At 50.3% G+C, this 69,424-nt stretch overlaps 6 protein-coding genes and 1 pseudogene across 7 annotated transcripts; all 7 read left to right on the forward strand.

Annotated features, from left to right (window-relative positions):
• The first annotated feature begins 1,822 nt into the window (after nt 1-1,822).
• Nucleotides 1,823-2,984, forward strand: LOC117858363 (acetylajmalan esterase). Its single transcript, XM_072294146.1, has 2 exons — nt 1,823-2,084; nt 2,182-2,984. Exons 1-2 carry the CDS (start codon nt 1,853-1,855, stop codon nt 2,856-2,858), a joined length of 909 nt encoding a protein of 302 aa, XP_072150247.1. The 5' UTR covers nt 1,823-1,852; the 3' UTR covers nt 2,859-2,984.
• Nucleotides 2,985-5,027: 2,043 nt separating this feature from the next.
• LOC117858828 (GDSL esterase/lipase At5g45910) lies at nt 5,028-8,396 on the forward strand. The gene is made up of 5 exons (XM_034741965.2): nt 5,028-5,320; nt 5,446-5,655; nt 5,742-5,890; nt 7,580-7,853; nt 7,954-8,396. Exons 1-5 carry the CDS (start codon nt 5,083-5,085, stop codon nt 8,169-8,171), a joined length of 1,089 nt encoding a protein of 362 aa, XP_034597856.1. The 5' UTR covers nt 5,028-5,082; the 3' UTR covers nt 8,172-8,396.
• Nucleotides 8,397-18,983: 10,587 nt separating this feature from the next.
• On the forward strand, nt 18,984-23,035 carry LOC117859000 (GDSL esterase/lipase At5g45910). The gene is made up of 4 exons (XM_034742171.2): nt 18,984-19,350; nt 19,440-19,655; nt 19,754-20,176; nt 22,468-23,035. The coding sequence occupies exons 1-4, from the start codon at nt 19,089-19,091 to the stop codon at nt 22,701-22,703; spliced, it is 1,137 nt and encodes a 378-aa protein (XP_034598062.1). The 5' UTR covers nt 18,984-19,088; the 3' UTR covers nt 22,704-23,035.
• A 3,571-nt stretch (nt 23,036-26,606) lies between these two features.
• LOC117858425 (GDSL esterase/lipase At5g45910) lies at nt 26,607-28,404 on the forward strand. Of its 2 annotated transcripts, none has more exons than XM_034741492.2 (5): nt 26,607-26,972; nt 27,072-27,287; nt 27,360-27,505; nt 27,626-27,833; nt 28,052-28,404. In XM_034741492.2, the coding sequence occupies exons 1-5, from the start codon at nt 26,675-26,677 to the stop codon at nt 28,246-28,248; spliced, it is 1,065 nt and encodes a 354-aa protein (XP_034597383.1). In that variant the 5' UTR covers nt 26,607-26,674; the 3' UTR covers nt 28,249-28,404. The 2 variants fall into 2 exon arrangements, with proteins under 2 accessions (XP_034597383.1, XP_034597382.1); XM_034741491.2 differs by having other exon boundaries at nt 26,613-26,972; nt 27,626-27,902.
• Nucleotides 28,405-29,318: 914 nt separating this feature from the next.
• LOC117855861 (GDSL esterase/lipase At1g28590-like) lies at nt 29,319-33,166 on the forward strand (annotated as a pseudogene).
• A 4,485-nt stretch (nt 33,167-37,651) lies between these two features.
• LOC117858945 (GDSL esterase/lipase At5g45910) lies at nt 37,652-39,658 on the forward strand. Its single transcript, XM_034742104.2, has 4 exons — nt 37,652-38,262; nt 38,345-38,560; nt 38,649-38,797; nt 38,881-39,658. The coding sequence occupies exons 1-4, from the start codon at nt 38,013-38,015 to the stop codon at nt 39,385-39,387; spliced, it is 1,122 nt and encodes a 373-aa protein (XP_034597995.1). The 5' UTR covers nt 37,652-38,012; the 3' UTR covers nt 39,388-39,658.
• An 875-nt stretch (nt 39,659-40,533) lies between these two features.
• On the forward strand, nt 40,534-42,398 carry LOC117855271 (GDSL esterase/lipase At1g31550). Its single transcript, XM_034737580.2, has 4 exons — nt 40,534-41,015; nt 41,146-41,361; nt 41,468-41,616; nt 41,714-42,398. Exons 1-4 carry the CDS (start codon nt 40,772-40,774, stop codon nt 42,221-42,223), a joined length of 1,119 nt encoding a protein of 372 aa, XP_034593471.1. The 5' UTR covers nt 40,534-40,771; the 3' UTR covers nt 42,224-42,398.
• The last annotated feature ends 27,026 nt before the right edge of the window (nt 42,399-69,424 follow it).

The raw sequence follows: 69,424 nt of genomic DNA on the forward strand, positions 1-69,424 counted from the left end.
TGGGACGTGCAAGATTGCAGCTTCTGGTACCTGCCTGCAGCATTGAGTACCTCTGACAGGAACTCGAAGTCTTCGTCTGCACCACACACTAGGAGCGTTACTGGAGACATGCCTTTTTCCTTCCTCTGAACTTCCTGAATATGTTAAGCAGACCACATTCAGCAACCCGAATTGACGGCAAGCAGAAAATAGCTGTCAGCAAAGGCCAAATTCCCATTTCATATTCATCAGGTACGTGACGAAATTGTTTCTTCTGATAGATCTTGGGATCGGAGGTGAAAGTTGATATGAACTAAACTTTCACTGATGCGGTTTGCTGTGTGATGTTCAGCGGCCTGGTAGGTGGTGGTGTCATGAGATTTTTTTTTTCCCTTTGATTCCCATTGGATGTTCTCGTCATCGTTTTGCAAGGAAGAGGGAAATGCCGTGGTTGATCGCAGTTTCTCCAATCGACGAGTTTGGCAACCACCTTATCACCGAGCAGCCAAGCAGGCGCGTCGCTTTCATTGATCTTCAGCCTGCCTGCTAATATTGGGATTGGGCCCTGCTTGAGGTGGACATAAAGGCATTCATTTTCTTGCACCACCAAGGGTGTTGGTGCTTCATGTGTGGTTGATGCGAATGCTAACTACGTGTTTGATACTCGCTGTTACGCCGGTAACATATCCAATCGAAAACATGTAACAGCCAGTGCACCACACTGCCTTTTTTTTCTAGTATTTGGGGTTGCAATTGGTAAACCATGGCCCTATTCTGATCAAACGAATAAGATTACATAGTTTCATCAATTATTAAAACAAAACTAGCAAAATTATCTGTGCATAAATAAAAAGGTACATGTATATACATAGTCCATGTGAAAATGGTGTTATATAACAGATGACAAAGCATGTAGATAGTTAATTATGTGCAAATGAAATAACTAAGATGATAAGTAAATTCCTAGCTATTAATCGCATTCAAGAACGAGTGTGGTTGAATAAGATAAAGTTTAGGGAAGAGAGGTGGTCATGGGCTCATGGCAGGCAGGCAGGCAGGCACATCTATCATCACCACCAACTCCAATGTTTTGTTATGGAAAATAGCAGGGATAGAGATAATAGCCAGAGGATATGTTTTGGCAAAACTCAATATAGCCATATAGGAAACCACAGGAGACAAGAGGGTGACATTCTTATCTATTTCAGCAGGTTCTTGATTCATGGACCATCGTCTGAGCAAAAAGATGTTTGTAATCAAGAAGGAAAAAAGGGCAGACAAAGGTTCAAAAGGTTCTCCACTGTTTGAAAAAGATGAATCTTACTGCCTTATAGTACGACGAGACTAGGAATCTGATAGCACATGGATACGGCTGGACATGGCGACTGAGCAACCCTCCAAATCAAAACGACACCCCAACCGATGGCCAAAGTCCGGTGCTAGCTCAGCTGCTCGAACCTCGAAGCTTCAAGCTTATAAACGGCCGCGTCTGTTAGCTGTGCGTTGCAACCAAGCACAAAGCAGCAGTCCCTCTGGGTATCACGTATCTGACCAGCGATGGTGAGGGCGGCGGTGCTCATCGTCTTCCTCCTCTCCTTTGCCGGGCACGGGTGTTCCCAGCGCTACAACGCGATCTACAGCTTCGGGGACTCCATCTCCGACACCGGCAACCTCTGCGCGGGCTCTGGCGGCTGCCCGTCGTGGGACAACACAGGGAAGCCGCCGTACGGGAACACCCACTTCGGGCGCCCCACCGGCCGGTGCACCGACGGCCGCGTCGTCGTCGACTTCCTGGGTGCGTGCGTTCTCGATGATTCTGTGTGTTCACAGCTACATGCTTGGCAAGCATGTCACGTACTGGTACTGACCTTTCATGTCCGTTCGTGCACGCGCAGCGGAGCGCTTTGGCTTGCCGCTGCTCCCGCCTTCCAAGGCGAGCGGCGGCGACTTCAAGAAGGGCGCGAACATGGCCATCATCGGCGCCACCGCCATGGACTTCGACTTCTTCAAGTCCCGCGGGCTGGGTGCCAGCGTCTGGAACGACGGCTCCTTGGGCACTCAGATCCAGTGGTTCCAGCAGCTCATGCCCTCCATCTGCGGCACCGGTGACCGTCTTCACCTCTGTTTCATTACACTTGGATCCTCTGAGCTGTTTTATTTGTGATTTGTGCGAACAATGCATTCTAAATGTAAATTGTGCAGATGCAGGCTGCAAGAGCTACTTCAGCAACTCCCTGTTCATCGTCGGCGAGTTCGGGGGCAACGACTACAACGCGGCCCTCTTCACCCCCGGCAAGGGCATGGCCGAGGCCAGGAGCTACGTGCCCCAGGTCGTCGACAGGATCACAACCGGCGTGGAGGTACAAGTTGTGCGGCACCCACTCCACGATGCAGAACATACGCGTGTCCTGATGATAGGAAGAACCCCAAAATCTGACGTGATCTTTGCGACGAATGAAACGAACACGTGCACAGACGCTGATCGGGCTGGGCGCCGTGGACGTCGTAGTGCCGGGCGTGCTGCCGATCGGGTGCTTCCCGGTGTACCTGACGCTGTACCCGAGCTCGAACAAGGACGACTACGACGAGATCGGCTGCCTCAGGAGCTTCAACAGCCTGTCCAGCTACCACAACGAGTTGCTGAAGCAGGCGCTGTCGGGCCTCCGGAGCAAGCACGCCGGCGTCAGGCTCATGTACGCCGACTTCTACGCCCAGGTCACGGACATGGTCCGGTCACCGGAGACCTTCGGTACGTGCGCCGCCGTCACTCCGTCTCGCTTGTTTCCTCCGGACATGCACGCACGGATCGACGGGCAGTTCCTGTTCCAATCCAGCTGTGGTTTCGCACTGTGTACGTGCAGGGCTGGAGTACGGGCTGAGAGTGTGCTGCGGCGCCGGCGGCGAGGGCCCCTACAACTACAACAACGGCGCGAATTGCGGCACGGCCGGGGCGAGCGCCTGCGGCGACCCGGAGAAGTACCTGGCCTGGGACGGCGTCCATCTCACCGACGCCGCCTATGGCTCCATCGCCGGCGGGTGGCTCGACGGGACCTACTGCAGCCCCGGCATCCTGCACTGATGAGATGTAGTCAAAGCACGGTCGACAGAATGTGGAGTCGTGATCGCCTGATCGGCAGGGATCAATGACGAAATAATATTGGCTAGGAACTGATGGCTTGGCTATGGTGATTAGTACAGGTGACATCATATCTGACAAGCAATGTGAAACGAGTATGGTTGTTAATTAGAAACGGACAGTTTGTGAATCGTGGCAGCACATGCGATTTATGCTAAAGAACATTCTGAATCCAACCTAAGTCAAAATGGAGGAGGACACAAGTGTGTATGTTTGTTTCAGGCCTTTTATCCTACATACAGTCTTACGCATCTTCGATCAACTGATAGTTCAAGTGTGTATGTTTGTTTCATAAGCCTTTTATCCATCAATCACAGATTTTGAACTAGCGATTATAGGATAGGATTTGTGGTTTTGCTGTTCATAGACTGAATTCAATGTAACAGGATACATGCTGGTTAAGCCACACTCTGCCCCGTGGGCCCCACGCCAACCCCAACTCTTAATCCTCACAACTCTCCGTTACAAGGGTGGGCCTGATGCTCTTCTATACTGGGCCAAAAGGCCCAACGCTGGTCAGGCCTGTACGGCCCGTTCCATCCAACTGACTCGTTTAAGTCAGAATCCACCTCCCGCCAATTCCTATCGCATTGCAAAATTGCCTGTTATCTCTCCATTATCAAATCCAGAAGCACCACCATTCCCATCAACATCCCTCTCCCCCCGTGCGCCGCCGCCGCCGCCACCGCCAAAGCACTGGTCCTTCTCGCAGCCTTGTGCTGTTAATCAGTGATCACTTATGCTGCTGCGTGTCATTCCCATCGCTACGTGCTCTTCAGCTCTTGTCACTAATGCTTTGTTAATTCTTGTTAGGCTCTTAATGCTGGAAACACTAACTTCCGCATGTATCCTCATACGTCTGTGTTTACACTCTTGCACAATCTACAAATATCATGTCTGGTGCACTAGATAATGTACTGTGCAAGTAATCAAGACCTGACATTATAGGCTCAATCAACTTGCAGCTGCAACCTTTTCTAGAAGTTATGTGTCTTTACCATGTTGTGGGTATCCAGGAACGAAAAAGAACATGCATGGTCCCCATTTGAAATGATATGTGTTTCCATGCTAACTATGAATCTATCTGCCATCTTTGAGCGATAATGGCTGTCTTTATCTTTCCAGCAGGTACTATATTTTCACTCTTTATCTCTAAAGAGAAGGCCATATGGTCAACTCATTTAATAACTTATGTTCAGTATACAACCTCGGTCGTTATGCCATCTGGTTTCCAATCAGCTTGCCTCAAAATTTCAGTTTGTGCAGTTGTATGCGCTAACATAAACCCACAGATGTATGCATGGTCTACGATAAGACTCTTAGAGGGTGTATAGACTAATTAGGAGTAATAAATATAGACTAATTATAAAACCAATTTCACAACCCCTAGGCTAAATCACGAGACGAATCTATTAAGCCTAATTAGTCCATGATTTGACAATATAGTGCTACAGTAAACATTCGCTAATGATGGATTAATTAGGCTTAATAGATTTGTCTCTCGATTTAGCCTAGGGGTTCTGCAATTAGTTTTGTAATTAGCTCATGTTTAGTCCTCCTAATTAGCATCCGAATATTCGATGTGACACGGACTAAATTTTAGCTCCAGATCCAAACAGCCCTACTATCTACTTGCTTGTTTTAAATTGTAAGTTGTTTTAGGATTTTGTCCTAAGTTAAATTTCTCTAATTTTGATCAAGTTTATATAAAAATGCATATCTACACATTAAATCAAATTTCACCGTATAGACCATGAAATATATTTTAATAGTGCATTTATTTGATATTGTAAATGTCAACATATTTTTCCATTGACAAAGCTAGAGCAAATTTACAGGGGGTGTGTACCTGCCTTGTGTGGGTGACGGTGACGTGCTTGCACGCAGCCTCGTCTTATAAATGGACGTGCTTGCTCACTGTGCGTTGCAACCAAGCACAAACTTGCAGCCACCCTATCTGATCAGCAATGCTGAGGGCGGCGGTGCTCATCGTCTTCCTCCTCTCCGTCGCCCGGCACGGGTGCTCGCAGATCTACAACGCAATCTACAGCTTCGGGGACTCCATCTCCGACACCGGCAACCTTTGCACGGGCTCCGGCGGCTGCCCGTCCTGGCTCACCACCGGGCAGCCGCCGTACGGGAACACCCACTTCGGGCGCCCCACCGGCCGGTGCACCGACGGCCGCGTCGTCGTAGACTTCCTAGGTGTGTGCGGTGTGCCTGACCTTTAATTTCTCTCTTGGTTACATGCTTTCGGCATGCATGTCATGACTCATAACATGAAAATACTTGGCGCGGTGACCTTTTTATGTCCGGTCGTGCACGTGCAGCTGAGCACTTCCGCTTGCCGCTGCTTCCACCGTCCAAGGCGAGCGGCGGCGACTTCAAGAAGGGCGCGAACATGGCCATCATCGGCGCCACCACCATGGACTTCGACTTCTTCCAGTCACACGGCCTGGGCAACAGCATCTGGAACAACGGGCCCCTGGGCACCCAGATCCAGTGGTTCCAGCAGCTCATGCCCTCCATCTGCGGCAGCGGTGACCTTTCACTCTTGTTTTATCACTTATTAGCATGCGTTAGCAGGCTCCAACTGAACATATAATGAATTATGTACTGTGTGTAGATTGCAAGAGCTACCTGAACAACTCCCTGTTCATCGTCGGCGAGTTCGGCGGCAACGACTACAACGCGCCGCTCTTCGGCGGCAAGGGCATGGCCGAGGTCAGAACCTACGTGCCCCAGATCATCGACAAGATCACGAACAGCCTAGAGGTACGTGTCCCGCACCAGAACGCACACTTGCCCTCGTCGGGAAGACGCACCAAAACTGGTCTCGTGATGACGGTTAAATTAGACCTGCACCACCGGTTGTAATAGTTTTCTCTTCTTTTTTTCCTCTCTTTTTTTTATTTCTTTGTATTTATTTTCGGAGTAAAATGTACGGCCGGCCCTTCAACTTGGTAGCGACTGTCATCTAGGTTCCCAAACTCCCAAAATACACATCTACATCTCTAAACTTGCTAATCGGTTCACGTGAGGTCCAAATCTCCATAACCAGCATTAAACTGGCCGCGTGGCATGCTGATGATGTGGACCGGACATGTCGGGTCCACATGTCAGGTCCACCTCCCATCACCTCAATCCCCCACTGGCGGTGATGCGCTCGAGCTTGGGGTGCTGGTGAGGTCGGGCCGGCCGTAGTCCTCCCCCGCGGGGGTGCCACCACCCGCCTGCACTGGGCTACCGCACACACCAGCATCTCCAGACCGAGGGCGGCCGAGCGGAACAGCCGCGTGCCGCCCGCAACCGGGCTGGAACTGCCACCTCACGGACGTCGGGACCGCCCTGCGCTTGGGCAGCAGCGGTGGCAGCACGCACGCCACCAGCAAGTGCCTCTTACTTTCCACCCCGACGTCAGCTCCGCCTCCCCTCTCCTCCTCCTCCTCCTACTCCTCCAACAACACCATAGAAGCAGCAACCCAAGCCGGAGTGTCGCCAACCAAGTCACCCACGACGCCCGCTGCATTTGCCCCGAAGCCGCCGTGCCCGGCGCCGCCACCATCACCGCCGCGCAGACGAGGAATAGGAGGGCTGCACGGAGGAGGCGATGGGTGCCGGCGAGGAAGAAGAGGGAGGCCGCGGTGGTCGTTGGCGCGTGGGGACGGCCACGTGTGGTCGGCGTGCCCCGGCGGCTTCCACTGCCGCGCGACGCCGAGCCTCCCGCGTAGAAATCCATACTCCACTCCACCCGGTGATCGTCCTGTAACTCTTCCCACCCGAGCACGCAACAAAACAACAAGAGCAAAATCAGCATCTACCAAAAAGCACCAGCGTTGCGGGCGAGGAGGCCTGGCGCTACCATCATGCACGACCACTACCGCTGTATGGAGCATGGCCGCCGCGCCCATCGCCCCTCAAATGCTGCCCACCCAAGCAAGCCGCGACCGCCGGCACGTGCCGGGCCGCGGCCACTAGCGCCGTCTGCCCGTACTGCGCCGCAGCTCGGCGGCTGTTTGCTTCGGCCAGGCTGCCCCTGCGGGGCCACCGTGCACGGTTGCGGCCATCATCCCCATCCGCTGCACGACCCCGGCCACCTCCTGCTTCCCCACGGGTGGATTTTTTCTTTTTTCTTTTATATTAGAAACATGGGTCATGAGAGAGGTTTGCAGAAGAGAGATAGGCATAATATACGGATCCCACATGTCAGACCCATGTCATTGTACGGTCAACATGCCACGTGAGTAGTTTAATGGTACTTATGGAGATTTGGACCTCACGTGAACCGATTAGTAAGTTTAGGAATGTAGATGTGCATTCTGGGAGTTTGAGGACCTAGATGACGCTCGCTGCCAAGTTAAATCGCTGCCAAGTTAAAAGGGCCGGCCGTACATTTTACTCTTATTTTCGTCTCTTTTCTTCTAATAAAAATTCAGCAAAGCTTTTGAAATTACGGACCTGCAGGCGCTGATCGAGCTCGGCGCCGTGGACGTCGTGGTGCCGGGCGTGCTGCCGATCGGGTGCTTCCCGCTGTACCTGACGCTGTACCCGAGCTCCAGCAAGGACGACTACGACGAGATCGGCTGCCTCAAGAGCTTCAACAACCTGTCCAGCTACCACAACGATCTGCTGAAGCAGGCGGTGTCGGGCCTCCGGAGCAAGCACGCCGGCGTCAGGCTCATGTACGCCGACTTCTACGCCCAGGTCGCCGACATGGTCCGCTCACCGGAGACCTTCGGTACGTGCGGCAGCTCTGACGACGTGCCGTTCCTGTTCGACTGTGCGTGGTGACAGCCTGATCCAGTGAATCCATGTGTGTGTTTTTGCACTGTGCGCAGGGCTGAAATATGGGCTGAGAGTGTGCTGCGGCGCCGGCGGGCAGGGCAGCTACAACTACAATAACAGGGCGCGGTGCGGGATGACCGGGGCGAGCGCCTGCGCCGACCCGGAGAAGCACCTGGTCTGGGACGGCATCCACCTCACCGACGCCGCCTACCACGCCGTCGCCGACGGGTGGCTCAACGGGACCTACTGCACCCCCGGCATCCTGCGCTGAGATGCAGCCATCGCGCGGTGTGTGACTGAATGTGGAGAAGTGGCCGGCTGATGATCGTTGTGGTGACTTGTTGAGAATGGGATACGTGCATGGTTTGAAAAGGACAGTTTGCTAATCGTTCGCAGCACGAATGATTCATGTGAAAGTATGTTATTACCGGATTTTCATGAATTTTGTGAAATTTCGATCTTTTCAGTGTCCGAAATTCAGTCTCTTCATCGAAAGATAGACCTTTTAGTCTAAATTTCAGCTGAAATTTCGATGCTTTCGATTGGGGAAAAATTCAAAAAGTGAAATCCTATCCCCTGGTTATTACAAACATCGTACAAATATAGAGACTACATGCACGCACGCTCTCCATTCCTGAGTACTACAGGAAAGTATGTTGTTTTGGGCTTTTTATGTTCAATGCTACAGGAAAACACATGGAAGTTTTTTTTTGTTGAAATATATAAACGGAATTGTCTTACTGATCCAAGGTCAAAAAAAACTTTCCTGACCCAACCCCAAAACTCCAGAAGCGAAGAATCCGGATTTCCTATCTATCTTCCCATAGAAAGATAACTAAACATCTATAACCCAGCAGTAATCCAATCACTAGCCCACAATGGCCCAATGAACTACTTCAACATTTTAAATGAAATATCTTAACATTTTTTAGGCAAAAAAGTTGGTGAATGTCAAAAAATATTGATGAATGCAAAAAAAAATTTGATGCGTGTAAAAAATTGTTGAGAAATAATGTTTGTGAGTGTAAAAAGTTAAAGAAAAATATAGGTACATATAAAAAAATGTTAGCTAACGTCAAGAAATATTGGTTATAATTAAGCCAAAAATATAGATAAATATCAATAAATGTTGATGAATGTTAAAAAAATATTGTACATGGGCTTAATATGGACTTTAAAGATGAGTTCCTTGTATACCTTCCGGAAGGCATATAGAAGCCCCTGAAGATTCAGCCATGCATTTCTTGAAATGGGCCATGAAGCCCATGACGCTTCCAGCCTTCATAAACATGGACACCTAATGAAAGAAGATGCTAATCAGCGGGCATCCGTAGGAGGACATATATACATCACCTTATGATGGTCAATTGTATATAAGTGTATTATTATTCTTGATGATGACTTTGACTAAATTGAGTCTTTGAATGTGTGTTCCTCCATGTGTGGAGTGGGTGGGAGGGGGGCATTGGTCCCCTTAGAGATAATTTGAATTGCATTATTAGGCGATAAAATCAACTAATTTATCTAGAAATATGTTCTTGCGATGGGGAGGCAAGAACATCGCCCGCCACTTGAAATGTCTAACCACTAAATGAAGAGGGGTAGGATGGAGGCTAAGGCTCTACCGTGTTATCGTGGCAGGCTATGGTAGGAAGCTAGGCTAGAGGAGGAGAAGGCGGGGAGGAGGAGGCGGGGCTGATGGAGGCGCAATGAAGAAGAAATAAAAGGTAAGTGTTGGGATAAAGATCTTGAATAGGTGAGAGATGAACCATTAGATAGAAAGCACATATGACATAGTAGGAGTACATGGTTAAAAGTCCTCTTCACAAAGTTATAAGGGTCTATTTACAGGAAGAAGGAGATGGTTATAAATATTTATTCCATTGCTAGAGTGGATATTACAAATAGGTCAATCCGAGCTGCCAAGGCCCATGCATGCGCGCTGTAGCTACTTTTGGCCATCAGTAATCAGCAATTCATCACTGTCATGCACTAATAAGTATACAGGATAAAACAATCTATGTGATGTTAGGGGGGCCATGGCCCCTGCTGGTCACCCCCTAGCTCCGCCACTACTTGTATGACTAACACGTCTGTGGAAAATAGCACGTCGGCTGCAATGTTTGGTACAAGACCGGCTGCCAGTTTGCGACTGATGCTGATGTATGTATGTGTATACGTGTTTAGAAACATAGGGAACAATCGGCCAACCGATGCTTCTACATACGTGAGTTTCTTAGCAAGCATTCGTAGGAAATCCAAGAAAGAAGTAGGGCACAAAGGTAACCACATATTCCACACGGGTAAAAACAAACATGCCCCCACGTGCTCCGCTCCCAGCAACGACGCCCGTGCCACCGCAACCTAGACTCTTCCGCCGCCCCCATGCCAAATCCAGGAACTCCGTAGCCGCCTGGTCGGCCACGCCAGCCGCCCCCACCCGTCACCCAAGCCAATCGCAGATCCGGTTGCACTACAACCGTGCGCTAGGCCCAAGGTCAACGCCAAGATCCAGGTGAGTGCTTCGCAGATCCCATCGGAAGGAGGTCGGGGCCGCTCTCCCCCAGCACGCCGCACTTACGCCCAAGTCCTTAGAAGATCCACCGATGAGGATTCGTGCTAGACACGACGGTCTTGGAGGGGGAGCTCCGCCTTTACTGCGTCCCCTCGGAGCAGTTACTCCCCCTCTCATTGCAGGTCGCCTCCGTTCAACCACCGCTCCCCCTAGTCAAGCCACGGCTGAGGTGACCAGGGTGTAGCACTTGTTCCTGATCTCTCTGAACCTTTGTACGTCACTGGTCACTGGTTCGTTGCTCCTCTGCTTGAGGATGGTTAGATCTAAGAGCTTCATCTCGTGGACTCTCGCTTAGAAGTATTTATGGAACTATTTCTCCAAATCGGCCCAAGTAACGATGGAATTGGGCGGCAGTGTAGTGAACCACTGGAAGGTCGATCCGGATAGGGATAACGAGAATAATCGTACTCGCAGAGCATCTTGCGTGGTGGCTTCCCCGCACTGGATAATGAATCGATTCACGTGCTCTAGCGTTGACGTGTCATCCGATCCCGAGAATTTGGTGAAATCGGGGACCTTGTACCGATGGGCAAACGGTAACAGGTCGTAGGCAGGTGGGTATGGTGTCTTGTACGTGTAGGTTTGTACCTTTAGCTTCAACCCAAATTGATCTTGAATTACTTCTGCTATCCTTGCGGTCCAATCCACCTGCTGCTGATGTATGACCAGTTGAGGAATCGGTACGTGCTGCTGGACCGGCGGTGCCATGACTGGGTGATGGATCAGAGTGTGCTGCAGATTTTGTGGTTGGGCAGTCGGCTGAGTAGCTGATGGTTGATGGCGTAGGGGATCTGTCACTTCGTCGTATAGTATCATCGGTGTTGCACCCCTGAGCGTTTCTTCATTGTCTGCCCCCCTGCTAACTTCTAACATGGTCGGTTGATATTGTGGGACCGTCGGCCGGATGGCTGATTGGAATGATGCCTGGACTGGAGGGTTGCCGTAACTGGTTGTCGGATCTAGCTCGGCCGTCATTGCTGGTATTCCCCACGGTGCCGAGTTTGAGAGCGGCGGTTATACGGAGGAAATTTGAGTAGGCTGAGATGGCGCTTGTGATTGGTAGGATGGTGCGTCGTTGTATCCTAGGGGTATTGAAGCGTTGTACCCTCCATGTTGCATTGGTATCGGTTGAGGAGCCAAGTGAGACGCGCTTGGCACCGCTGAGAAGCCTCTGATTGGAGCTACGATGGGTGGGGCGTACGTTGGTCCCTGATACCCCTGAGCTACGCCGCTGACCAAGGAACTGATGATGGCATTGTATACCGTGTTGGTCATTACTGTGGACTAGTTCATCATAGCCAGTTAAACAGACTGTTGAATCATGTCGGACATTTTCCCTGAGTCCTGAGCGATGGTGATATGGCAGGGAGTTGGAAGAGGAGCTTTCTTGAGGGTCTCCCCGTTGCTGGTACGACTAAAGGATTGCAAGCATGTCTTCCTGTATTCTTCTAGATGTCTTGCCACTTCTTCCTTCTGGTCATCCTTGAGATCTGCTTCAGTAATTTCGATGACGTTGTCTTCAGAGACCTCGGCAGCCTTCAACATGTTGGATGTTGTTTGGTCCCACCGGGCGTGCCAAAAGTGTGTTGGCGCTGGAAATCGGCCGATGATCCTCAGCATCGGACACATGACCCGGGAGAATCTGCTTAACTCCTATTCAGGTTATCGCCTTGGTGCGGTTCGTGCGGCGTGCCAGTCAATCTGACCTGTTGATTGACAAGGAAATAAAATATTAAATTCCAGGGGTTCGGATCGGCTAAAGTTCCGATCCGTCTTTAAAGGCGTGTTGGCGAATCGATTAATTTACTGTAGAGGTGACCAGCTATAAAACAGCCGATACCGTGTAGCGATGGTAAAAAAAGCTACTAGAGAAAACTAAACAACGCTGGAAAAACAACACTTGGGATAGATCTAATTGGCTATATGATAACAAAGAATGAAAGTAATAAAAGCCGACAGGTCGTATCTCAAGCTGGATAACTGGTGATAAAAACTAAAATAACAGGTGGAACCTACGATTCTAGTTGATATCGATAACTGGTGAATAAATCTAAACGAAATAATAGCGATGCGCCCGAAGTTAAAGCTTAGATATTACTCGATAAACGGAACTTACAGAATCGGCCGGAGATCGTGTCGATGCAGCCCTGCCAACCCGTATAAACTCGTGAAAGAAAAAGTATTTTGGCGAAGTCGCCGACTTGAAAGTAAAGTACGAGTAAAAAGTAGATTGGTTATATTGATTGATGTGTGTCCTTTACAAACCTCTAGAGGTGGCTATTTATAGCCTATTTACAACTAATTTTCTAACCGACTAGGATCTATCTCTAATTTTAAATGATAACAAAAACACAACTCGTATCAGAGGTTGTTGTCATCTCCCTACGGGCCAATCCCCTTCTTCAGCTGATCTTTTCCCTAGCCGACCTTAGGCCCAAATTGGCCAAGCTGCTCCAGCTCTCAATTGGCCAACCTTTACCGACCCCTTTTGTCAATTGGCCGAAACACTGTAGCTTCAATTGGCCGATTCCCAACTGTAGCTTTAATCGGCCGATTCCCAACTGTAGCTTTTAGCCTGCCGCATCGGCCCGTTTCTCTCATTCTTTAACACCGATTCAAAACACGTGTCAAAATCCGACGTCAACAGGTTGTTTATGGCCTGACCAGAGCTAGCAGGAAAGCATATTTACTGGCCGAGTTGGAATCTCTAAACCCAGGGAACTACTCCCAATGGCTAGTTCTAGGTGATTTTAACCTCATCTATAAAGCGAGCAACAAGAACAACACTAGACTAAACTGGAGCCACATGACCATGTTTAGAGACACCTTGGACGCCTGTGATCTACACGAGATTCACCTCCAAAATAGAAAGTTCACGTGGAGCAATGAGAGAAGAAACCCTACTCTTGTTAAACTCGATAAAGTATTCACCAATGAGCAATGGGAATAGGCATTCACCAAACATACACTACAAGCCCTATCCACTTCCCTATCCGACAATTGTCCACTCTTGTTATCCAACCAGAGTGGCCCGAGACGTCCAAAATCATTCAAATTCAAATATTTTTGGACTAAACTTCCACGATTTAAGGATACAGTCACCCAAGCATGGAATGCACCAACAACACATGTTGAGCCTTTCCACAGATTATATCACAAGCTGCATGATACGATCGGGGAGTGGTCAAACTGTCTCATACCTGATGCTAGAATGCAACTTTTCATGACCCTAGAGATTATTCTAAGATTGGACATAGCGCAAGAGCAGCGTGCACTATCCGATGAAGAATGCCTCTTGCGTAGCCGCCTAAAGACAAGAGCATTGGGTCTCGCCGCCATCGAACGAGCACGTAAAAACCAAGCGAGCAGAATTAACAATCTAAAACTGGGAGATGCAAACATACGTTTTTTCCACCGTTGGGTCAACTCCAGGCGCTGGAAAAACTTGATTCACAAATTAAAAAAGGGCTTACAATGGGCATGCACACATGATGAAAAAGCAACCGAGATCCAAAACTTCTTCAATAGCGCCATGCAACATCCATGGCCGAGACAGACTGATTTCAATTGGGACAACCTATGAATCAACACCCATGATCTGTCCTCGCTAGACTCACCTTTATCAGAGGAGGAAATCAAAAGGCCATCGACAAATTGCCGAGTGATAGAGCTCCAAGACCGGACGGGTACACTGGGTGCTTCCTTAAGTCATGCTGGGAGATAATTAGCAAGATGTAATGGCGGTGGCAAATGCTTTTTATTTGCTTCGTTGCAACACCTTAGGGCTTATAAATTCAGCAAACATCATACTGTTGCCAAATAAAGAGCGGGCTGACACCGTCTAGGATTTCAGGCCCATAAGCCTGATTCATTCCTTCATCAAAATCATCACTGAAGCTTTGGCACTAAGGCTTCAACTGTATATGAACTCAATTGTTTCCAAATGCTAGAGTGCATTCATCAAGAATAGGAGCATACACGATAATTTTATGTCGGTGCGCAACACAGCCAGACGCTACCATTGCAACAAAGTGCCAGCAATATTCCTTAAATTGGACATTGCAAAGGCGTTCGACTTGGTTAGGTGGGATTATCTACTGACCCTCATGCAACACCTTGGTTTCCCGACACGTTGGTGCAACTGGATCGCGGCGTTACTATCGACATCCTCCTCCAGAGTCTTCCTAAATGGGGTCCCAAATCAACCACTAAAGCATGATTGGGGTCTAAGACAAGGCGACCCCCTCTCGTCACTCCTCTTCGTCATAGCAATCGACCCACTGCAGAGGCTAATTGAATTGGCAACGGATATGGGTATCTTCTCTAAGCTGCGAGGATATGGCCCCTCATGTAGGATATCAATGTACACAAATGATGCGGCGTTGTTCAATGCGCCTAGAAAGGAGGAGATAGATGCACTTGTAAACATCCTGAATATGTTTGGCGAGACGGCGAGATGATAGGGCTCAAATCAAACTTCCAAAAATCAACAATGCTGCCCATTCATTGTCAAGGAATAGAGCTAACCAAAGTGCTGCAAAACCTCCCGGCAAAGCATGGCACCTTCCCTGTCAAATACCTGGGTCTACTGCTCTCTACGACACGGTTAAAGGCGGTGCACTTTCAGCCATTAGTGGACAAGGCAATTGGGAAACTGAGCAGTTGGAGCGCTAGAAATATGACAACAGCTGGGAGATCAGCTTGTCAAATCGGTGCTAACTGCCCAATGAATTTATCTTCTCATAGCTCTAAATGCACCAAAGGAGATCATGAAGATTATTGATGCTAAGAGGAGTCAACTGAACCGGTCAGCCAGGCACAAGAAAGGAGGCGGTCTAGGAGTGTTGCATATGGCAAAATTCTCCAGGGCCCTACGTTTACATTGGCTATGGCAGAAGTGGATGAATGAGGGTGCACTTTGGGATGACTATGATGTCCCCTGCACGCAAGCCGACCGTAAGCTCTTCGCGGCAACCACGACTTAAATAATTGTGACGGCAATACAATATCTTTCTGGGACTGTGGATGGATAGATGGCCACAGGTCAAGAGACATGGCGCCGAACCTATTTAACATCTCAAGAAGAAACATCTCAAGAAGAAAGAACAGATCACTGCGTGATGCTCTCACTGATGATGCTTGGATCACTGACTTAGACCTCCTACATCATGGTCTCTCGATGACACACTTCATAGAGTACCACCGACTATGGATGGCGGCGACCCGAGTACAACTCAGGACGGGAGTCCAGGACACCATCCTATGGAAGTTGACGGTAGATGGGCGATATAGCACACAATCAACATACCGAGCACAGTTCTTTGGTTCCATGACGACTAATTTTGAGGCACTCATATGGAAACCGTGGACGCCACCAAAGTGTAAGTTATTCATCTGGCTGGACATTCAGGACAGCATCTAGATGGCGGATCGACTGGCACGTCGGGGATGGCCGAGTAATCCACGTTGCGTTTTTAGCGACACAACTCAGGAGACCGGAATGCACCTATTCACTGAAGGCAGCTTCACGAGGAGCATTTGGACTCAAGTGAGTGCATGGACCAGGTGGGAAGACATGGACCCAAATCGTTGGATTCCTCATGACATGCTACACGACTGGTGGTCAACTTTAGCGGGCGTGCAGGTCGTCGATAAGAAAGGATTGAGAACACCGATCATCCTAGTGCTGTGGGAGATATGGAAGGAGCGCAATGTACTGATTTTCCAACACCAGGAACAATCCATCAACTTTTTAGTGGCCAGGATAAAAGAGGAGGCAAGTACATGGGTGGCGATGGGGGCTAAGCACCTAGAGCGGTTTATAGAGGTCGTGAGGCGTACTTAATTGTATATTGTGACGCCCTGTTCTTTTTCCGAGGCGCTAGCCGGGATGTGAGTGTACAGAGTGTACGTAACTTTATTTTGTTTTGCCTGTTGGACTTTCCCTTTTATTAATATAGCAGCCGCAAGCTGCTTGTTAAAAAAAACAGAGAGAGAAAGAAGTAGGGCCCTCCCGAGAACGTAACCGCACAGCGACAGAGCTGGTGCCTGCGGTTGTCGTTGCAGCCATGGCCATGCAAACCAGCCAAGCCTTTTGATTGTTCTCGCGAGAGCGACAGGGGAAGCAGTGTACAACCCCAGCCATACCAACCAACTACATAAACAGGCAGTAGCTCTCGCGACATTTTTCTTTTCCGTTGTTCTCGTTTTTTGGACGAATCTTGTGCCAGTTTCTTTTTGTCCTTTGCTCCCTTGTGCTGTTGCAGTCGCAGTCCGTCAGTCGCCATTTCAGAAACTGAAAGTTCATTGCAAATTTTCCTACCTGCCCACAGATTAAAAACCAAACGATTCACTGACTGGTCAGAGCTTCATTTTTGTCTTCCAAGTCTCCTGATTAGCCTAACCACGCACAGCTTATTAGCGACCGAGTATCCTACTTGTTCGCCGCCACCATCGTCTGAATCTTGGCAAGTAAACGGCACACGCAACCGTGAACAGTTTCCTGAAGTCGATTCCTCAATTAACGACGCACAACTTGATTGCTGAATGGACTCATCGATCAGTGCTGCTCGAGCACACAGCAACACTGCAATCGTGGAGAGTTATTTAAGGGCAGGCAGAGAAGGAGACGGCGAGGTCACTGGTCTACCTGCACACGCTACGTATGCATCATTCGACGCTTGGTATATATAGATATAGCATCGATATGATCGATCGTTCTCCTTGTGAATGCGAACGCCGGGCCAATAAGCCAGCTGCAGCACACCTACCATACCAAAAGCAGGTCGATCGATCCGTTGGCAAACGGCAACCACCACCACTGACTGAACAAGCTACTAGTAGGCTAATCCATTTTTAACACGCATGTTGATCAATCAACGGATGGACTGTAGCTGTGGATTGTCAGCGTAGCATGAATCCAGCATCCATCCAGGGAAGCTAAAGCTTAGCCGCCGTGCAGAGCAGAGCTATCTTTTGCAGGAACAGAACGCTCGACAGAGAGAGCTGGACCGGGGCGTGCCTGCCTACCTACAAACGCACGGATGGCCATCCGCAACACTCGCCTCGCCAGTTGGATCGGCATGAACGAGGCAGAGTAGCTCGATCATGCCCTTGTTCTTCCTTTCAATTGTTTAGCAAAGAAAAGGGACAAGTAATCCAATGAAGAGGAAATTCCTGCGCTAGAGAGTACAATATCTCTGTCACTGAATTCTTTGAAGGTTTTGTTCAAGTCCAGCGAATTTTAAAAATTTTGGATACCCATATGCCACCACCAGCTAGAGTCAGTCGTATATGATAAGAACGTTTTTAATTTTGTATACATCACTGGCTCTAGCACGATGTAAGTGTATACAATTCTCCGTCCACATGGCCAGCCACTCCTTCCAAGCTGTGTCCTTCGCAGACTGCAGAAACTGAGAATGTTGAGACTTGAGAGGGAGCAGCACAGGACGTGCAGAAATACGGAGAGGATAGAATACAGAGGATTGATTCCATGAGCTCCGCCGAGCAAAATGATCCTGAGGGTCAATGCATCAAGGAGCTCCCATCCCATATGATGGATGGATCAAACGTGGCATACAGTATCCCTGTTGCATATGGCCAGCTCGGGAGGAGGCGTCGTCATCTTGACAGGAATGGCGCAACCACCCCCATGAACCCCTTTCCTTCCGGCCTTTGTGTGCTGATCGATCAGACGTGGGCGTGCAGACTTCTTCTCGGCGACTGCGGTGCCGCCCTGCTTCCTCTCCCATTGGCTGCCGCGCGTGCGATTCAGAGGGAGCTTCTCAGCTCGTCGCTAGTCTCCTTCCCTGTGCCAACTTGCACAAGTCGCTTGCTTCCGGGTCCGGATCAGATGCTGCGTCTGACGACGGGCACTTGCTAGTGCATGCAGTACACTTCTTTGTACATCGACTAAGAATCTTCCAATGCGAAATGTTCCTTCTTTTTTTGTTCTTAAGGAGACATTGTACAAAATGTTTTGGATGAAGATAGGCTGCTAAAGTAAACCCCCCGTGGCTTTCCTGGCTGAGATGCGACCGATCTATCCGAGCACCAATCGCAAGACATCCCTGACAACAGCTCAGAATGTCAACTCTGAACTGAAGGTCAGCTCGACCAGCTCTCCTTCCTCTAACAAAGACAAATAATTCCCTGCATGTTCTTGCTCCCCTTCCCGGCTTCTCCTTCGCCACCACCGTAGATTCCTCCATGCATGTGTGCAAAACTCTGAGGATTGATTGGTTAGCAACCGGGACCCGTTAACGAGTGCCCTTGCTGAGACTATTGACCTGGCTCAAAAGCTCTGTCAACTACGCGCGTCGCGTCGTGCTCATGACTTGATCAAACAATCAAACCCAGTTGCAGTACTCTTCTTCGCCTCCAACCAGGACAAGAAAAGAAAACCCCCCATTAATTAAGTAGCTTTCCCTTTAATTTAACCAAACCGTACGCCCGGGCCCCCGGCGACCCGGCTCCGGACGGGGATTTAAACGACCGCGCTGGCCAGCGGACGACACGCGCCGGCCGGCAGCACAGCTCTCTTCTGCACGTACGCACGCGGGGGGAGTGCGGCCGTGTCGCGTCGATCCTCGATCGTCGATTACGTTCGCCATGGCGTGCCGGCGGCCGGCGTGCTTCGTCGCTGTCCTCCTCGTCGCCGTTGCGGCGGCGCTGGCGGCGGGGCCGCGGGCGGCCGCGGCGAAGGAGTACGCGGCCATCTTCAACTTCGGTGACTCCCTGGTGGACGCCGGGAACCTCGTGGTGGACGGCATCCCGGACTACCTCGCCACGGCGCGGCTTCCCTACGGCATGACCTACTTCGGCTACCCCACGGGGCGGTGCTCCGACGGCCGCCTCGTCGTCGACTTCATCGGTAACTAACAATTAGTTAATATAATCAATTAATTAATATCATTCGAGCTGGCTGCTGATCGGCCACCGGTGATCATGAATGACGAGCAGCGCAGGAGCTCGGGCTGCCGTTGCTGCCGCCGTCCAAGGCGAAGAACGCGACGTTCCACCACGGCGCCAACTTCGCCATCACGGGCGCCACGTCGCTGGACACGCCCTTCTTCCAGGCGCGCGGCCTCGGGCAGACCGTCTGGAACTCCGGCTCCCTGCACACCCAGATCAAGTGGTTCCAGGACATGAAGCCCAAAATCTGCAGCTCCCCGCAAGGTTCATTTTCTTGCATTGAATAGCTAGCGTGATGCATCTCAATTAATTCTTCATAGTAGTATAGTATACGATGATTACTTCTTGGTCATCTCTTTCAGAGTGCCGTGACCTTTTCCGGCGGTCGCTGTTCATCGTGGGCGAGTTCGGCGGCAACGACTACAACTCGCCGCTGTTCGCGTTCCGCCCGCTGTCTGAGGCGCACGACTTCATCCCGCACGTCGTCGACTCCATCGGCGAGGGCGTCGAGAAGCTCATCGCGGAAGGGGCGGTGGACCTGGTGGTCCCGGGGGTGCTCCCCATCGGCTGCTTCCCCGTCTACCTCTCCATCTTCCGCAAGCAGCCGGAGGGGTACGGCCCCCGGAGCGGGTGCATCAAGGACATGAACACGCTGTCCTGGGTGCACAACGCGGCGCTGCAGCGCAAGATCGCCGAGCTCCGGGCCAAGCACCCCGGCGTCCGCATCATCTACGCCGACTACTACACGCCGGCCATCCAGTTCGTCCTCCACGCCAAGAAATACGGTGAGCTAGCCATCCCGATTTTCTTGCCTCTTGGTCGTTCGGTGGATTCGCCTAAATTTTGTTCTTCTTCCGTCTTCGGTCATCGCGGCAGTTTGCGTCTAAGGTTGTTATTACAAGTTCGGTAGTTGGGTCCGTTACGGCAACGTGGACAGGCGCTGACACCTGGGGCCCGCCACCCATCCACGTCACCTTCTCCTTCTTCTCCTAGCTCCATTATATGAATCCAAACAGAGACCAAAGAGAAGATTCTTAGTTGAAAATTAGCCCATTCTGAAATGAAACTAGTTACATTTTGTCTGGCCGATTAAATTAGGCCAGAATACAACTCAGCGAGAAAGCAACCGCAAAACAGGGGCACCGATCAGGGCCGGTTGGTCAGACAGATTACTTCCATTGCCGGACGATGCCTCGCGACCATTCCATTCCCCGTAGTCCGTCACCGGAAGCGTGGGGAGGACGACGACACGGGACATGACGGAGCGAGCTCGGCGTTGGTTGAAGGCGACACCTAACTAGCGATGACACAACGGACGATCGGAGTGATCAGTGTAGACGGAACGAACCTTCTCTTCTGTCATGTCGTGGAATAAACAATCGTGATGATGAGTTTGATCCCGTCATCTTTAGGTCGAATACCTTCGTTCCGTGGAAAAGGTTTTGTGGAATCGGTTGTGAGGAGTTTATTTGCGATCACACCACATGTGACCATGTCAACTTGCCACATGAGAGGGCCGCCTGTAGGCTCTAGGCCAAGTCTAATGCAAACACCTTGTGATTAGTTGCACGAGCCCCATGTGATCCGCAAACCGTGGACCTTTCATGGATGACGTGCTTTCCTGTAGCCCCAGCCAGAAGCTAGGCGTACGGTAACCGTCGGAGTTCACAAGTTGAACTGAAGCTGTGGGGCAATTGGAATGTCAGACTCACTGTGTTTCCAGCCAGCAAGAACCCAGAAGGATTCCCTCAGAAACAGATGAGCACAAAAGCCAAATTGAGCAAAAGGTAGGTATGATGCACTTAATTAGGTCTTGTTTGGAAGGAAGGGACTAAATCAGATATTCGGATGCTAATTAGGAGAACCCCTAGGCTACATCGCGAGACGGATCTATTAAGCCTAATTAATTCACATTAGCGAATGGTTACGGTAGCACCACATTGTCAAATCATGGACTAATTAGGCTTAATAGATTCGTCTCGCGATCTAGCCTAGGATTTGTGCAATTAGTTTTGCAATTAGTCTATATTTAATATTTCAAATTAGTGTTAAAATATCCGATGTGACAATTTAGCCCTGTCTTCCAAATACCCCTTTTATCATAAGGACGAACAAACAGAAGTACAAGAGCCAAATCATAAGAATCTGGAGCTGTCCGGTAATTGGGCATATTCAACTTTCTCCGATCTTTTGGATGATCATCTTCTCTCTCTGTGGAAGCATAATCATTCAGCAATAATTAAGAGACCGCTTTAGCATATAAAATTCAGCCAGCTTGCTTCCTCACGGTATACAAACGACGACCAGTCGCCAATCAGTCAATCACCGGTCTAGGCACAACTCTTAACTTTTATCGAGAAGAAAACAACCAGCCAAGACGATCGATAGAGCATTTGAGCAAACTTTTCGTGAGAGAGACTCAACGGTAGTACTGTAGTAGTACTCCACGGTGCGTGCCGAGTTGTGTGGCATCGACCATTCCGTTTGAATGTTCAGAAATAAACGACTGCAACACAGCAACAGCACGTAAGTAGCCACTAGGTAGAGGTGCCATGGCTTGGATGCCACGTCAACCGTGCTGCGCACGCGTCGTCAAACTTGGGACGTTGAGCGCAGGACAAGAACGGAGTACACCGCATTTGCCCATCTATCTGTTTGGAATAACACATACTAGATGCATACAGTATAGTATATTTGTAGTTCGCTGTCGTCACACCGAACAAGAGGTAGGCAAAGAGTGAGTAGAAGTATGACGACGCAAGCTGTGATCCGGGCAATCCGGGTTGGAAATGGAATCTGTCGAGCCAAATATTCAGCCCAACCACTCATGCCACATACTCCCCGTTAACAATCTTATCCGCACACTGACACACATGCACGATGACGTATATATGGGACCAACAAGACGAGCACAGAAGGCCCACGGAGATTCTGGTCAAGGCTTCGGCCCAAGCCCAATTTTGGAGCTCCTCCCCTCCTCTATTTGGGCTTTTTCACCGTATTTCGCTGTCTCTCTGGTGGCCGGCCGCCTCCACCACCATGTCTAATGTGTCTTCTCCTGTGTTTTCTGGTTCAGGGTTCTTGGAGCAGACGCCGCGGGCGTGCTGCGGGGCGCCGGGCGTCGGCGAGTACAACTTCAACCTCACCTCCAAGTGCGGCGACCCGGGGGCGTACGCCTGCGACGACCCATCCAACCACTGGAGCTGGGACGGGATCCACCTCACCGAGGCCTCCTACGGCCACATCGCCAAGGGCTGGCTCTACGGGCCATTCGCCGACCCGCCCATCCTCGACAACAAGCACCTCGGCTAATCTCCATCCATCATTCAGCGCCGGCTAGCCGGCCGGCGGGCCAGTACACCGGGACGGGACGCACCTGCAAGATTGATGGTGATTGCTGTAGAGGAAACGGAACGAAAGGAATCGGCGAGGACGAATAAGGATGCCCTCTGTTCAGATTAATTGGTTTAATTTTAGATTGTGTTGTTTGTGATGTCTTTGGAGGGATAAGTATACTGGTATACATCTCTGCTCTGCTCGGTGTGTGATTTTTTTCTGTTTATATTACCATAGTAGCAGTTTAGCACAGATGTGTAGTGCTTCCCGTAGTCAAGAAAATTGAGCAGGAAGAAGGTTGGGCGCCATTTTATTGTTGCTTGCTTCGTCACACTGTGCTCTGAGCATAGTAGGTCCTTCCATAAAAAATTCTCCATGACCGAAGCAAACCCAACACACAAACTTGCAGCCTTGCAGGGGACTCGCTTCACTTTTGATGGGCTCATACCATGCTGGGTCTTAGCTGGGCCTAGCCACACGATTATTTGGGCTCAAATGACTCAAAGGGTTCACTTTTGATGGGCTCAAGTCTCTTGTTGGTGATCTTCCGTTGCCTGCCCGGAATGACTGTTTTTTTATTTTTTTATTTTTTCTTTTACAAATTTGCAGAAATAAATAACGAGCAAAACATTAGTAGAACTAGAGTTATACCGCCAGTTGAAATAGCGGTAGGTTAGAAAAAAATTTTAAAAGGAGCTACCGCCAGTTAAAACGGCAGTCGGTTACATGAACAGCAGCTGGGGCTCTTACCACCGTTGGAGTGGCTACTGCCGTTTCAAACAGCGGTAAGTCCCCCCTCCCACCATTCCACTGGTGATAGGAGGTGGAGTCACCTATAGCCGGTTGAAACAGCTATTTTGATTTCGTGTAATTTTTTCTCAGTTAAAAAAATATAAAGTTAGATTGGAAGCACTAAATATGTGAATATGTCACTATTGGTTGCAATATAAAACTTCCTAATTTGAGAGAGATAGAGCGCTTTGAGGAAATAATTAAAATTGAATTAACTCCTAGCCATTAAATACATAACTGTTTCCAGCGAAATTACAACATATAAAAACAAAATTTGTGCACAACATACGAACGCCAACGACTCTAGACTAAACAATTAGTTATAGATTGCAGTGGCATGTGCGGCACGGATGCTATCCTAAACATGTGTTATTGCTAAACCTAACATGCCTTAGGTAATTGAAATAATTGGGGATAGAACCATCTCTACTTTCTAGTAGAACTGGCTTTGCGAGAGCTGGGAGGGCCCGGCCTCACAGTAGGCAACACCCCTAGAGGAAGGCGGTGACGGTGCGCGATCCTTGTTGTGGTGGTAGGGGCACTTGCACCATGGATCGGTACAAATCAAGTCACCTGCGATGTTAACCGCTCAAGGATTTGCATCAACTTCGGATTGAAGATCCTCCACCCTACGCTCGAGATCAAAGATCTTGCACTTGAGGTGGTGGATGTACTCTTGGGTTGGCTCAGGAAGTGGAGGATCGACCCACTTCGCATAGCGTAGTTTCCTTTATTAAGATAAGGCTGAACATGATGTTAGTTTGTAGCACGAAAAGCTTAGCAAGAGTAAGGAACTAATAACATGGAGATAATTCCTTATTTGACACCAGACAAATGACCCGTTCCTTCCTTGGCCCTCAAACTTTTTTCCTTCCTTATTTGACACTGACTTCAACTTTTATTCCCAAATTGACACTCTATTCAATTTTCCATCCGACCACTGTTAAATTCCATGCGAAAAGATAATTTTGCCCCTATGGGCCCTACCACCCTTCTCCCTTCTCTTCTTCACACCGCACGGGCCCTTCTCCCTCCGGGCCAGCAAGCTAGGCCCATGCAGGCGCACGTCTCCGCCGAGCACAGCATGGAGGCCGTCGGCAAGGGGTTGGTGGTGGAGGAGGAGGACATGGTGAGGCTGTTCGTGGGCCTCCCCGCGACCGTGGTGGTCTTGGATGGCTGCAGGGTGTGCCGCACGAGGGCCGTCTCGGTGGCGCTGCGCGCGCTCAAGCTGCTCGGCATCAACGGCATGGAGCTGCCGGTGTTGTGGGCTGCCGTGCAGCCCAGGCTCGGGGGTTGATTCGAGTGGGCTAGGTACCACGCCGTCACCGCCGTGGTCTGCGACGCGGGCTCGACCTCCGCCTCTTGCTCCACACCTATGGCCTTCGAGTTGACGGAGTCTTCTGCCTTCTTCCGGGAGCCGGGAGGCTCGTGGAACACCACGTACGGGGAGTTCTTCCCATCCTGGTACGTCGGGGAGCTCCTGGTGCACGGCGACTACGTCCTGGCCACGGCGTCGAGGGCGTTCGTTGGCAAGCCCCTCAAGCTGTCCGCCAAGGTGCCACTCCTGTGCGGGTCCAAACTGTCGCTGCAGGCACAGAAGAAAAGCGTCCTCAACCGCACCACGTAGTACATGTCCATTCGGTGCCCCCACACCGCCGCGCCAAGCTGGTTCCGTGCGTGGCCCCGGCGAGCGGTCCATAGCTGGATCTGGCCCCGTGCTTTGGCAGCCACGCTCGGCAGCTCCACTCTGCGACGTTGCCCGCGTCAAGGGTCGGGGCCGCACGCCAAGCCATCGCCGCCCAGGATCCGTCACCGGCGTGTGCGGATTTGTGCGCCGGCGGTTGCACCAGGCCCGCATAAAAGCCGGATCCGGGTGTTGGAGACCTCCGTGTGGCATCCGGCTGCCGGGCGTCACGGCCGTGCCGATGCCATGGCAGCCGACCCCCGTCACCGCGCACCAGCGCCCCCGCGACACGTCGCGTCGGATGGCTGGTGTGGAGCAGAGGGAGGAGCGGAGAGGAGGGAGAAGGGTGTAGAGCAGGGGCAAAATCGTTTCTCCGTAGAGAATTTAACGGTGGTCGGATGGAAAATCGAACAGAGTGTCGATTTGGGAATGGAAGTTGAAGTTAGTGTCAAATGTTATTAATTTGAACTAACCCCCAAAACACCTACATTCTGAATAACTATATAAAATTATAACTCGTGCATTGCCAATAAATCAACAAACTAATTTTACTATAACCAAAATAACTAACTTAAATCCACTGTACCAACAAACTAATATTTGTCTATGTCTCATATGTACATCTACATTTGATTTAATACTTAACACTACACCATTTATATATCATATTGACTACTACGTCTACTAACTACGAGTTAAGATAAACTACGAGATTTCAAATAATACCTCAAGCGAAACGAAGATCCGGTAGACCTTCAATTCAATCACCACCCTCCTCCCCTCCTCTCCCCTCCCCTCCTCTCCTCTCCTCTCCTATCCTCTCCTCCCTCCCTTTCTTCCTCTTCTCCCAGTTCCTCTCCTCCCTCGCTTTCTTTCTCTCCTCCCGAATGAAGCGGCGCGCCCCAACTCCAGCCATTCTTCGGGTTTTAAAGGGCGGGGCGCCTACTGCCGCCTGATTCGGCGGTATCTTCCCACTCCCGCCGTTTGAATCGGCGGCAGGTTGTTACCGCCGAATGAAGCGGCGGTAACTAGCTACCGCCGTCTCATCCGGCGGTAACTCCGTGGGCCTCATGGCTGCTAGGGTTCCGTGTACCGCCCACCGTTTCATATGACGGTAAGCACTTTCCCTCGCAACGACTTTTCTTACTGCCGGTTCAAACGGCGGTAGCCGTTTCAGCCGGTGGCATACGTCTATATTTGCTAAATTTTTCCTCCGCTGTTTATTTCTGCAAAATCGTAAAAAAATATATAAAAAAATTCAGCCCGGAATCTAGCTAAAGGGGCGAGAAACGTGGCCTGCCCGGCAAGGGAAATCCGGCCATTTCTTCGTTTTCACGGTTTCACCAGTTGACATGCGAAATTTCCAGCTCGCTAACTTGCCATCCGCCACCGGCTGCCGTTGACTTTTTTTTTTGCCGACGGGGCACTGGAGTACCACACAGGAAATGGAATCCGTGTGCGCATCTGTTATATGCCGCCCATCGCCTACGACTACGATCGACCTCCCTGCTACCATGCGATGAAGCTGCTCTGCGCCCTCTCGGTTCTCCTCCTCGCGTCCGCGGGGGCCGTCTCCTCCTCCCTCCCCGTCCGGCGCTATGGCTCCTTCTTCAACTTCGGCGACTCCTTCGCCGACACCGGCAACGACGTCGTCGTCTTCGCCGCGCACTCGCTCGCCAACCCCTCATCTCGGCCTCCCTACGGCATGACCTTCTTCGGACACCCCACGGGCCGCAACTCCAACGGACGGCTCGCCATCGACTTCATAGGTAAGCAAAGCACACGGCCACACGCTGGCCATCTCGCTCGGCTGATGCATGCCTAGCGTGTCGCTTGATCATATCAGTGATCGTCCGGCGTGTGCGCAGCGGAGGAGCTGGGGCTCCCGCTCGTGCCGCCGTCGCTGGCGCACAACGGTAGCTTCCGGCAAGGCGCCAACTTCGCGGTGGCGGGCGCCTTCGCTCGCGACGCCAGTTTCTACAGAGACATCCCCCTCGTCGGCCCGCTCGCTCTCAACACCAGCTCCGGCGTGCAGCTGCGGTGGTTCGAATCGCTCAAGCCGTCGCTGTGCCACCCCGCCCAAGGTAACCAATTACGTGGTATACTGGAGTACACGTGTAGGAGTATATCGATCTCACGGCGTGCCGTTCCTGCAGAGTGCAAGGGCTTCTTCCACAAGGCCCTCTTCTTCATGGGAGAGTTCGGCGTCAACGATTACAGCTTCTCCCTTTTCGGGAAGAACCTGTCGCAAATCAGGTCCTTCGTCCCAGACGTGGTCAAAACCATCTCGACGGCGACTGAGGTAATTAATTAACCAATCATAATTCAGGTGTCGGTTCGCCGGAAAAAAATTCAGGAGGCGGACGATAACAATTTTAATTTGATCTGAAATTTCGAATGACAACCCTATGTATCTTGTCAGAGAGTGATCACTCAGGGGGCGAAGACGGTGGTCGTCCCCGGGATCCCGCCGATGGGATGCTCACCGCTAAACCTAGCCATGTTTCCCAGCGCCGATCCGGCAGGCTACGACCCACGGGCCGGCTGCCTGAAGCAGCTCAACGACCTGGCCATTTACCACAACTCGCTGCTTCAGGAGGCCATCAAGAAAGTCCAAACCAAGCACAGAGGTGTCAAAGTCATCTATGCCGATTTCTTTAGTCCTATCATTGATATCGTTGTCTCCCCTCAAAAGCTAGGTTAGTACTATGATTGTTATGGCTTATTGGCTCACGTATACCACCATCTTGTCATTTTTAATTGTCCGTCCCAGTTGCAGTGTTATGATGATGAAAATTCAAAGAACAATTTTACAAGAAATGATCAGCTTGTTAAATAATTATTGCAGGGTTCAGGGGAGAGATTCTGAGTAGCTGCTGTGGCAAATACAACTTCAACGTCAGCGCCGGATGTGGCATGCCGGGGGCGACGGTGTGCCAGGATCCATCATCCTATTTGTATTGGGATGGTGGCCACTTCACGGAGGCAGCCTACCGATACATTGCCAAGGGCTGGCTAAACACCATAAACAATTACCATGCCTAGCTAGCATGCAGATGTGAGATAATTGACGATCGAATAATGGGGATATATGTTTCCTTAAAAAGATGATGGGATCTCACATGTATTCAAAATTTCAAATACTTGTAACCTAATCCGACATTATGCGCGAATAAGAAAACTACATATTAAAGTGGAGAATATTGATGGTGTTTGTATGTGAATTAAACTGTGAAGCTTGTAAAACTCTTATTAGTAGCTTTATTTTATTCTTAAAAAACGACACCAAGCCTTTATTTCCCCCATTTTAGGCTAATCTCTACAGTAGTGGGATTCTTGTCTAAGGGTGCAAGATTCAAATAATTTTAACAAAATCTGCGGGTAATGTTCCCATCTAAGTAAAAGTTGCTCTAGACAAGATAAATCAATGAGGCTTGAAACCGACCAAGCTTTGCTTCAGCCTGGCTTAATGCTAGCATGACATACATGGACCATGCTCATGTCTACTTATATGTACTAACAAGATGTTACCTGATATTTGCTTCAAACACAAGCGCAAGAACAACAATAAATTTCACAGCAACACGTGGACAGATCGAAATCCCCGATTTTGAATAAAAATTTCACTTGAAGGTTTTGATTGAAATTTGCTCCTGAAAGTTTTCTAAAAGGAAGGAGGGAAAACAAAGTTCCTAAATTAACGTGTAAGGGAGAGAATATAAATTGTATGCTATAATTATTCTTACTACCCTTTTATTTTGAACATGTTAATTAATTACTATAAAATAATTTTGGCAAGGTATAAATTTTAAGCGTATATATTGATTAGAGAAATCAGATGCCAAAAATACACATAATAATTTATTCTGCATTTTGTCAGTGCTATAAGTAACATTAGCACAAACAGTAACAAGTCAATGGCGGCGTAAAAGGATCTCTATAAAAGCTGGTTTACCAAGCTCATCAGAAGCATACGACCAGAATATTTCTTGAGAGGGATAGAAACCGAGTGCCCAGTTCTTCACGACCTACACAATGAAGCATAAGTCTCTGCCTGCAGATCACCGTGTTACTCTCCAGCTTGTCTTCTTCGATGCAAACCCAATACACCTCCAATGAAGCGCATAAGTCTCTGCCTGCAGATCACCGTGTTACTCTCCAGCTTGTCTTCTTCGATGCAAACCCAATACACCTTCATTTTCAGCTTCGGTGATTCCTACACTGACACGGCAACAAAGCCATCATCTCCGGCCCGGCGACACCAAATCTGTGGATAACCAAACCGCCATACGGGATGACCTTCTTTGGGCATCCCACCGGGCACCTCTCCGCCGGCAGATTGATCATACACTACTAAAAAAATGGTTCCAGTACCGGTCCCAAATTCCCCTCTAGTACCGGTTGCATAACTAGTACTGGCAATCCGGAATTAGAGAGGGGTCCTCTAGTAGGGTGGAGCCCCCATCCAGTACTAAAGGATCTCCGGGGATCTTAAATTTGGATCCGGTACTAATACTACCTTTAGTACCGGATCCAAATTGAACCGGTACAAAGCTTCGAGACGAGAGGTCATATTTCTAGTAGTGATAGATTTTATTGGTAGGTTTACGTCTTTTAATTTGCTGTTCGTATTGGATTGAACTTAGTTTAAATTTTGCACATACGTGTGTATTGTGTTGTATTCTACTTTTTTCAACACCGGCAAAAAAAAAAGATCAATCTCCCGATGAGGGCTAGTTTGGGAGCAAAGGGTTATTAACCCAGTGAATATAACCATCGAAGGGGATTTTCGTGGCAAATTGATTCCCGGTGAGTTCCCTGGGCACCGCTGCCCCCTACCCCGTTGCTGTTTGGCAGCAAAGAAAGAAAACAAAGGGAAATTAGAAAATTGCTGGAAAAATACATAGAAAAATGATTGCTAGCACGCATCCCACACATGTGGCGTTCGACACCATTTGCTACCAGCAACCCATTTGCTTCTAAACAAGCCCAGGCATATGAGAATTAGAAAACTCAGAAAATCAAGAAAAAATTCAGCATTTTTTCTTGAAAGCAGTACCGAACACCTTACAACATACCTGATTTTCAAGCTTTCAAGCAAATCCTCAACATACAGAAAGAATTGAAAGCAGTACCGAACAAGCAACATGTAGAACATGCTAAAAACGTTTTATATACAACAGAATCTCAACAACATAAGTCAGGCACCAGAAGTTTAAATCTCGACATAAGGATCTTGACGAACAGAAAAAACTGTAACCAACAATCGATGCAGGCAATACGCAGATATCAGGTTCAAAATAGCTATAGTTTCTGCTGGGAATAATTTGTTGCTGTAAGGTGACTGATTTCCAGCCTACAAAATGGTTATAAACTCATCCTGCCTATCATTGCTCACAAATTAATATTCAGCCAGGACTTGATACATTTTCTAGTGGACATTAAAACCAACGAGATTGCATGGAAAATTCTCACCAGAGCCTACACGGGAAGGCAAGGCAAAAATAGGTACAACTTAAAACTGGAAAGGAAATGCAGAAAGAATAGAACCTAGAGATATTTTAGAGCACATGGTTTATTGTTTCTCAGCAGCCACCAAGAGATACTGCAGTGTAGATGCCTACTAAAAAAAGAGCAACCACATCAACAAGTGTCATCCCAAGGCTAATCAAAGTGTTGAAACTAGAAAATCATTGAATATAGTTCCCCTTTTTTCTATACAAAAGTAAAAAAAATGTAACAAGGTTCCAAGCATTAACTGATGGTTTCAAAATAAGCATTAACTAGTGGTTCCAAAATTGATTTGCTCTTTATATAATACACAACTTCTAACTATCATACGCAAACATTATTCTAAGAATTTTGACCAGATTTGGAAGCAAGTGCTCTACAATACCAATTTGCAGATACTTTATTTGTCAAATATAATCTCAAGTACAAGAATGGCCAACAAAACTAACTCATGGTGCACTCAATTACCAATCCACATAATTGCACAGAGATGGATATACAATTTAATATTCATGTGCACGACACAACCAGTAAACTCATAAATATAATTACACATAGATGCAAGTCAACTGAATCTAAGGAAGACAAACATGGATAAAGAACATGAAGCAGAAGATGCACGGTGATGAGACCGTACCTGCAACGAGAGGTCGACCTGAGAGTGATCAGGGAGGAGGGAGACGAACGTGTGTCAGAATGTGCGCTCGCTGCATTGAGCCCACGCTCAGGATCTTCCTCCGTTCATAGCCTTCTTCAACAACATCTACAAGAAAAGGTGCGAGAGAAGAGGAGAAACCCTAGCAAGTGCCAGGGAGATGCGGGCTGAGGTTAAATCACCTGATGCGGAGGCGGAAATAGCAACAGAGTCCACGGATCGAGCAACTTCGCTGCCGTAGGACTTGAGCTGTCGCCGGAGTAGAACCCTAGTAAGGAAAGGGAGATGAGAAGGGGAAGGGGAGGATTCGGATGAGATGGGGAGAAGGGGTGGAGGAGGCGCACCTGGACGTGGATTCTTGGAGGAGGTCGCGCGAGAGTTGGGAGCCACGGCGATGGCCGGCTGCGGCGGCGGCTTCTGCAGGAGCGGAAGTGGGCGCTCCTCTCTCGCTCGCGCGAGCAAGACGCGTGACAGGGGAGATGAAGACTTGGAGCGCTTCCCAACTGCTGTAGGTTGGGCTTTTTTCCGCGTGGAGATTGGGCTCACATGGGCCGAATAACCCCGCCTAGCAGGCTTCCAAACTCACCGATGAAGTGCCCCGCAGAACCGATATGTGCAGCCTTTCTCCGCACGGAAACGGCCAGGTTCCCCGAGGGGAACTGGACTGCCAAACTAACCCTAAATGTACAATGTATGTACTCAGCTGAGGCACTGGGGCTACCTCTCCTTCCCCTTCATTGGGGAAGAACCAAAGCTTCAAGCAAGATGCAAACTTCGCGGTGGCCGGAGCCACAGCACTGAAACAACACAGAGGATTGCCCATGCAGGCCGGCGGCGTAAGGCTTCCTCCGAGTAATAACATCTCCCTAAGTGACGAGCTGGGGTGGTTCGATGCCATGAAGCCCTCGCTCTGCAGCTCACCCCAAGGTAATACCTGACACACGCGCTTCACGACATGCAGGGATTGCATCGTCGATCCTCGAATCGCTCATGCATGGTCTTACTCACAATCTAAACATGGCAGTATGGCACTATTGCTGATCTCTGTCTGTACTCTGTAGCATGCAAGGAGTACTTCTCAAAGGCGATGTTCGTTGTCAGAGAGCTGGGTTGGAACGACTACGGGGTCATGTCGGCGGCAAAAGCGTCGCTGAGGTGCAATCTTACGTGCCCCAAATCGTCGGAACAATCCCTGCACCACCGTGGTAATTAATAACTTGCAAGAAGAAATCAGATCGGGGCATCATCGACTGAACAATTACTAAAAAAATTACTGCATTGCTGTGTGCAGAAGCTGATCAACGAAGGCGCCACGATGATCATCGTATCGGGGATATCGCCGCTGAGGTGTGCGCCGGGGACCTGGTGCTCCTGGGCAGCCAGGACAAGGCCGACTACGAGCCGGACACGGGGTGCTTGAGGACCCTGAACCTGCTGTCCAAGTCCCACAACTCGCAGCTGCGCGAGGCCGTGGCTCGGCTCGGCTCCCGGCACCCCGGCGCGCGGATCACCTACGCCGACCTGTACGCGCCGCTCATCGGCTTCGCTGTGGCCCTGGCCCGCTACAGGTTCGACGGTGCGGACGGCGCGTTGCGGGCGTGCTGCGGTGGTGGCGGCGGGAGGTACAACTTCAACCTGAGCGCGGCGTGCGGGATGCCCGGGGTGAGCGCATGCGCCCGCCTGTCGGCGTACGTGAACTGGGACGGCGTCCATCTCACCGAGGCAGCGTACCGCCGCGTCACCGATGGCTGGCTCCGGGGTCCGTACGCTAACCCGCCCATCCTAAGCGCGGCCTAGCGATGCACACCTGTTGTTAGATGATTAGATTTTTTTTTACCGAATAGATGATTATCTTTGCGGTCTTAGAGCAACTCCAAAAGTCCTCTTAAAACAACCTGAAAACCAAATTTAGGGAGAAAAAGAAAAATTTCACGCTCCAACAACTCCCTTGTCGTTGCCCAAAAAATACGGCAACCCGAATCCGACCTCCATTCTCCCGCATATTTGCGCAAGCCGGCGCTTCCCCCAATCGCCCCTCGTGCGCTCATCCTTTCCTACGTGCCAGTTGTTTCCTGCTAGTGATGGCACAGCCGATTCCGGAAGGCGAGTGTCGGTGGTGAGCTGGGCGAAGGTGCCATCCACTTTTCCCCAACTCCAAATCGGCAGCAATCAACTCACCTTGGTTCCCAAATCGGCGCAGCTATCCTTCCAGCAGTAGCTACGACCCGCCTCCTCACCTCCTCTGCTCCCCGCCCACCGAAGGCCTACCTCCACTGCACCCGAGCGACCCCCCTTGTTGCGCCCTGGCATCCACCTCCCTTCCTCCGCGACGTGCCGGAGTCCGACCCGTAGGTCTCCCTCTTCTCCGGAGCAGCACGCGCAGAAGTAGCGGGAGAAGCGTGCGTGCCCGCTTGGGAGAGGAGTCCGCCGGTGCTGATTTTCCCACTGCTCACGGACTGTCAAACTCATGGTGAAAAGATAAAGTGTTCCTCCTCTTGGGGGTGATGGTCTAGCCGGGCGTCCGTAGCCATGAGCGGCCGCACATGGGCTGCCCAGTACCCCACGGTTGGGCATGGCATGGCACGTGGCCTAGATGGGGATGGGATTCAACGGGTGGCGCTAGCGTAGTCCTCGTCCCTTGTCTGCTTCGCTTCTTCCATAAAATGGTAGAAGATGTTTGGCTCTGCTTGTCTAGCATTAGCTTCGGTTAACCTGTTTGTCTTCTCTCACATGAAGCTAGAGTGTGAGGGACTTCATAGACAGTGGCATGCCAACGAGACCTGGGCATGAGACGGTGCCGTGGTTTGATCATCGAATGGATCATACTGTTGCAAGCGATCGAATGCCTTCAGTGTTGAGAGTTTGAGGCCGAATTGACATCGTACCAGCAGATGATGATGCTTTTCTGAGGGCAGGACAGTCCCAGCGCATATAATACGATTCAGCAAATCATCACAGCCCAACCCTTGCACAGGCAGCCAGAGTGCGAAAGCGTGAAAACGCTCCGGCTGAGAAGGAGGCAACCCAACTCAGGGGTCACGCATGCTGATGTAGTACTGGATAATTTATTATTGGAAATCTGCTGTGGGATAGTATGGTTTTAGGGAAAAAAAATTTAATAGAATCCCCGATACATGATTTTGGGAAGGAATTTTTTGCCAGACTCTTGGAGATGGAGATGCTCTTAGTCACGGAAATAAACAGTTGCTGATTTTTTTTTATTCTGATTTTTGAGGCGTGACTAAACTTCTCATGCCTACGACTCATCTGCAGAGGCGGGCGCAGGATCTGGACTATGGGTATTCAAAATTGGAGATGGCAAGAAAAAAAATTTGATAGAATAAATTATAATTTTATAACATAGAATTAAGTGGTAGCATCATTGATTAATAAAATTGATCACAAATTAAAATTGTCCAGCTACTAATGATCAACATATAAAAGTGGCAACATGTGAAATAAATAGAGGCTAAAACAGCAAAATGGTAACAAAGATTACTACTTACAAGCTATAGGATAACTTTGCAGCAGCCCTTGCCATGAAAATCCTCAAATCAGTAGCGGCACTACCCTTCCTCTTCATGGTTCAAACCTAAAAGTTACACAATTTCACATTGAACTAAATTCATGAGCATCCACATTTTGCAAGTTGATGTGCTTCTTAATTTGACAAACAATTGAAAATGGCAAAATGCTCACCTCAATTTCACAAACAATCAGGAATAGCAATCAGTAGACTTGATGAATCACTGGACTCGCGGAGGAATAGCAATCAGTTCTGATAGCAATCACTGGCAATCACTGGCTCGGGCGCTCGGCCACCAGTAAAGCGCAGCGCGCTACACCTGTGCGCTCGCCGCCGCCGGCCCGTCGTCGGCACTCGGCCGTCGCCGGCATCGCGGCGCCCAACCGCGCGCGCGGCCGCGCGCAGGCCGCAGGGGCAGCCCTGGCAGGACGGCAGCCAGTCGGCAGCCGGCAGGGCGGCAGGGGCGCAGGGCACAGCCGTGCAGGCGCGCAGCCGCGCAGGCCGCCCGGCGCCCGCTGCGGCGCTGGTGCGCTGCCCTCCTGGCTCGGTGGGACGGTGGCTCCAGTAGCCGCCGCCCGCCGGTAGCAGCCGAGCCCGAGCAGGCGCGCGCGGCGCGCCCGCCGCCGCCGGCGTGTCGGCAGCTGCGGCCCGCGGCGCCTCCGCTCGGCGCCAATCACGCGCCGACCGCAGGGCCTACCGCCGGGCGTCGCCGCCGCCGGACGCCGCTAGGGACCTAGGGTTCACGCAATCGCGCGCCTGGACGTCCCTGTGCCTGTGCTCACGGTGGCCGGTGGGGTTGGCCGGGTGGGCCGGTGGGGAATTTGGGGTGTGGGCAGATGCAGGCCGGAATGGGCCAGTTGGGCCAGTCGAGGGAGAGCGAAGTTGGCCTCCGGTGGGCCTTTTCGAGTGAAATGTGTATGCTAGCTTTTGTATTTTTGTTTTTTTCATACATACACCTAAAATACACTATATACATGAAAATTTTTTGCAAAAATAATGGGTATTCAATTGAATACCCTTGAATCAATGTGGGCCCGCCACTGCTCATCTGCTCCGACTTGGAACATACTGGGCCAGATGGAGCCCGTGCAAGCAGAAAATTGTCTGACTTAGCCTTTGTTTACTTCACCCCCAACTTCCAACTCTGGCACTATGCAAAAAGAAGATTCCCCATCATATCAAACTTGCAGTGCATGCATGGAGTACTAAATGTAGACGAAATTAAAAACTAATTGCACAGTTTTGTTGTACTTTGCGAGACGAATCTTTTGAGCCTAATTAGTCAATGTTTGGACAATAATTCACAAATACAAACGAAACGCTACAGTGTGCTACAGTGCTGTAACAGTAATTTGGCACCTCCCAACTTTGACAACTAAACAAGACCTTAAACAGCAAGCTGACAGCCACTGACATGCCGGCCTGGATTTCTGGGTCCCATATGTCAGTAGCAAAATCCCTACTTGCAAAGTTGTAGTTATGGGTCTTACGTATCAGTAACAAGGTCAACGTGCACAGCTGCAGCCTACTGGGACTCTGCTCGAGAGAGCACCAGGAATCCGCTCCGCTGTCGCCCATGGGTCAGGGACTCAGTATCAGACCATCGTTCATGGGGCCATGCCGCCATGGAGATGTTACCCCTCTCCATTATAGATGGCCAAACGGGCGGCCCAGCCCGACCTAGCATGAGCCTGATTAGGCCCGGCCTGCTTAGGCCCGCACAGTAATCGCGCCAGGCCGGGCCGGCCCACATGCCGAAGAAGCAGCCCAGGTCCGGCCTGCTGCCTTCTTAGGCAGGCCGTGCCGACCTGCTGGCCCGGTGGGCCTTAATAAGCTCGTCGTGCCCATGCTGGCCCGCAGCACGGCTCCGGCTCCTCTTTTCCCCGCCGCGGCGCCGCCGCGCAGTGGAGGGCCACGGTCCGGCTGGGGAGGCGGCGGCAGAGGGCCATGGGACCGGCCGGGGAGGCGGCGGCGGAGGGGCACGGCTCTAGCCCCTCTTTTCCCCACCGCCACAGCTGTGGAGGGCCACGGGACCGGCCGGGGAGGCGGCGGCGGAGGGTCACGGGACCGGCGGAGGGGCACGGCTCCGGGGGTAGGGAGAGGCGTGAAGGCCGCGACGTGCGAGCGACCGGCCGGTCAGGCCGTCGGGGGCAGGGAGAGGCGGCGGAAACCGCGACGAACGAGGGGCCGGCCAGCCGGGCCGCCGGGGGCAGGCCGGCAGGGGGAGGTGGTGGAGGCAAGGGAGGCGCGGAGGTCGCCGGGGGCACGCCGGCAGGGGGAGGCGGCGGCACGGGAGGTGCGGAGGTCGCCGGGGGCAAGCTGGCAGGGGGAGGCGCGGAGGCAGGAGGAGGCGGCGGAGACGGAGGCGGTGCGGCTGTGCGGGAGTGCGGGGAGACTGGGGAGGCGGCTCGAAGTCGAAGCAGTAGGAGCGGAGGGGTTCGGTGCGGTGCGGGACTAAGGCAGGCCTGGCAGGCCGTGCCGCCCGTTTATGGCCCACGAGCCAAATGGGACAGGCCGTGCCGGGCCAGTCCACGGGCTGAGGCAGCGGCCCAGGCCCGGCCCGTCCTGTAGGCCGGGTCGGCCCGGCTTGCAAGGCCGCCGTGCTGGGCCGGGCCTGTATCGGGCCAAAATGTCGTGCCGTGGGCCGGCCCACGGGCCACGGGCCAAATGGAAATCTATACTCTCCATGCAGCGCATCGTCAGCAAGAACAGTTGCTCGGAAGCCAAGGTCGGCCATGCTTGATCGTTTCAGTACGACTGTCTCAGCATGCTGATGAGTCAAGGCGGCGGAGGTTCAGTTCAGCTTCAGCTGATGGAAGGGAAGGAGCCGGGACAGAGAAGCTCGAGAAGTCGAGAGGAGGAAGACGGATAATGATTGGTCCCGGCTTCCTTCTTTAATTTACATTCTTATATAAATCTGAAATAAAATTGGGTCCCACGCTCGTGACGATGATATTCCCACTTTGAGCGTCGCTGCGTTGGGCGTTGACACAGATCCCATGGCCACAAACACGAGCAGAAACCTGCTGCTGCGTTTTCTTTCGGAAGGGACGGGAGCCTGAAACTCTGAAATCTCTGAATCCCTTTCTTCGATCAGATCGCGGAAGGTTGTCCACAATGCGGCTCGTAGTCGTAGCTCTCTCCTTTCAGGTCCTCCTGCTACTCTGTAGCTTCTCCTTCTCCATCCGAACCAACTACACCTCCATTTTTAGCTTCGGCGACTCCTTCACTGACACTGGCAACTTCGTGATCATCGGCGGCCCAACGACACCCAATCTGCTTATAATCAACCCGCCGTACGGGATGACCTTCTTTGGCCACCCCACCGGACGCATCTCTGATGGGAGATTGGCCATCGATTTCATTGGTAAGTTCTGTTTCCTTCAGGCTAGCAAGAATGTACTATCAAACTAATGGTCGGCTAGTTTGATGTGTGTTAATATACGCAGCTGAAGCGCTTGGGCTCCCTCTCCTTCCGCCGTCCATGGCGGCGAACCAGAGCTTCCGGCAAGGCGCCAACTTCGCGGTGGCCGGAGCCACGGCGCTGGACCGGGAATTCTTCGTGCGGGACGGCGACACGAGCGTTACTAGGTACAACATCTCCCTTGGCGACCAGCTCGCGTGGTTCGACGCCATGAAGCCATCCCTCTGCGGCTCACCCCAAGGTAACTAGCTATCGACACACCGTGCCACTCGGGAGGAATTCTAACCTGACACGCGCGCCCTGCATCATTGCCATGCCATCTCTGCTAGCATGCCAGGAGTACTTCGCGCAGGCGCTGTTCGTCGTCGGGGAGTTCGGCTGGAACGACTACGCGTTCATGCTCATGTCCGGCAAGAGCATCGACGAGGCGCGGACTCGCGTGCCGCAGGTTGTCGGAACAATTTGTGCTGCCGCGGAGGTACGCGACGCGGCGTTCGCCCATCATCAGCTGCTACAATTTCTAGATGTGATCGAATAAAGTTACTCCGTTGCTGCGCGCAGAAACTGATCGGCGAAGGCGGCAAGACGGTGGTGGTGCCGGGGGTGACGCCGCTGGGTTGCTCGACGTGGAACCTGGTGCGCTTCGCGAGCCAGAACGCGGACTACGAGCCGGACACCGGATGCCTCAAAGGCATGAACCGGCTGTCCAGGGAGCACAACAAAGAGCTCCGACAGGCCCTGGCGCGGCTCCGCGGCAGATCCCCCGCCGGCGTGCGGATCGTCTACGCCGACTTCTACGCGCCCATCGTCGACTTCGCGGCGGCGCCGGGTCGCTACGGGTTCGACGGCACGTACGGCGCGCTGCGGGTCTGCTGCGGCGACGGCGGCGGGAGGTACAACGTGAATTTGAGCATGGCGTGCGGGACGCCGGGCGTGAGCGCCTGCCCGGATCCGTCGGCGTACGTGAACTGGGACGGCATCCACCTCACCGAGGCGGCGAACCACCGCATCGCCGATGGCTGGTTCAGGGGCCCCTACGCTCACCCGCCCATACTCATGGACACGTAATTAGCAGGCATACCCTGTTTTATTTGTCGCCGCTTTTGTTGGAAAAAGTGAATTTATGGCTTTGCATTCCGATTTCTCAAGCCTGCATATTTAGTACCTTTTCAAAATTGTGTTGTACAGTACCTTTTTTTAGATTGACTAGGCAACATTTGAGTAAAATTCACATTTGTCTCGGTCGAATAAAAACATGCCACGTGCCTGGATTAAGGAGATGGAAATCATCGATTGACAGCAACAACAAAAAATCAATCGATTCTGAAAAAACGATGTACAGAAATGTCACGACTAGCCTCCACTTTCGGCCTCCTGTTGCTCTCCCGGTGGACGCTGTGGGGCAGAGCCACAGAGCGCGGAGGCCAATGGTGTTGGTGGCGGCGGACACTGAGCCGTCCGGGCGCAAGTCGCACAGGACGGCGGGATCAGTTCCTCGTGGAAGCAACCGAGGACATTGCGGTTGAGGAGCCACGGGCGACGGACTGGCGGTAGAGTGCGGTGAGCACGCCGAGGCGCCATGGACTGGACAGCGGACCGGCGCGGCGGCAAGAGGCATCGGTGGTTGCGGACGATGTCGACTTCGGCAAGAGGAGTACAACCCGGCCGGCAAAGAGCTCGTCGGCGCAGGAGGGCGAGGCGGCGGGGTTGGTGTGGAGCGGCCAGAACTCCAACTTCGGGGTCGCGGAGGAGGACATGCGGCTCTTCCTCACCTCGACGGCTTTCATGGCTGGCTCCGGGACCCGTACGCACACCCTCCCATCTATTGCGTCAATGGTTCTCAGAGCAAATAGGAAAGGACGTCCATCAATTCAAGGTGGGCTGTCCTAGTCCAACTACCTGGGCCGTTCGCCAACTCCTGGCCCTTCCAACACCCACCACTGCTTGGGCCGGAAGCAGTCCAAGTACAACGTGGTTGAGGCCCAGCCCATTACTGTATTATTGCAAGGTGACGACCGTGGCTTAGACACCGACACGCGGGCCTGGGTTTCATGGGTCCCGTATGTCAGTACACTTTGAGACGTTGACTTTCTACTTCAGATCTGAACCAGAACCATTATTGCAAAAAAAACGAGCAGAAACCTGCTGCCGCATTTCTTCCTTTGGAAGGGACGGGGGTGCCTGAAACTCTCGCTATCGGAAACTCGAGAGGTCGAGAGGAGGAAGACGAATAACGATAGGATAGGAAGTGATTGGTCCCGGCTTCCTTCTTTAATCTTCGCGTTGGGTCCCACACTCGTCACGATAACGATAGGATTCTCACTTTGAGCGTTGGTCGTTGACACAGATCCGCCAAATATGCTGCTGCGTTTTCTTCTTTTGGAAGGGACGGGAGCCTGAAACTCTGAAATCTCTCTCCCGAACCCCTTCTTCGATCGGAACGTTGCCCACGATGCGGCTCGTAGCTCTCTTGTTTCAGGTCCTTCTGCTACCCTGGAGCTTCTCCTCCTCCATCCGAACCAACTACACCTCCATTTTTAGCTTCGGCGACTCCTTCGCTGACACCGGCAACTTCGTGATCATCGGCGGGCCGACGACACCCGATCTGCTGATAGCCAAGCCGCCGTACGGGATGACTTTCTTTGGCTACCCCACTGGCCGCATCTCTGATGGGAGATTGGCCATCGATTTCATCGGTAAGTTCCTTTTCCTTTTGGCAAGCAAGAATGTACTAGCAGATAGCTAAGTTTGGGGATTAGATTAACTGCAAACACCCCTGATGGTCGGCTAGTTTGATGTGTATTAACATGCTAGTACGATACGCAGCTGAAGCTCTGGGGCTCCCACTCCTTCCGCCGTCCATGGCGGCGAACCAGAGCTTCCGGCAAGGCGCCAACTTTGCGGTGGCCGGAGCCACGGCGCTGGACCGGGAATTCTTCGTGCGGGACGGCGACACGAGCGTCACTCGGTATAACATCTCCCTCGGGGACCAGCTCGGGTGGTTCGACGCCATGAAGCCATCCCTCTGCAGCTCACCCCAAGGTAATATAATTAGCACGCGACACACCATGGCACTCGGGAGGAATCCTGTTATCCAGAGCTGACACACGCGCGCTCTGCATCGTTGTTAATTTGCCATCTCTGCTAGCATGCCAGAGGCACTTCGCGCGGGCACTGTTCGTCGTCGGAGAGTTCGGCTGGAACGACTACGCGTTCATGCTGATGGCCGGCAAGAGTGTCGACGAGGCGCGGTCCCACGTCCCTCAAGTTGTCAGAACGATTTGTACTGCAGTGGAGGTACGGCGATGCGTTCGCCCGTGCTTTATTTGCATGAATCTAGTTGCGAGTTGCGACAGTCAACGAGGCAATAGAATCAGATCAAGTTTGCGCGCAGAAACTGATCGGCGCAGGCGGCAAGACGGTGGTGGTGCCGGGGGTGACGCCACTGGGGTGCGCGTCGGGGAACCTGGTGCTCTTCGCGACCACGAACGCCGCGGACTACGAGCCCGACACCGGGTGCCTCAGGGGCCTGAACCGGCTGTCCAGGGAGCACAACCGGCAGCTCCGGCAGGCCCTGGCCCGGCTCCGCGGCAGGCGCCCCGGCGCGAGGATCGTCTACGCCGACTTCTACGCGCCCATCGCCGACTTCGCCGCGGCGCCGGTTCGCTACGGGTTCGACGGCACGGACGGCGCGCTGCGGGCCTGCTGCGGCGGCGGCGGCGGGAGGTACAACGTCAATTTGAGCATGGCGTGCGGGATGCCGGGCGTGAGCGCCTGCGCGGACCCGTCGGCGTACGTGAACTGGGACGGCATCCACCTCACGGAAGCGGCCAACCACCGCATCGCCGACGGCTGGCTCAGGGGGCCCTACGCGCACCCGCCCATACTCGACGTCAACACATAACTACTGTAGCAGACACGAGACAGAGCCAGATACATGCCCTTTGTATCGTCCGCGTGCCTCATTTTGGGTTGAGTCAAATGGTGATATCTTCCTCGTACGGTTCTATCTCCACACCTATCAAGGACTACGGGTTACAGATTTTGATATTTATCTTATGGATACCTCAAATTATGTCTGGGTACCGTAAAAAACAGCCTATACGGGTGACCGTCGGGCCTCCTCCCCACCGGTGACCATCCGATTCCGGCGTCCACCTCCCTCCCGCCGGTGGCCATCCAGCCCCGGCATCCACCCCCCTCCCTGGTCGATGACCACTTGGTCCCGGCATCCATCTCCCTGCTATTGTTCTCTCTTCCTGCTGTTCTCTTGGTTCAACCGTGTAACCTCGTGGTGCTCTGATGAACTTCTCCAATTTTGATTTGCGCCCAGGCCTCATCTTCTCGGCCAAGGTACGATCCTTGTTTGGAGCTCGAGTCTCGCCTCTTCCCTGTATGTCTGCCCTAAGGTTCTAGCTTTTGGCTTCCTTTCCTCGATCGCATCCGAAATTGTCTGTGGAGAATGTGGGTCTTTTTTTCCAATCGGTTCTTAGAGGTTCGGCTCCTCATTTTGCTGCTGAAGAGATAGATGATTGGGTTTTAAAGTTCTACGTTTCCTCCAAAGAAGTTGGGCTGCTTGTCTACAAATTGGGTCTCTTTCAGTGTGACACCTTCAAAGTGGTTTTCAATCTTTGAAATAATTATTTCAAAGTGGTTTTCAATCTTTGGAATAATCGTGGCTTTTAGTTTGCAAAAACAATGATCATTGAAGCTCAGGGTACTCATTTCCCTTGGAACTTTGTTGAATTCAGAAGATCATGAAAATCTTTTTTTGCCTCAATCTTCTCACCCAGGACATACCCCATTGACAGGAGCAAATTCAATCCCAGTTAGATCTCCTGGTATGATCTCAAAGCAATCCTAAAGCCACAAAGTGCGTCAGAATTCTATCTTCAGCCGTCTTGGTCAACATTGGGCTCCGAAGGTTCCTAGTTCAGCGAAGAACACAGGCAATCCTATTATTACAAATTTAAATCAGGCAGTTTCGGATATTGGTTTGACCCTTAACTTGGGGAATTTTAACCAGTCAGTTCCAGGCACAAAAATGAATGCGCAATCAAGTTTAGCGCAACATTCAAATCAGACAGCTAACAGGCCGGTAGGCTGCATCAATTGCACCTGCTGCTTCTCTTCTTCTTACTCGTGGGCCAAATGTTTTAGTGTAACATCCGTAAAATTCACCAACTTAAATCATCCACTAAAAGTTGTTTTCAAAATCTTTTTACCGTTGAGCTCCCGAAAATCCCATCTTCCCGGCGATTTCGTCGTCCCGGCACCCAAAGCCAACAACCATCATTTTTATCCTCTCCGCAAATTCCGTCGCGTGCCGGTCGACAAACCGCCGCGCGTGCTCTGACCATTTCCCGTAATCACTGCCGACTCTCCCTTTCTTTTCTCTCCCTTTTCCTTTTCTCCTTTTTCCCTTTTTCTTTTTCCTCCCTTTCTTCTTTCTTTCTTCCTTCTTCTCCCTCCTTCCTTCTTCTTCTCTCCTCATCCTTCTTTTCTTGGCTGGTCACGCACGGCCCTTGGCCGTGGCTTCCTTCGGCGCCTGGCCCCCCCTGGCCGGCCCCCTTTCCCCTCAGCCACGCGTGCCAGTGCCCCCATGCCCACGCTGTCGGGCCCTGCATCGCGGCACCGCCGGCCGCGCCGGCGCCCCTCGAGCCGCGCGAGCCACGGCGCTCAGCCCCTGCACGCCCCATCTGATGAGGATACCACCTGCTCGAATACAACCGATACACCACCTCCAATGGTCGCCGCGATCTTGTGGAGCATGATCAACCAAACCACTAGGGTAATTCCTCCAAGCAATCGAGGAACAAGCAAGAACAAGTATAAAAAGCAACTCAATTGCAAATATAGAGATCGAAACCAATCTGAACTCACAAAGTTGGGGTTCTGAATCGAGTAAAATGGATGGTCTAGTCGACACACGCATCTACAAGGAAGTAGCAATGGCTAAACTTTTAACAAAACAAAACCCAATCTGTTTGTGGCGGCTCTAATCCTTATTAATACCTAGGAGGATGACCAGGGGGATATTGGGATCGTGCTTCAACCCTAGTACATATCCCTAATGGATCCAACTTGATACACGGCCCATTGGGCCAAAATAAGGCGACGCAGCACCTCTGGACATAAAACCTCTCAGTAGTATTTTGATTATTGCGGCCGACTCAAAATATATATGGATATGAGTTTAGATCCATATGAAAATAGACTTCATAAGGATTCCAAGGAGTACTTGAACACCTAAAACAGAGTCCGGATGAGGTCGTGGCGGCCGTTGCAAGTTGGGGTAGAGCTGCAGTCCGAATCCAGCGTCAAAACGTGTTGGATTGGATCTCTTTCTTTCCTTGGGCTAAAAGTGACGTGGTGGCCTGGTGGAGGACGTTGGGAATACTTGAAATTAGCCCCCAATCAACTTCTTTTGTCCTCCGTACCTTCCATGTGTGTTTAACACTATTTTTGATCCACGTAGATATTTCTGAAATTGACAACGAACACACATCATGGTGCAACATCAATTCATCAAATGTATCAAAGATAATAATGGTAAAGAATTGTTTCACCTGTGAATCAAAGTTAATAATGTGGTTGTATCCGATCAGGTGATGTCCTCATCACCATCCCCCACCACACAGCGCCGCACACCGTCGGCCCCTCCCCCACCGACGACCCCTGCCGGCGCCGTGCCCCACCGCTCGCCCGACCTCCTCCCGCTACACTGCCGACGGCCCATACCCTACCACCGGCCGCCACTCGAGCTCGCCGGACCGGATCCCCACATCGCCGTTGTCATTTCCTTCGCCCGCCTGCTATAAAAGGGCCTCAACGCCCGGCCTCCACACCCACCTCCCTTGCCACCAAGCTCCACCTCTCCATGCGCAACACGCCGCCGCTAAGAGCGCCGCCTCCTCTCCCGTGCGCCGCCGCCTCCAGACCACCGCCAGCATCCTGTTCCCCGGTGCCACCCGCCCAAGGTAAGGGGCCAAATGGGATCCCCTCCCCACCTCCCTCTATCTTCCCCCGCCGCTGGGCCTCGCTGCCGGCGAGCCACGGCCGGCTGGCCGCCACTGAGCCACCCTCCCCATCCACCTATGCGCACCCAACGAAGAAGAAAGAGAAAAATTCCTTCTCATTTCGATCTAACCCCCATCTTTCTCTATTTCGCAAAATAGCCCTCCCACCTCTCTCCTACTCTTTTCACAGAACAACCCTTCCACCTTCCGAAAATATTTACAAACAAGTCCCTGGTTCTCGCAGTTTAGTCCTAAAACTTGTTTTAAGCCCCTAAATACACGGTTATCTCGTCATTTCATGCGCCAAACTTCCTCCAATTAATCCCAAATTCGACCACAACATCCTCCAATATACTTCCACCGAATCTTCTCCAAATTTCATGAAAATACTCATTCCTTCTATTTTCTGTTCACGTTCTCTATTCGAGCTCAACGGGTAAAATCTTATTTTTCTTTTATTTATTGTGTGTCTGATTGTGTGTGTCATAGATCGCGGGGTAACCGAGGAGGAGCCTGAGGAGGAGTTTGACCATGAGCCCGAGCCCGAGGACCAGCACCGCGAGCAAGAACTCCCGGCCAACTACGAGGACGGCAAGTCCGATCTTACCCTTTGATGCATATTTATCCTAGTTTTTCAAACACAACCTATTGGCCTGTTTTATAAAATTACATATTGTTTTACTACTGAAACACGGTTGGATAGCCACCAATTGATTGCTATGTATATTCCTTGATTGTCTTATAATTATCTCTAAATATGATTTGCTCTGTTTGGATGATAATTACTGCTAGAATGCTTAGGACCTTGTTACTCAATTCAATGATGACTACAATGCGCTTTGTTAAAGAATAAATGTGTGAGTGTTTTCAAATGAGAAAATGGGTATTCAAAAATAAAGGAAAGAAATGCTTAGATGAGATGGAGGGGTGTTTCTTGTGTGAAATGCCAATAAGTTGGGCTCGTACCTTTGTAGTTGAGCAAGGTTGGGAGATATCCATCTTGTCACAGTTAAGGACCGAGTTGATGTGCCATCTTACCTAACGCACTATCGTGCAACCACTCGACCATTGTGTGGGAGACGGTTTATCATAAATCCCACTAGCTGGTCTATTAGCCATCAGGAGAGCTGGTGAGCAACGGGAGACCATGGAGAAGGACTAAAAACTATGTGAACTTAGATCCTGGTTAAGACCTTGTTGGAAGGTCGTTAATCCCTTAGTTGCTTCCATGTTGGCTAGTCGGTGTTAGCTAAAGTGGGTAATGACTTTGATAGGATCTGCACCAACACTAAGGTGATCGTACTGCGGTACCCTACTTGTGGGTAAAGTGTACAACCTCTGCAGAGTTAAAACCTATCCGGGTAGCTGTGTCCACGACATTGGACAAGTTATAGCTTGGACACATAACCAGTGTTTGGGTGATGAATGGTTTTCATAGCGTAAGTTGGATTTTGGAAGTTTCCGGCAGTTGTGCCGTGAGCTACCGCGGACGGGGAGTCCGGTAGCATGAAAACTTGGATCCTTTGTGTAGGATCAACCCCACCTAATGATTCGATTACTAAAGAAAATGTTTTGTGAAAACCCTTTTGAAAATGAACCTTTGCATGTGTTGAAAAACCTAGTTTTATGGCAAATAAACCCGAGCCTTATCCTTGATATATCCTATGCATATTCTTGATTGTATCCCCCTCCGTGGATGGGGTTGGACTTGTTGAGTACTTTTGTACTCACCCTTACTTTGTTGCTCCAGAGGAAGACCCGGACTTCATCGCCGAGGATCTCAAGTAGAAGGTCGCTTTCGCACCCAACGCTGCCTGTGGTGTTGGCCTTTGCAGAATGCTTCCGTTGCCATGTAGTCCCGAATGTTTTCTCTTAACAGTAGCTTGGCTCGCTGCTGTTGTTTATTTACTTATCATTTCGGCGTGGCTTTCGTGCCCACTCCCTTGGGAGTTGTATGGTTTATGAAGCATTTGTTGAATAAATGTGTTATCAGCCTCCTGGGACTGGTATTTGTATCACATTTAGTATCCGCTGATGTGGGAACGCTTCATTTAGACCCATCTGTTGTGGGCTTTGTTTCAGACTGGGCCATATTGCTATCCATTGCCAGTTTCTACCTCGATTTTCGGGTCTTTCCCAGGACGAAACATTCTCCATAGCTGTGAAATCGGCTGACTGGGAGCATCTTAATGTGGACAAATGGTTCACTGTGGCAACCTCTATGACTCACGGGACCAATCTTTGTGGACCCCCCCGTGTACGCGAGCTTACAGGACATGGGTGTGACGACCGACCCCAAATCTTTCGAGTTAATCTAATCCGAGTCCCTGATCCCCTATCTCAGCTTCCACGAGTTAAGTGCTCAACCTCCAGTTCCAGTCCGACCCCTGAGAACCCGACCCCTCTCCGCCGGTTCCCAGCTCCGACCCCTGCCGACCCCCAACCCATCCCGCCGGATCCTTCAAAGTCTCCCCAACAGTGTCTACCTTCAATCTCGAGCAGAGGACAAACCGAGACTAACTGGTGGACTCGCAAAATCTTTCCCCGATCTCCTGGTGCAGACGCACTCGAGTGGCATGCCCGCTTCAGAGCTTCTCCGTCGCGTGGCTCAATTCCTCCGACCCCCGCCGCTCCGCCCCGTCGCCAGCCGCGACCGGATGGATTCCCGCGCCCTCTTCCCCAATCGCAGCGGAAGCCCCCTGCAACCCTTTCTGCAGCGCCTCGCAGCTCACGCCCATCATCACCTCGCCGGACCCCGGCTGCAAGGCCCGATGCCTCCCGGCTTTTCCGCCGCCTCGCCACAGTCGCGCCGCCCCAGATGCGCTACACGATGATTCCTCCTCCGCCAACCCCGACCCCGGCAGCGACAGCTCATTTTCCACCTTGCCAGAGCTGCGCCCCGACAGACTGTTGCTTCACGCTCGCCCGCGCAGCCGCAGCCCACCTATCTTCTCACTTGTGCAACCTCACTCACAGCACCGTTCCCCCTGTCACACCCATCAGATCCGCCGCACGACGATGCCCGCCTCTGCCAAATCTCAACCACCGGCAAAACCGCGCCTGCGCCGTCCTGTCTCTGGTGTCCAATGGCCGAAGGTGTCATCCCCGAAGTCCTGTTCCACCGCCCCGCTGCTCAATCACCGCCATGGTAGCGCACTCCATCGCTTCTTCCCAGTCTTTGTGCTGCTCCAGCTCTCTCTCTCTCTCTCTCTCTCTCTCTCTTCCCACGCAGCTATAAAAGGTAACGCCCGAGTCCCACCGGAGTCCCCTTCGCCATCGCTGCCTTACCGCCGTTCCTCTGCTTCGTGCTCAAGCGCCGCCGCCTAAGTTCCTGAGGAACTCTCCTCTCCGCTCAACAACCGCCTTTCCCAATCCACCCAGCCGCTTGCTCCTCCGCGCTGTGCTAAAGCTTGCTTGTTGTCCACAAGAAGCACCGCCACCAGTGGAGCACCGTCGGACGTCGCCGCTGCCCAAGTCTTAGTGCTTCAGTCCTTCCGCCCAAGTCTGCCCCTTCCCAACCCCAAGCTTCACCTGTAAACCGAAGGTAAGCTGCCGACCCTTCTCCGCCTCGCCCGACCCTCTTTAATCGTCTGACCCCTTTTCCACCTCGCCCGACCCTATCCGTTCGTCCGACTCTTCTCCGCCTCGCCCGACCCTCTCTAATCGTCGGACCCCTTCTCCGCCTCGCCCGACCCTCTCTAATCATCCGACCCCTTCTCCGTCTCGCCTGACCCTCTCTCATCGTCCGACCCCTTCTCCGCCTCGCCCGACCCTCTCTCATCGTCCGACCCCTTTTCCGCCTCGCCCGACCCTATCCGTTCGTCCGACCCTTCTCCGCCTCGCCCGACCCTCTCTAATCGTCCGACCCCTTTTCCGCCTCGCCCGACCCTATCCGTTCGTCCGACCCCTTTTTCCGCCTCGCCCGACCCTGTCTGTTCGTCGGACCCCTTTCTCCGTCTCGCCCGACCCTGTCTGTTTCACTGACCCTTTTTCCGCCTCGCCCGAGGGCTCGGCTGTATCCTTTTCCTTGACCCGAGGGTGTATGTGTAAAGATCGGGGACTTCTCCGCGTTAAGTCTGAGGACCCCCCCAGCACAACTATCCCTCTAGTCTAAGGGTCAGATCATAAGTTTCTTCCCATTCGACCCTTTTACCTTGCTCTCCACCAACCCAAGTACACTTCCCCACCTTTTCTGTAGCTTTGCTACCAGTGTCCGAGCTTTAACTTGCAAGTGTTGCTGTTGAAATAACCGTCTAAGTGCTAACCCCCTGCATTTGCATTCGTGTAGAGTTGCATCTTGCCGACGGCGTCTACGAGCTGTATCCGGCGCCAGAAGACGGTGTTGTAGCCGAGCTCCCGCTTCCAGAAGCCGAAGCCGTCCCAGCAGAAGACCCGTTCCCTTCCTCCTCGTTTGAAGGCAAGCCCCGGAGCATGAATCCCAGTTTTCCAAACTTGCGCATGCCTTCTTCATCATGTTTGTGCATTTACGTATAGGAGTTGTTTGCAACCGTAGATGCATGGCATAGTCCCTTGATCTGAACACTAGCTGTTAGACCGAGTAGTTGCTATGCTTAAATAGGAAGCGGTAAAAGTCGAGTGATTTCCTGTCACTCGCGAGTTGTAGGAGTTGGTTGTTCTCCTTCTGTCACAACTATAAGGATGATGGACGGGGCAGGGTTCTGGTTAACTTTTGGTGGTCGGCTGATCGCCCCGTCTGTCTATGAAATCTATTTAAGGCCCGACAGTGGTGGTGTTCGTGATCAAGTGTTTGAAAGTACTAACCTCATACTCAGTATGGGATGAGGAAGCCTAGTACCGGATTGAACCTAGACGTGAGCGGTCGCCCCATTGTCCTTGGAACGGAGTTCCCCTGCGGCCGCACGTGGTGGCAAGTGTGGTCACAGAACGGCAGAGGCCGGGTCTGTGGAACCTTGCACCAAAGGAAATAGGCCCAACACGGGTTAGGGAATTGATGGGGAAGGCCGACACAGGAAGCGACCTCGGTGGTGCGCGGATGTCGTGAGGTTAGATTCACCATGCATGGTTAAAGAACTTGAATCGATTCGTCTACCTCTCACAGTTTGAGACTGCTTGATCGCTATGCTACACTGAGTAATAATGAAATCTGATGATGACATAGTCTTGATGATGCTTATACCGCTCTTGGTTGGATCTATGTTTGCTTAGAGTAAGTTGCCAACTTAGACTGGTTAATGAACTTAGAAACTGAGCAAAAACTTTGATCATAAGGATATACATAGTGCTTTTGGCAAACAAACCCCCAGCCAAAGAGCCTTGCATGTCTAGAAGTGGTGGAGTAGTTTACTCCCGGTCGGTTAAGTCTTGTTGAGCTTAGTAGCTCAGCCTTGTTGTGGCTTTTCTTTTTCAGGTGAAGTCGCAGCTCCTGAGTCCGCTCCTGTTGGCACTTGGCCGCCCCAGCTCCCTCCGGATTGGACGGTCGAGTGGGATCCCTCCTCGGATGGCGAGGAAAGGGATCACTGATGTCTTGGCTAGCCTCACCAAGGACGTCCGACCCCTACGTTTAGCTTCCGCTTATTTTACCTTCTGTTGTTTTCTTCAGAACTTGTTAACTCTGATTTTTACCAAGTGCGCAACAACTTGTAATCTACTGTTGGACCTGTTGTATTCTCTGGAACCACTCACCTTCGTGTGGGTTTTGCTAAACTCGGTCCTATCAAAGTGGTTAAATCAGATGAAATCCGACGGCATCTCGAGTTAGCATGATTAAGGCCAAGTGTCACATGTTAGGCGACTTAACTGTGCCTTAATTAGGCTAATCCTAGGTGGATCCGCCACAGCGGGTCATTCCATTCTCGGTGTAAATCCTTTTGTGCCAAAGATGACCATTACCTAGAATTGCTCCTCTCAGACCGCAGTCATCGGAGAAGACGTCTCACCTTCCTTGCGATCCTCGCTGCCATCGCCGCCGCCTCCCTCGCTCTTTTCACCCTGCTCTACCAGTGAGGCACCCAAGGCTTTCCTCCTCCTCCCGCTCCAAGCAGAATTGCTCCATGTCGCTTTCTACATTGCGCCTCTAAAAACTGCAACTTTATAGTAAACCCGCTGCAAGAATCAGGCCCTCTGCCGGATTCGATCATAGCCTACAAAGTTGTGGATCCTGCCCCATTCATACCAAGAGGATGCCACCGTCAGCTGGTTGGTTTCAGGAAGTCAATGTCCCGAGTTGTGCTTGGAGGGCCGAGCAGGAAAAACAATGGTGTCACCATTATCGCCATTGAACCTCTGCCGAACCAACAAGTATCCTTCCAGTCTATAAGAGAGTTGCTTGATGACTTTCTGAGAAATCGTCGTAGAGTTTCTTTTCACTCCATCCAACCCTGCCCTTATGGTCAAGTTTATGTGAGATTTCACTTTGTTCATGACAAAGATTTCCTCATCAGTGGTAGCCCCCATGAGTATGGTAACTACAGAATTTCTTTCACTGAGCATAATAGGGGTTGGAATAACAAGACCATAACTATGAATTGTGAAGTTTGGATCATGTTGCTGGGGTACAACATTGATTACTAGACCAAGGCAGACATAGAGAAAATTGTGTCTGAATTTGGCAAACTGATAGTTTGGGAGAAAGATCCTAATAATTTGGCAAGAATTGTGGTTAAGGTAAGAGTGGTTGATTTATCTGAAATCCCATGGTTTCTGGTTTGTTCTAAAGGAGAAGACTTTGAAGGTAATTCATGGACAGTACAGTGTGAAATTCTCCAGTATAGGATGCTTGGAGGAGGTCCTGTTGATGAAGAACAACCCCCTGATGATGTTGACCCCAACCTCTTTGATTTATTTGGCTATAGACAACCTAGTAATGCAGGACCTGCAAATCTTAATATCAACAATAACCAAAATGCTAATGAAGGTCCTGCTACTCAATGGGGATTATGGCCTAATAGGCCTCAAGCCCAAGCAGATGAACCTTTTATTGGGCCTCAGATGGGTAAAGCAGCTCCAGTAGCTCCAGATGGTCCATTAGCTCAACTTGTTCCTAAAAATGTTAATCCTTAGACCATGACTTTCTAGAAGTTAATGATTTGGTGCTGAATGGGAATCAGGTTGACTTTGATCTGAATATGGTAGTAGAAGAAGATATAGGAGGAATTGAGAACCTTCTTCAAGCAGTAGAGAATTTGGAAGCTAAAATTCATGAAGACCCATTACAGATCATTGATGCAATAAATTCTTCTGACAGCTCTATGGACAATGCACCAGTGCAGAATTTGGGTGATGAACCAGTGCAGGTTGAAGTTTTCATCCCGCAGGCACATGGTCAGCCACTTCACATGGTTCAAGAGGACATCAATGAACAGGACCTCATGGGAGGAGACCCTAATCAGGATTTGCATCAGGAAAATGGGAACAATAATACGTAGCTGGGCATTATTGAATTTTTAGAACCAAGTCAAGATCCTGTCTTTGCTGAAATGATTGCTTCAAAGCAGCAGGGACTTTTTCATCCAAATCCTGAAGCAATTCGACAGTGGGCAAAGCACTTTTCTCCAAGAGTGTCTTCTCAATAGGTGGATATCCCTCTACCATGGACAGATTTCTTCACTGCACAACTCATGAATCCTCTGAGTTTTTTATGGGATAATACCTTCCTGACGTCCCCAGCATTGTAGTTTCTTCAGTCAGGCATAGTTCAATGAAGTTCAGTCTACTAGAGAACTGTTCATACATAGAAACTCTTGCCTGCTCTGCTGACCATATGTTCAAAAAGGGTTCTATGGATAAATGCAAGGAAATAATTTTTGAGGGCAACTCTCTTGAGAATATTGCTAGCTCATCCAAGGTTCCACTTGTTACCTCTATCACTGCAAACACTACAATTGCTCCTCTTCTAGCTTCTACCGGTGCAGGCAAAGAGACCTCACATGGTACACTTGTGGAATCCATGTTACAGAAGGTTGCCTCTTCTCCTGGCCCATGGTCTAAATCTCTCCTTGATCAAGCTGCACACATCAAGAAACCTTCAAAGGACATGGGAGGCAAGATTATCTCTGAGGATGATCTTAGAAGGAGCAGGAGAAACCAGAGCAATAATCAAGGCTTCAAAGCCTCAGGGTGTAAAGATAAAAACTGCATTGGTTGTTAAGTGGAGCCTCCATCCTTAACCAAATCAGTCATTAGAAATCTTGGTGAGGCCTTCTGCAAAGTGGATCCCTCCAAGCTCACTATTGCTGCCCTCAACAAGAAAAAGACAGTAGCTCCCCCAGGTGGAAAGAAGCTACCTAAGAAGAAATCTGACAATAACAATGATGATGCTCCAAACATCATAAAAAAAAAGCCTAAGAAGCAGTAGAGAGTGGTCTGAGCACAGGGCCTCTTTCTTATCTATCTGGTTTTAGCATCAGTGATGTCCACTTAATGCTCTGGTTCTTTTGGTCATCTATGTATAAATTCAAATATGAACTCTCAACATACTAAGAGATTGGGGAAAGTTATGTGCTGCAATGTTAGGGGCATCAATTCTACAAAAAATGGAATTATGTGAGGGACAAAATTACTGAAAGCTATTGTGACATTCTGTGTTTACAAGAAACTAAGAAAGAACTCATAAACTCTATGTTTATTAGAAAATTCTACCCCGCTTCCTTTGATAAGCTTGAATTCTTGCCCTCTCAAGGGGCCTCTAGTGGGGTAGCCGTTATTTGGAAATCTGCCTTATTTGAGGGCCAACTGGTGTTCATGAATGAGTTTGCTGTCTCTGTTAAGTTCAACTCAACAATCAACAATTGTGAATGGGTGCTTAATAATATTTATGGTCCATGTTCAGTGGAGTGAAAGAGAGCCTTTATGTAGTGGTTCAAGAATATTCAAATGCCTGAGGATATTGATTGGTTGGTCTTAGTTGATTTTAATTTAATAAGAGATCCAACTAACAGAAATAAGCCTGGGGGAAACTACAATGAAAGGTTCATGTTCAATGAAGCCATCAATGTCAGAGTTTTATACCCGGCAACCTACCGAGGGGTATCCCGAGGTAGTAGATTGGTTGGTGGGGAATCGTCAGACCTGGAACTTGAAGGTAAAAGCAAGGACACAAGACACGAATTTATACAGGTTCGGGCCGCCAGACTAGCGTAATACCCAACGTCCCGTTTGGGGTGTTGTCTATTGCGCCCTACGCTTGGGTGTTGTTTGGTGTTGAACCTCTTGGTGGTTCTGAGGGGCTCTCTGTTGTCTCTAAGCTGCTGATCTAGGTACCCCAGCCCTTCTTTATATACTTCAGGGGGCGCGATTACTAGTCGGTTACAAAGAGGAGTCCTAGTAGGATTGCATGGTATGATTACAGAGGAATCCTATTAGGAGTCTGCCTTCTTCCTTCCTTGCGGGTACTAGGGATCTATTCCCGACAAGCCCCCGAGCACTTCATAGTCGAATGCAGCATTCTTCGAGTACTTTTAAGATTCTCGTCGAGTAGTTCTGGTGCTCTTTGAGTACGTTGTCTAGCTGAATCTTCAAAGTTCCTCAAAACTGCCATGAGGCTTTTGTGTGCTCAAGCCTTGATCATCTTGATATTGTTACCTTCATATATGGAGGGCGGCGAAAGTCGCACTTCATATGGAGTAGCCCCGAGCCTTAGGTTGAATCGAAGAATCAGGCTAAGGATCAATAAAATCTTGAATCTTCTTTTTTTGTCTTGAAAAAATTAACTGTTGGGTGTAGCTTATCAGCCCCTGAGCCTTAGATTAATTGAATAACCAATTCAAGGATCTTGAATCTTCACGCATGTCATCATCCGAGTAGTTTTGCGGTGTCCAGCCCCCGATCTTATGCGCTAGGTGAGCTTATTGGCGCTTAGCCCCCGAGCTTGGAAGCTAGCTGAGCCATTGGAGATATTCCGAGTAGTAATGGTGCTTAACCCTGAGCCTGGGAGCTAGCGGAGCCACTTGAAGTATTTCTGAGTAGTAATTGGCGCTTAGCCCCCAAGTTTAGGAACTAGATGTGCCTTTGGAGGTACGCTTAGCATCCTAAAGTGTCATCACCGAAGCTTGACCTGAAAGAAAAGATGCATACATTATGTAGCTATTTGTAGAATATTGAAAACGGATGAACTTTATTCAGTGATCAACATAATGTAAATGTTGTGTGTCATGCACTTGTCTCGGCCATATTTCTCTCGAGTAGTTAGTCTGTTACGTTTAGACTCTTAATCTCTGTTTAGCCGTAGCCACTGCGTGATGAGATGTTTGTCTCTTGTGCATGTACAGACACTGCTGTTTGCACAACTGAGATCTTTATCTCGTGTATGTGTGCTAGCATTCAAGCATGATAGATGATCCGAGGCTTTCACGAATTAAGGTGTGTTCTACTCGAGAAGATTAGTGACCTTAAGAGAAGACAAAAATGAGTAGTCGGTATTGCGACAAAAGAGACTGCACGATTGTGCGTAAGAGTTTGCTGCCCTCCGGTGAGTAGAGCACGTGTTGTGCGCAAGAGTTTGCTGCCCTCCAGTGAGTAGAGCGCATGTTGTGCGCATAAGATTTGTGCCTCCTTAGAGTGTAGCTGTTGTGAGCCTCCAGTATCTAGTGCATCAAATCTGTGGCTATTGCCTCCAAAATTCGATGTACCAAACCCGTGACGGTGCCTCCAAAACTTAGTGCATCAAACCCATGGCTGTAGCCTCCGTAATTTGGTGTACCAAGCTTGTGGTTGTTGGTCAACACGCCCCAGGAATAGTTGGCAAAGTGTAGCCCTATAGGGTAATTCCTGTTCAAGAGACGTTCTTAAATGACAAATTACAAACCCTTCTTCATCGGAAAAAAAGATATTGGAAGCAAAGAGGGGCCTCTAAATGGGTGAAATTTGGAGATGAATCCAGAAAGTTTTTTCATACCAATGCAACCATTAAACATAGAAAAAATTTCATCAGGAACTTGGAAGATGCAAATGGAAACCTTCAATCAAATCACCAGATCAGAGAATCAATACTATGGGAAGCATATAAGGAAAGGCTGGGCACTTCAGATTCACACCGGCTTTTAATCTTCAACAATTTCTTCAGATACTTGATATTCTTCAGTGCCTAGAGGAACCATTCAGTCATGAAGAGATTGATCGTGCTGTTCAAAATCTACCTAATGACAGAACTCCTGGTTGGATTTAATACAAACTTCATCAATATATGTTGGTCAATTATTAAACAAGATTTTTATGATCTTTGTGAAGACTTTCACTCGGGCAACATATGCCTTCAAAGTATAAATGGTTCTTATATCACTTTAATACCAAAAGTTGATGGTGCTGCTTAAGTAACAGATTTTAGACCAATTTCACTTCTCAACACCTCTATGAAGCTTCTGACTAAGCTTCTTGCCAACAGGTTACAGAAGGTCATTATGGATATAGTTCACAAAAATTAGTTTGGGTTTATCAAGTCAAGGACAATTCAGGACTGTCTAGCATGGGCTTTTGAGTACTTGCATTTATGTCATAAATCTAAAAAGGAAATTATTATTTTAAAGCTAGACTTTGAAAAAACTTTTGAAAGAGTTGAGCATGAAGCTATGTTGGACATCATGAAGCATAAGGGCTTTGGGACAATTTGGCAGAACTGGATGCAAAAGATTTTTCGCTCAGGAACCTCCTCCATCTTGCTAAATGGAGCCCCAAGGAAAAGGTTTCACTACAGAAGGGGAGTTAGGCAGGAAGATCCCCTCTCCCCTCTTCTGTTTGTCTTGGCAGCTGATATATTGCAGTCTCTGCTGAACAATGCAAAGAATTAGGGACATCTACAACTGCCAATTCCACTCACTTATAACCATGACTTCCCTATTCTTCAGTATGCAGATGACACTCTGATCATATTGGAAGGTTGCCCCTCTCAACTGCAGCACCTCAAAATAATTCTACAATCTTTTACCCTATCCACAGGCCTTAAAGTTAACTACAGTAAGTCCATGATGGTGCCCATTAATATTATTGAAGACAGGTTGCAAGTGCTCTGTCAATTGTTTGGTTGTGCAATTGGAAAAATACCTTTCACATACTTGGGGTTGCCTCTCGGCCTTACAGAGCCTAGAGTAGAAGAATTCCTCCCAATGGTCTCTAGATGTGAAAAGAGGCTTGTCAGCACATCTAATTTTCTATCCCAAGCAGGACGTCTTCAGTTAACTAATTCAATCTTCACTACTCTACCCATGTGTTGACGCCAGATTTCGTCACAAGCAAAATCGGCGTTAGGAGAAGAAGAAATGGAAAGGTACAGTAGAATACAGGGGTGACAGGTGGAAATCGGCCGAATGGCGCTACAGTTAGAGATCGGTTGGTTGGTGCTACAGTCCAGGATCGGCCGATGCTACAGTACAGGATCGGCCGATGGATCTTTAGGAATTCTGCCTCGCTTAACCCTTGGGGTTTGGATTGGACACGCCAGGTTCCCGATCGGTTACCCTTTGCCGATGAGGAATCGGTCGATTAGGAGGTTGGAATAATTGGGCCGGTATGGGCTTGGAAGGGAGCAGAAGGGTGAAGAGGAAATCAGCCCATGAAACGTATAATAACCAACCTAGTACGAATCGTACTTGTAAATATTCATTTTCTATTTGAATTAGGGATACAGTTCTAGTCAGATAAGGAGTCGTCTGTACGGGGCTATAAATAGCTACCTTTGTAGATCTGTAATCATCAACTAATCAATACAACCAATTACTATTTCCTCGTACTTACTTTCAAGCAGGCGACTTTGCCAAATACTTTCTTCTTTTTTCACGAGTTCGTACGGGTTGGCAGGGCTGCATCAACTTGACCTCCGGCCGATCTCGTAAGTTCCGTTTACCGAGTAAATTCTAAGCTTTAACTTCGGGCGCATCGCTGCTATTTCGTTTAGATTTATTCACCAGTTATCGATATTCACTAGAATTGTAGGTTTTACTTGTTTTTCTAGTTTTATCACCAGTTATCCAGCTAGGAATCGGCAATTTCGGCTTTTCTCATATTTTGCCATTTAATTTGCTTATTCTACGCATAGCCGATTAGATCTGTTCCTAGTGTAGCTACCGTAGCATTGTACCGATTACTTCAACTAGTCATCGTTCACGCTGCCTGATAGTCGGCTGCTTCATAGCCGATTTCTTTATTACGGCAAATCGGCCGATTCGCTGATAAGCTTTCTCGAGATCGGAAATCTAGCCGATCGCGACTTCTGGATCTGACACGTATTCTTCCTTGCCAATCAAAGGTCAGATTGGCTGGCACGCCGCGCGAACCACACCAGGGCAATCACCCGAACAGGAGCTAAGCAGATTCTCCCGAGTCGTGTGTCAGACGCTGGGGATTCGGTTGACCGATTTCTAGCGCCAACACACTTTTGGCACGCTCGGTGGGACCAGTACAACCGCCACCATGTCGAAAGCTGCTGAAGTCTCCGAAGATAACGTCATCAAAGTGACAGAGGCAGATCTCAGGGACGACCAGAAGGAAGAACTCGAGAAGCAGACGGCACAATACCGGAAAGCTTGCCTGCAGTCCTTCAGTCGCACCAGAAGCGGGGAGACTATCAAAAAGTCTCCGTTTCCAACTCCCCGCCAAATCACAATCACCAAGGACTCGGACAGGATGGCCGAGATGGTCCAACAGTCCGTTTATCACACCTTCATTGATCAATCCCCGGTGCTTGCAAATACGGTGTACAATGCCGTCATCAGCTCCATGGACCGGCATATACTCAGCCGATTCCACCAAACAAGGGTTATTCGGCTTCTCAGCCGATCCAATTTCCCGTTGAGGGTTCAGGTGCTTCCCCGTCATCAAATCCTATGGGGTATAATGGTACACAACACCTTCAGCCACACCCTGTCCAGCTGTCCTCTGCGCCGTTTCCTCCAGTTAGCCCAGCGCCTTGGGGGGCACCATCAGCTACGGCCGTTCAGGATCAATCGGCCGGTCAGGGAAGTCCCCAATTCCAGGCATCTTTCCAAGCAGCCACTCGACCGACCATGCCGCCGTACCAGCCTGTCGCACCAGAGATGAGTAAAGCAGTAGAGCTCGTACTATACGATGAAACGAGTGGCTCATTCAAACAGCCGACCCTGAATACACAGCCGGCTTTCACTCAGATGCCACCTACTTTCACTCAGCATCAGGCCATTCCACCTCCGATATACCAGCACGTGCCAGTCCCTCAGCCAATAGTTTACCAGCAACAGCCGGACTGGTCGGCACGTATAGCAGAAGTGATTCAGGAACAATTCGGCTTGAAGCCGAAGGTACAGACTTACACTTATAGGACACCATACCCGTCTACATACGACCTGCTGCCGTTTCCCCATCGGTATAAAGTTCCTGACTTCACCAAGTTCTCAGGGATGGATGACACTTCAACCGTGGAACACGTTAACAGGTTCATCATCCAATGTGGAGAGGCAGCAGCGCAAGACGCTCTACGGGTGCGGCTATTCTCGTCATCTCTATCTGGGTCGGCCTTCCAGTGGTTCACGACATTACCGCCGAACTCGATTATTACATGGGCCGATTTGGAAAGACAGTTTCATAAATACTTCTACGCCGAGGTGCATGAGATGAAGCTGTCCGATTTGACCAGCCTCAAGCAGAGAAGCGACAAGCCGATATCCTCATATGTACAGAGGTTTCGGGAAATCAGGAACAAATGCTACTCTTTGGCTCTAAACGACGCACAGCTGGCTGATATAGCCTTTCAAGGTCTCCTGCCCCACATCAAAGAAAAGTACGCCTCACAAGAGTTTGAGAGCTTAAGCCAGATCGTCCACCGATTGTCTGGACAGGAGATACGTTCTTTCGATCCACGAAGGAACTTTCAGAAGAAGGTTGCGTTCCTAGAAGAGGTTGAAGCCGAAGAAGATGCTGAGGTCGGTCTTGCGGAGTGGGTCAAGGGAAAGAAGCCAATATCATGCCCGTTCAGCAAGAAAGAGCCAGAAACATTCGGCTTTGACATGCCCGTTCAAGGGGAAGCGACGGATCGAGGACGACGATGGTGAATCGGGTGAGCCACGCATTACTTCCCAATTCCTACTCCAAAAATATCAGCGGCAGCATGAACGCTCAAGATCCCGGGAAGAAGCAATGCGGCGACACGAAGATCACTGGAGGTGCCCGTTCTTCATCCACTGTTGGGAGAGCAACCTCAGGCTACCTTCGGCCGATAATTGCTCTGAATGCAACGGCCCGTATCGTAACAATCGGCCATTCAACAGGTCTCGCTCCAGAGACGGGAGACCAGAACCGATCAGCAGGAACCGGCGCGACCAAGATGACCGGCGCCCTCCCGTGCGTGATCGGCTGGGGGGCAGAAGTGACCGATATGACCGGTCGGAAGACAGACGCCATGACAGGCCGGGGGGCAGGTTTGATCGACATGACCAGCCAGAAAACAGGGCCAACGTTCACAGTCGGCTCGAAGAGATGGCCGATGCTCGGGTGACAGACGAAAACCCTTTAGGACGTGAGCCGGAATGGGAACGCGCCAGGCCTAGAACCAAACCAGTAAACCCCAGGTGGTGTCCCGACGGATTGACCAAATCTCAAAAACGAAGGATTCAACGTCTCCGCCAGTGGGAACAGCAGGAGGAAGAACAACAGAGCACGACGGACAAGAGGGAAGGCAGGTCTCAGGTATGGCGCCCCAAAAGAAATGATAGAGGGGGCGACGAATCGGCAGGCGATGAATCGGCAGCCGACATCGGTATGGTCTTCATACTGCCGATGGAATTTATGACTCCTGCCGACCGACAGGATATGTCGGCGATTGAAGAACAGATGGCACAATTGGCTTTGGAGCCCATGATAGCCACGTTCGAGAAGCCCGAAGACGACAAACGGCAACATCTGAAAGCGTTGTTCCTTAAAGGGCATGTCAACGGCCGACCCCTCACCAGATTAATGGTAGACGGAGGAGCCGCAGTCAATATCATGCCATATGCCGTGCTCCGGAAGCTTGGGAAAAGCGATGATGACTTGACCAAGACAGACATGATGCTCAAAGATTTCGAGGGCAACGTGTCTCCCGCTCACGGCGTTCTCTGCGTCGACCTCACCATCGGTAGTAAGACCCTTCCCACTACCTTCTTTATTATTAATGGCAAGGGATCCTACAACATGCTACTCGGCCGAGACTGGATACACGCAAATTGCTGCATCCCATCGACGATGCATCAATGTCTTGTACAATGGGTCAGCGACAACATCGAGGTGGTCAATGCCGATTCCGCGTACAGCATCGCGGCAGCCGACACGCAGCAGTGGAGCTGCGAAACCGTCAAGTGCATATCCGGTAGAGTATGGGATACCGATTTCCTGAAGGTGTCCGATTTTGGCCTACAGCCGATCCGAGCAGTCGGCTCCGAGGACTCAGATTAAATGGATCAGTTTGCCCGAGAAGATGGGAAGCTAGGGCACGGGTTCACGTCGGCCGATTCATTAGAGATGATAGACTTAGGCGATGGCACCAAATCAAGTCCGACTTATATTAGTGCAAATTTAGACCCGGAATACAAATGTAAACTAACAAATTTGTTAAGAGAATTTAAGGATTGTTTTGCTTGGGAGTATCATGAGATGCCTGGATTAGATCGATCTATTGTTGAACATCGGCTACCCATAAAACCAGGATATCGACCGTATCAACAGCCGGCACGGCGGTGCAATCCTAAAATTCTACCAGACATAAAAGCCAAAATAACTCGGCTAATCGAAGCAAAATTTATTCGGCAATGCCGTTATGCCGAGTGGATCTCCAACATTGTACCAGTGTACAAGAAGAATGGAAAGCTACGCGTGTGCGTTGATTTCAGGAATCTTAATCAGGCCACACTGATGGACGGGTACCCCATGCCAACGGCCGATGTGCTGATAGATGCTGCCGCGGGACACAAGATTATTAGCTTCATGGACGGAAACGCTGGGTACAATCAAATACTTATGGCCGAAGAGGACATACCCAAAACGGCCTTCAGATGCCCGGGCCACCTTGGTTTATTCGAGTAGGTGGTGATGACTTTTGGTTTGAAAAACACCGGCGCCACGTATCACAGAGCCATGAACTACATATTTCACAAACTCATCGGCATTCTGGTAGAAATCTACATCGACGACGTCGTAGTCAAGTCCAAAGGACACGAAGAGCATCTGGCCGATTTGCGAAAAGTGCTGGAATGCACTAAGAAACATGGGCTGAAGATGAACCCGGATAAATGTGCCTTCGGCGTGTCCGTCGGACAGTTCTTAGGATTCATGGTGCACGAGCGGGGAATAGAAATCAATCGGAAGACCATAGCGGCTATCAACAAAGTCGTGGCCCCGCAGAATAAAACTGAATTACAGTCTCTAATCGGCAAAGTGAATTTCATCAGAAGATTCATATCTAATCTATCTGGGCGGATCCAGGCTTTCACACCGCTATTAAAGTTGAAGCCCGACCAGGAGTTCATATGGGGGGAGGAGCAATGCAAGGCACTGGAAGATATCAAGCAGTACTTGGTCTCACCACCTGTATTGGTCCCTCCTCAAACTGGTAAGCCATTTAAATTGTATTTATCAGCCGATGAAAAGGCCATTGGGTCGGCTCTAGTCCAGGAATTCGAAGGAAAGGAATGAGTAATTTATTATGTCAGTAGAAGACTTCTGGACGCTGAAACAAGATATCCTCCAGTGGAGCGGTTGTGCCTATGTCTTTACTTCTCATGTACCAAACTCAGGCACTATTTACTGTCGGCGGAATGTGTGGTCGTATGCAAAGACAACGTAGTAAAATACATGCTGTCACTACCGATCTTGAAAGGACGAATCGGCAAATGGATCTTAGCTTTGTCAGAGTTTGACGTAGGGTATGAATCGGCGAAAGCCGTCAAGGGTCAGGCCATGGCCGATTTCGTCGCCCAACACTGCGGACAAGAGACTACCTTCGTAGAACCGGTGCCTTGGACTTTATACTTTGATGGATCATCATGTGGGGTCGGATCAGGAATCGGCATCGTACTCATATCGCCTCGGGGGGCAAGTTATGATTTTTCTCTGCCGATAGAAGCCACCGCCACTAATAATCAAGCAGAGTACCGGGCTGTATTGAAGGGATTGCAACTACTAAGAGAAGTCAAGGCCGATTCTGTTGAAATCTTCGGGGATTCCATGCTTATTGTGGATCAATTAACAGGGAGGTCCGAGTGCAAGGACGATGTATTGAGAATTTATTATGAGGATTGCCTGCAGCTCTTAAAAGAATTTAAATCGGCAGTAATCGAGCACATCCCAAGGGATCACGACGAGGATGCCAATAAACTCACCCAGCACGCATCTAGATATCAGCCAATTCTAGGCGCTATGGCTCTGGAACTCGCGGCCGATGACTGGCGGAAAGAAATTGCCGACTACTTGAAAGATCCGTCTAAGAAAGTGGATCGACGGGTGCGTTTCCATGCTACCAACTATGTACTGCTTGAAGACGACTTATTCTACCGAACGATTGACGGCGTCCTACTCAAATGTTTGGGGACAGAGGAGGCTAAGACTCTGATGGGAGAAATCCATGAAGGGGTGTGCGGAGCCCATCAATCGGCCCATAAGATGAAATGGATGATCAGGAATAATGGGTATTACTGGCCAACGATCCTCGAAGATTGCTTCAAATATTATAAGGGATGCCAGGATTGTCAGAAATTCGGGAATGTCCAACGTGCGCCCGCATCGGCCATGAACCTCATTATCAAGCCTTGGCCGTTCAGAGGATGGGGAATAGACCTTATCGGCCAAATTTACCCTCCATCGAGCAAATGGCACAAATTCATTCTGGTGGCTACCGATTACTTTACCAAATGGGTGGAACCAATTCCGTTAAGAGCTGTGACATCGGCTACCATGGCCGACTTCGTAAAGGACCATATCGTCTACCGATTCGGCATTCCCCAGACTATTACAACCGATCAGGGAACAATGTTCACATCAGGGGAATTCGAAGAATTCACAGCCGATATGGGGATCAAATTGTTAAACTCCTCTCCATATTACGCCCAAGCTAACGGCCAGGCCGAATCCTCCAACAAAGGGATAATTAAGTTAATCAAAAGGAAGATAGAGGAGCAGCCGAAAAAATGGCATCTATGTCTAACTGAAGCCCTATGGGCATATAGGATGGCTTGCCATGGGGCCACCAAGTTATCCCCTTATCAGTTGGTGTACGGTCATGATGCAGTACTACCGTGGGAATCAAGGGCGGGATCGAGGCGCATTTCGCTCCAGGACCAGTTAACGGCCGATGACTACTCGTCACTCATGAAAAGGGAACTCGATAACTTGGCCGACCAGCGGTTGAGAGCTTTGATAAGCATTGAGGAAAATAAGAAGAAAGTAGCCGGGTGGTACGATAAGAAGGTCAAAGTCAAACAATTCTCCCCTGGGGACCTGGTTTGGAAGTTAGTGTTGCCGATTGGGTCGAAAGATCCTAAATTCGGAAAATGGTCCCCTACATGGGAAGGGCCGTATAAAATCGGCAGATGTGCTCCAGGAAATGCTTATATTTTGGAAACAATCGAGGGAGAAGAGTTTACTAGGGCTCTGAACGGAAGGTACTTGAAAAGATACTACCCTAGTATATGGGTCGGAGCATAAAGGATTGACCGCAATACAACGGCACACAGCCGATACAAAACGGTTCGTCTAGAAAAAACATGTAATCGTCCAAATCGGCCGATGTATTCATTCGGTACGGACGGTGGGTTACACGGCCGACAAGGTACAAGTCGCCCTTAGAACAAAAAATAATAATTAACCATTCTTTTTCTTACGCTCTCTCTCAGCCCGACCTAACTCTATCATAAGACGGATGTACTCTTCTTCTATCTCTTTCATCGAAGTCTCCGCTTCGACTTGACAGGGGAGAGGATGGCTCCGGTCCATGGCCGGGCACGATGTTCCTGCTGCCGCATCTTCAAGGGTGACTCGCGGAGGAAGCGGATGACTTCTGTCGGCTTGAGGTTGCCGGCGGGCGTTGCCGTCCAGAAAGTTCCAGATCCGACGAATGTCAGCAGGGACATGTTCTTGAAGTTCGTCACGATGAGCCCTGATTAAATCCTTGTCTTCTGACGACAGCGGTTCATTAGAGTGCATGAGCTCGATGGCGTGTTTAAGTTCGGGGCTAAGACGCCGTGGCTGAAGAAAAGAATGATTAAAAAGACGATCCCCTTCAAAAGAGTAAAATAGAGAAGAAGGATCGAGGCCAGATTTTCACCTGGTTGACAGAGGAAGAGGAAGATGAGGAGGACATAACTGAAGGTCACGCCGACGAGAGCAGGTTGAGAAAACAAAGCCGAGCCAAACTGGTACTCTTGGAAGGAGGGTCTAGGCCGGCATTTATAAGAAAAAGAGGCGTAGATATTTGGTAAAGGTGCGTCCCGTCGGAAGTGAGAAAGGCAATAAATAAAAGAGGCGTCACGAAGGACGGTCAAAGCAGTCATTAAAGGTTCGTACAAAATAGTCAGTACTTTTATAGATTACCCAGAAGGGCATCGATAGCCGCAATCGCTCGACGCCGGATCTGATCGGCAGAGTCCAAAACCCGTTGGTCATCATCCGCCGATCCGGGGACTTCTGATGCACTACGGTGGAGTTTCAGGACTTCATGGGCTAAATGCTGCCTCTCCTATTTTAGATCGGCGATGACAGAAGGGAGTTCTTGGAGCCTTTTCTCTTTGGCATTTATTGCCTTGGTCACCTGCTCCATCTCCTTGGCGAGCTCTGCCCTTTGGCGTTTGAGGCGATCTATCTTGCCGACTATCCCTGGGCGGGAGTCCTCCAGAAAGTGAATGCGTTGGTGCACCTCTTGGGCCTGACATTTATACGCATCCTCTTCTTCACGAGTCTTGGCCAACATGGCGCGATCGGCCATGTGACGAAGGGCTCTGAAGACCGGGATCCTCATCGACTCGATGTATGCGGCCGGCGCCAAGGCTTCCTCCGCTTCTTCTAGCACTCGTCCGCTGACGTCACCAAAGAGCTACCGAATCGGCGAGGCATCTTCTACCAATTGGCCGATGTCTCCTTGAAGAAGGGATCGGAAGCTGGTAAGCTTGGCTCGGACGTCGTCGGGGATGGAGCTCAAGGTGACCTGGCGGGAGGCGACTTCTTCGTCGTTAGAGAGGGCGACCACAAAAGAGAAGAGGCTGTTGTCAGAGGTGTCCTGTTCCTGGAAATAATAAAGAAGAAAAATAAATCGGCTGATGGTGATAGCAAATTGGCTAAATAAAGTTGAAAGATTTCTTACCTCTTTGAATCGGATTTCCTCAAGCTGCATTTGGGAAGCCGTCATCCTTGGTTCAGGGGCTGGTGCCATGGGTTCATCAGAAGAACAAGACTCCACGATGATTGGCGTTGTGCTTGGACCAGCTTCCCGAGAGGGCACCAGTGGTTGAGGGGCGCTTGGCGTGCCGATGACCTGTGTCAGAAGGTTGAATGAGCACATTATTCAAATACTAGGGGAATCAGTGAAATAGTGTTATACCTCAACGGATGGAAGCAGGGGCACGTCGATGGCCGATTGGGTTGCTGCCGATTGTTGTGTATCCATAGGGGTAATCTGTGCAGTCTAAGATAAGAAGGATTAATATCGAAACGACAATCGGAAGGGTTAAACATAAGTTTACCTGCACGGCCTCTAACAGTAGTGACGCAACGGCTGCCCCAGCTTGCGCGACAACTTGAGTATCGATGTCTCTGGCAGCTAGAAGAGGTGGTGCGGCCGAAGTCTCTAGCGATACGATCATGGGAGGATCCGCCGATTCTATACGGGCTCGGACTCGGCAACTGGTCTTCTTGGTGACCTTTTTCTGCGCTTGCTTCGATCGGCCGGCAATTACGTCCACGGAAGGGGCGTCATAGCCGATAAGAGGAAAAGTGGTGTATGGATGATGATCTTCTATTAGCTGACCACTCCGGTTGTGTGTTGGGGGGACACGATTCTCGGACTGAAGCAATAGCAAAACGTTAGTGTTCAGCTGCGTTGATAAAAGAATAAAAATCGGCTAAGAGAAAATACCTCGACGTTTGGGTCGATGTTGGTTGGGTCCAGGAGATTGCAGTACACCGATGCGGAGTTGCAGAAAAGGAATTGTTTCCATTCGGCCCACCAAAGTTTGAATGGCTGGACAGCGAAGGGGGCTACTATCCAGTTGTTCAAGTCAATAGTGGTGGAGTCTGGGATCCGGTCTCGCAGCCGACTGTAGTCCAGACCTGTTGTGAGCCCATCTCTGAACTTGGCTCGGCCAGCAAAATATATTTGAATCGGCAGCTGACCCATGCCGAGTTGATGTGCTGCAGCAGAGGGATTGTAGAACTCATATGTAGGAGCATCTTTCCCCGAAAAGAAGTTGGCTGGCAGGATTCCCGGCTTGATTAACTCATCAGTGAGGTCCTCATCGAATCGGCCAGTGGTCGAGTCGAAGCAAGTTTGGAGTTCGAAGATTGGGTCATCTCGTCGATAAGGAAACCAAACGGTTGCATCTTCATTGAAACCGTTGTAAAAGCATCGAAAGTACTCGGCCACTTTCGTAGCAGAGTACAGGCAACCGGGGAAGGCCGATGCCGCTTCACCAAAAGATGTGCATCGGCGTCGAGCAGTGGGGTCTTCTACCGATTCAATGTTGGGGAATGTCATGTGTTCCACCCTCTGCTGAGAGATCTTGCTCATATACAGGTTCAGCCACAAATTGATGAACCACCAGGGTCCACCTGGATTTCCAATCGGCTCCTCCTTGGAAAGTTTGATGCCGATTTGGTGGAGCATGTGGTAGGCCGCCCCTAGCAAGTGTTTTCCGAGAGGAACAGGAGTTCCTACTGATAGTGCTTCGGCTAAGGCTTGGGTATTGGTTGATGGGCCGGCTGCTCTCCCACAAAAGAAATGTTTTTCCAACCACATCATTAGGAAGGCCGTGTGCTCCCTGTTCTCAACAGACCCGGCCCTTTTGTTGCATCTGATAAATCCTTTCCACCCGCCGATTCCCCTTGTGTCCAGCCGATGTGATGTTGCGGCTAAGTAGCGGAAAGGTGTGTCCGGGGAGGAGATGTCTAGGCCGGTCAACAGAACCACATCGGCCAGTGTGGGGGTCATAGGTCCATGTCCAAACAAGAATGCATTGAGGGCATCAGACCAAAAGTAAGAGGCTGCTATCACCAATGGTTCATTTCATTCCATCTGGGACAAAGATAGGTTGATGCATTGGCCGATTTTGAGCTCGTCCCATTGGACCCACTTCAGTTCGGCTATCCGTTGGTACCACTCCCTCCAACCAGGGGTTTCATTCGGCCAAGACCTAAAAGTGCCCAGCCAGTGATCCAGGTCCATGGTGGATTGTTTGAAGGGGATTCTATGGGTTTCCAAATTGATGAGTTCGGTTGGATCTGGGTTCCCCATGGGTCCGAGACAGATAAGGTCAGGATTTACCGTAAGATGGATAGTAATGCGATGTATAACCGCCTAAAAAAGGAAAGGGGGTGCAAAAGTAAGAAATAGATCTAAAGTAAATGCATTGCCGATAGAGGAAGGATTCGGTAATAACCTCTGGGATGAAGTTCCTTGTAGTCGGCGTGACCGCCGGTGCAGCTGCGGAGGATGAGGCCGCTATTGGGATCGCCATTGGGATCTTCGATGAAGCTCCTTCTTCTGACGACGGAGCCACCACTGTCGCTACTGCCGCCGGAGGCGCCATTTCTGGAGCATCGCGCGTGGGAGAGTTGCCTGAAGGTGCCGCCATTGGAGGGGAGGAGGAAAAGCGACAGGAAGATGGCGCTAGGAAGCTTCGGAGCTAAGGGAAAGTGCTGGGGGAAGAAGAAGGCGCGCGCGCTGAGGAAGAAGGACGTGAGCTCGAAAAGGAGGTGCGGGGTGTACTGATATTTAAAGGGTGTCTGATGAAGGGTAAAAAATGGAATTTTTACCGCGCCGGCGTTTCGAGTTTTTCGGGAGTAGTGGTTGTCGTGGGCGCCTGTTTCGAAAAGATTGTAATCATCAGGTGGAAGACCGCGAAACGGAAGGATATTTTCATTGCGGTTGTTTCGGAGGGGAAGTTGAAAAGAATTTCGAAGTAAAAGAC

This window comes from Setaria viridis, chromosome 5, assembly GCF_005286985.2.
Source record: "Setaria viridis chromosome 5, Setaria_viridis_v4.0, whole genome shotgun sequence".
Taxonomy (NCBI): domain Eukaryota; kingdom Viridiplantae; phylum Streptophyta; class Magnoliopsida; order Poales; family Poaceae; genus Setaria; species Setaria viridis.

Bases quoted from the DNA above. Each gene is read 5' to 3' on its own strand.
- LOC117858363 (XM_072294146.1), top strand. From the start codon at position 1,853: ATGTCCGTTCGTGCACGCGCAGCGGAGCGCTTTGGCTTGCCGCTGCTC. The intron at 2,085-2,181 runs GTGACCGTCTTC...TAAATTGTGCAG, and splicing joins GCCCTCCATCTGCGGCACCG to ATGCAGGCTGCAAGAGCTAC.
- LOC117858828 (XM_034741965.2), top strand. From the start codon at position 5,083: ATGCTGAGGGCGGCGGTGCTCATCGTCTTCCTCCTCTCCGTCGCCCGG. The intron at 5,321-5,445 runs GTGTGTGCGGTG...GTGCACGTGCAG, and splicing joins CGTCGTCGTAGACTTCCTAG to CTGAGCACTTCCGCTTGCCG. The intron at 5,891-7,579 runs GTACGTGTCCCG...ACGGACCTGCAG, and splicing joins AGATCACGAACAGCCTAGAG to GCGCTGATCGAGCTCGGCGC.
- LOC117859000 (XM_034742171.2), top strand. From the start codon at position 19,089: ATGGCGTGCCGGCGGCCGGCGTGCTTCGTCGCTGTCCTCCTCGTCGCC. The intron at 19,351-19,439 runs GTAACTAACAAT...AATGACGAGCAG, and splicing joins CCTCGTCGTCGACTTCATCG to CGCAGGAGCTCGGGCTGCCG. The intron at 20,177-22,467 runs GTGAGCTAGCCA...TTTCTGGTTCAG, and splicing joins CCTCCACGCCAAGAAATACG to GGTTCTTGGAGCAGACGCCG.
- LOC117858425 (XM_034741491.2), top strand. From the start codon at position 26,675: ATGCCGCCCATCGCCTACGACTACGATCGACCTCCCTGCTACCATGCG. The intron at 27,288-27,359 runs GTAACCAATTAC...CCGTTCCTGCAG, and splicing joins GCTGTGCCACCCCGCCCAAG to AGTGCAAGGGCTTCTTCCAC. The intron at 27,903-28,051 runs GTTAGTACTATG...TAATTATTGCAG, and splicing joins TGTCTCCCCTCAAAAGCTAG to GGTTCAGGGGAGAGATTCTG.
- LOC117858945 (XM_034742104.2), top strand. From the start codon at position 38,013: ATGCGGCTCGTAGTCGTAGCTCTCTCCTTTCAGGTCCTCCTGCTACTC. The intron at 38,263-38,344 runs GTAAGTTCTGTT...TAATATACGCAG, and splicing joins ATTGGCCATCGATTTCATTG to CTGAAGCGCTTGGGCTCCCT. The intron at 38,798-38,880 runs GTACGCGACGCG...TGCTGCGCGCAG, and splicing joins CAATTTGTGCTGCCGCGGAG to AAACTGATCGGCGAAGGCGG.
- LOC117855271 (XM_034737580.2), top strand. From the start codon at position 40,772: ATGCGGCTCGTAGCTCTCTTGTTTCAGGTCCTTCTGCTACCCTGGAGC. The intron at 41,362-41,467 runs GTAATATAATTA...CATCTCTGCTAG, and splicing joins CCTCTGCAGCTCACCCCAAG to CATGCCAGAGGCACTTCGCG. The intron at 41,617-41,713 runs GTACGGCGATGC...GTTTGCGCGCAG, and splicing joins CGATTTGTACTGCAGTGGAG to AAACTGATCGGCGCAGGCGG.